Genomic DNA, 56950 nt, shown 5'->3' on the forward strand with positions numbered 1-56950 from the left:
GCTCGTCGCCCCACTTCGTATGCTCTTTCGGTCTTCCGGAAGGTTCGTGGCAAAATAGGCCCCCGGGTCTTGATTTCGTCCAATTCCGAGAATATTTCGTTACTAGGATTTCGAAACCAAAAACAGCGTAAAACAAGAATCGGCACTTCGGCATCTTGTTAATAGGTTAGTTCCGAGAAAATGCACGAATATGACATAAAGTGTGCATAAAACATGTAGGTATCATCAATAATATGGCATGGAACATAAGAAATTATCGATACGTCGGAGACGTATCAAGCATCCCCAAGCTTAGTTCCGCTCGTCCCGAGCGAGGTAAAACGATAACAAAGATAATTTCTGAAGTGACATGCCATCATAACCTTGATCATACTATTTGTAAACATATGTAATGAATGCAGCGATCAAAACAATGGTAATGACATGAGTAAACAAGTGAATCATAAAGCAAAGACTTTTCATGAATAGTACTTCAAGACAAGCATCAATAAGTCTTGCATAAGAGTTAACTCATAAAGCAATAAATCAAAGTAAAGGTATTGAAGCAACACAAAGGAAGATTAAGTTTCAGCGGTTGCTTTCAACTTGTAACATGTATATCTCATGGATAATTGTCAACATAGAGTAATATAACAAGTGCAATATGCAAGTATGTAGGAATCAATGCATAGTTCACACAAGTGTTTGCTTCTTGAGGTGGAGAGAGATAGGTGAACTGACTCAACAAAAAAGTAAAAAGAATGGTCCTTCAAAGAGGAAAGCATCGATTGCTATATTTGTGCTAGAGCTTTTATTTTGAAAACATGAAACAATTTTGTCAACGGTAGTAATAAATCATATGAGTTATGAAAATTATATCTTACAAGTTGCAAGCCTCATGCATAGTGTACTAATAGTGCCCGCACCTTGTCCTAATTAGCTTGGACTACCGGATCTTTGCAATGCACATGTTTTAACCAAGTGTCACAATGGGGTACCTCCATGCCGCCTGTACAAAGGTCTAAGGAGAAAGCTCGCATTTTGGATTTCTCGCTTTTGAGTATTCTCAACTTAGACATCCATACCGGGACAACATGGACAACGAGATAATGGACTCCTCTTTAATGCATAAGCATGTGGCAACAATTATTATTCTCATATGAGATTGAGGATATGTGTCCAAAACTGAAACTTCCACCATGAATCATGGCTTTAGTTAGCGGCCCAATGTTCTTCTCTAACAATATGCATGCTCCAACCATTAAGGTGGTAGATCTCTCTTACTTCGTACAAGACGGACATGCATAGCAACTCACATGATATTCAACAAAGAATAGTTGATGGCGTCCCCGTAAGCATGGTTATCGCACAACAAGCAACTTAATAAGAGATAGAGTGCATAAGTACATATTCAATACCACAATAGTTTTTAAGCTATTTGTCCCATGAGCTATATATTGCAAAGGTGAATGATGGAATTTTAAAGGTAGCACTCAAGCAATTTACTTTGGAATGGCGGATAAATACCATGTAGTAGGTAGGTATGGTGGACACAAATGGCATAGTGGTTGGCTCAAGTATTTTGGATGCATGAGAAGTATTCCCTCTCGATACAAGGTTTAGGCTAGCAAGGTTATTTGAAACAAACACAAGGATGAACGGTGCAGCAAAACTCACATAAAAGACATATTGCAAACATTATAAGACTCTACACCGTCTTCCTTGTTGTTCAAAACTCAATACTAGATATTATCTAGACTCTAGAGTAACCAAATATGCAAACCAAATTAGCAAGCTCTAAGTGTTTCTTCATTAATGGGTGCAAAGTATATGATGCAAGAGCTTAAACATGAGCACAACAATTGCCAAGTATCAAATTATCCAAGACATTTTAGAGTTACTACATGTAGTATTTTCCAATTCCAACCATATAACAAATTAATGAAGAAGAAACTTCGCCATGAATACTATGAGTAGAGCCTAAGGACATACTTGTCCATATGCTACAGCGGAGCGTGTCTCTCTCCCACAAAGTGAATGCTAGGATCCATTTTATTCAAACAAAACAAAAAAAACAAAAAACAAACCGACGCTCCAAGCAAAGTGCATAAGATGTGACGGAATAAAAATATAGTTTCGGGGAGGAACCCGATAATGTTGTCGATGAAGAAGGGGATGCCTTGGGCATCCCCAAGCTTAGACGCTTGAGTCTTCTTAGAATATGCAGGGGTGAACCACCGGGGCATCCCCAAGCTTAGAGCTTTCACTCTCCTTGATCATATTATATCATCCTCCTCTCTTGATCCTTGAAAACTTCCTCCACACCAAACTTGAAACAACTCATTAGAGGGTTAGTGCACAATAAAAATTAACATGTTCAGAGGTGACACAATCATTCTTAACACTTCTGGACATTGCATAAAGCTACTGGACATTAATGGATCAAAGAAATTCATCCAACATAGCAAAAGAGGCAATGCGAAATAAAAGGCAGAATCTGTCAAAACAGAACAGTCCGTAAAGATGGATTTTATTGGGGCACCAGACTTGCTCAAATGAAAATGCCCAAATTTAATGAAAGTTGCGTACATATCTGAGGATCATGCACGTAAATTGGCTTAATTTTCTGAGTTACCTACAGAGAATTAGACCCAGATTCGTGACAACAAAGAAATCTGTTTCTGCGCAGTAATCCAAATCTAGTATTTACTTTACTATCAAAGACTTTACTTGGCACAACAAAACACAAAACTAAGATAAGGAGAGGTTGCTACAGTAGTAAACAACTTCCAAGACACAAATATAAAACAAAGTACTGTAGCAAAATAACACATGGGTTATCTCCCAAGAAGTTCTTTCTTTATAACCATTAAGATGGGCTCAGCAGTTTTTATGATGTACTCGCAAGAAATAGTAGTTGAAGCAAAAGAGAGCATCAAGAAGCAAATTCAAAACAAATTTAAGTCTAACATGCTTCCTATGCATAGGAATCTTGTAAATAAACAAGTTCATGAAGAGCAAAGTAACAAGCATAGGAAGATAAAACAAGTGTAGCTTCAAAAATTTCAGCACATAGAGAGGTGTTTTAGTAACATGAAAATTTCTACAACCATATTTTCCTCTCTCATAATAATTTTCAGTAGCATCATGAGCAAACTCAACAATGTAACTATCACATAAAGAATTCTTATCATGAGTCTAATGCATAAAATTATTACTCTCCACGTAAGCATAATCAATTTTATTAGTTGTAGTGGGAGCAAATTCAACAAAGTGGCTATCATCATATATAGGAGGCATATTGTAATCATAAAAGAAAATTTTCTCCTCAATGCTTGGGGGACTAAAAAGATCCTGCTCATCGAGCCAGCTTCCCCAAGCTTAGAATTTTCCATAGCATTAGCAACAATGGTGTTCAAAGCATCCATAGTAATAACATTCCCATTAGCATGCATATAAAGTTCCATGGGTTTTTTAATTCTCTATTCAAACACATCATGTCCTAATTCAAGATAAAGTTCATAAAGATCTCTCATATTTTTGTTGTTTTCCATTATGCTTAACTAGTGAAATAAAAACATGCATGATATTAAGTAAAGTAAAACAAGTAACTAATTTTTTTTGTGTTTTTGATATAGAAAACAAGATAGCAAGTAAAGAAAAACTAGCAACTAATTTTTTTGTATTTTGATTTAATGCAGCAAACAAAGTAGTAAATAAAATAAAGCAAGACAAAAACAAAGTAAAGAGATTGAGAAGTGGAGACTCCCCTTGCAGCGTGTCTTGATCTCCCCGGCAACGGCGCCGGAAAAAGAGCTGTTGACGTGGGAGTTGAAAATCTTTGTGGTGTAACTTTTCTTCGTTCCCCGGCAACGGCGCCAGAAAAAGAGCTTGATGGCGTGTATTTCACACGTTCGTTGGGAACCCCAAGAGGAAGGTATGATGCGCACAGCAGCAAGTTTTCCCTCGGAAAGAAACCAAGGTTTATCGAACCAGGAGGAGCCAAGAAGCACGTTGAAGGTTGATGGCGGCGGGATGTAGTGCGGCGCAACACCAGGGATTCCGGCGCCAATGTGGAACCTGCACAACACAACCAAAGTACTTTGCCCCAACGAAACAGTGAGGTTGTCAATCTCACCGGCTTGCTGTAACAAAGGATTAACCGTATTGTGTGGAAGATGATTATTTGCAGAGAAAACAGTAAAAACAAGTATTGCAGCAGATTTGTATTTCAGTATTAAAAGAATGGACCGGGGTCCACAGTTCACTAGAGGTGTCTCTCCCATAAGATAAAAGCATGTTGGGTGAACAAATTACAGTCGGGCAATTGACAAATAGAGAGAGCATAACAATGCACATACATGTCATGATAAGTATAGTGAGATTTAATTGGGCATTACGACAAAGTACATAGACCGCCATCCAACTGCATCTATGCCTAAAAAGTCCACCTTCGAGGTTATCGTCCGAACCCCTTCCAGTATTAAGTTGCTAAGCAACAGACAATTGCATTAAGTATGGTGCGTAATGTAATCAACAACTACATCCTCGGACATAGCGCCAATGTTTTATCCCTAGTGGCAACAAGCACAACACAACCTTAGAACTTTCTCGTCACTCGTCCCAGTGTCAATGCGGGCATGAACCCACTATCGAGCATAAATACTCCCTCTTGGAGTTAAGAGCAAAAACTTGGCCGAGCCTCTACTAATAACGGAGAGCATGCAAGATCATAAACAACACATATGCAATAACTTGATAATTAACATAACATGGTATTCTCTATCCATCGGATCCCGACAAACACAACATAGAGTATTACAGATAGATGATCTTGATCATGTTAGGCAGCTCACAAGATCCAACAATGAAGCACAATGAGGAGAAGACAACCATCTAGCTACCGCTATGGACCCATAGTCCAGGGGTGAACTACTCACTCATCACTCCGGGAGGCGACCATGGCGGTGTAGAGTCCTCCGGGAGATGAATCCCCTCTCCGGCAGGGTGCCGGAGGAGATCTCCGAATCCCCCGAGATGGGATTGGCGGCGGCGGCGTCTCCGGAAGGTTTTCCGTATCGTGGTTTTTCGCATCGTGGGTTTCGCGACGGAGGCTTTAAGTAGGCGGAAGGGCGAGTCGGAGGGCCGACGAGGGGCCCACACCATAGGGCGGCGCGGGCCCCCCTTGGCCGCGCGGCCCTATGGTGGCGGCGCCTCGTCGCCCCACTTCGTATCCCTTTCGGTCTTCCGGAAGGTTCGTGGCAAAATAGGCCCCCGGGTCTTGATTTCGTCCAATTCCGAGAATATTTCGTTACTAGGATTTCGAAACCAAAAACAGCGTAAAACAGCAACTCGCACTTCGGCATCTTGTTAATAGGTTAGTTCCAGAAAATGCACGAATATGACATAAAGTGTGCATAAAACATGTAGGTATCATCAATAATATGGCATGGAACATAAGAAATTATCGATACGTCGGAGACGTATCATGGACAACTAATCCTCAATCTTTTATGAGAATATTAACCGTTGTTGAATGCTTATGCATTAAAGAGGAGTCCATTATCTGTTGTCTATGTTGTCCCGGTATGGATGTCTAAGTTGAGAATAATCAAAAGCGAGAAATCCAATGCGAGCTTTCTCCTTAGACCTTTGTAAAGGCGGCATAGAGGTACCCCTTTGTGACACTTGGTTGAAACATATGCTATGCAATGATAATCCGTGTTAATCCAAGCTAATTAGGACAAGGTGAGAGCACTATTAGTATACTATGCATGAGGCTTGCAACTTATAAGATGTCTTATACATAACACATATGCTTTATTACTACCGTTGACAAAATTGTTTCTTGTCTTCAAAATGAAAAGCTCTAGCACAAATATAGTAATCAATGCTTCCCTCTGCGAAGGGCCTATCTTCTACTTTATTGTTGAGTCAGTTTGCCTATTCCTTCTATCTTAGAAGCAAACACTTGTATCAACTGTGTGCATTGATTCTTACATGTTTACTTATTGCACTTGTTATATTACTTTGTGTTGACAAATATCCATGAGATATACATGTTGAAGTTGAAAGCAACCGCTGAAACTTATATCTCCTTTGTGTTGCTTCAATGCTTTTACTTTGAATTTATTGCTTTATGAGTAACTCTTATGCAAGTCTTATTGATGCTTGTCCTGAAAGTATTATTCATGAAAAGTCTTTGCTATATGATTCATTAGTTTACTCATTATCTTCATCATTGCTTCGAATCGCTGCATTCATCTCATATGCTTTACAATAGTATGATCAAGATTATGATAGCATGTCACTTCAGTAAATTATCTTTGTTATCGTTTACCTACTCGAGGGCGAGTAGGAACTAAGATTAGGGATGCTTGATACGTCCCAAACGTATCTATAATTTCTTATGTTCCATGCTACTTTTATGGTGATACTCACATGTTTTATACACTTTATATGTCATTATTATGCATTTTCCGGCACTAACCTATTGACGAGATGCCGAAGAGCCGATTCTCTGTTTTCTGCTGTTTTTGGTTTCAGAAATCCTAGTAAGGAAATATTCTCGGAATTGGACGAAATCAACGCCCAGGGTCCTATTTTTGCACGAAGCTTCCAGAAGACCGGAGGACTTAAGAAGTGGGGCCACGAGGCGCCACCACAACAGGGCGGCGCGGCCCAGGTGCTGGCCGCGCGGCCCTGGCGTGTGGGGCCCTCGTGTGCCCCCTGACCTGCCCTTCCGCCTACATATAGTCTTCGTCGCGAAACCCCAAGTACTGAGAGCCACGATACGGAAAACCTTCCAGAGACGCCGCCGCCGCCAATCCAATCTCGGGGGATTCAGGAGATCGCCTCCGGCACCCTGCCGGAGAGGGGAATCATCTCCCGGAGGTCTCTTCACCGCCATGATCGCCTCCGGATCGATGTGTGAGTAGTTCACCCCTGGACTATGGGTCCATAGCAGTAGCTAGATGGTTGTCTTCTCCTCATTTTGCTATCATGTTAGATCTTGTGAGCTGCCTATCATGATCAAGATCATCTATTTGTAATCCTACATGTTGTGTTTGTTGGGATCCGATGAATATTGAATACTATGTCAAGTTGATTATCAATCTATCATATATGTTATTTATGTTCTTGCATGCTCTCCGTTGCTAGTAGAGGCTCTGGCCAAGTTGATACTTGTGACTCCAAGAGGGGGTATTTATGCTCGATAGTGGGTTCATGCCTCCATTAAATCTGGGACAATGGCAGAAAGTTCTAAGGTTGTGGATGTGCTGTTGCCACTAGGGATAAAACATCGATGCTTTGTCTAAGGATATTTGTGTTGATTACATTACGCACCATACTTAATGCAATTGTCTCGTTGTTTACAACTTAATACCGGAGGGGTTCGGATGATAACCCGAAGGTGGACTTTTTAGGCATAGATGCATGTTGGATAGCGGTCTATGTACTTTGTCGTAATGCCCCGATTAAATCTCATAGTACTCATCATGATATATGTATGTGCATTGTTATGCCTTCTTTATTTGTCAATTGCCCAACTGTAATTTGTTCACCCAACATCTGCTATCTTATGGGAGAGACACCACTAGTGATCTGTGGACCCCGGTCCTATTCTATACATCTTAAATACAATCTACTGCAATTGTTCTTTACTGTTCTTCGCAAACAATCATCATCTTCCACACAATACGTTTAATCCTTTGTTTACAGCAAGCCGGTGAGATTGACAACCTCGCTGTTACGTTGGGGCAAAGTTCTGTGATTGTGTTGTGAAGGTTCCACGTTGGCGCCGGAATCCCTGGTGTTGCGCCGCACTACACTCCGCCACCAACAACCTTCAACGTGCTTCTTGACTCCTACTGGTTCGATTAAACCTTAGTTTCTTACTGGGGGAAACTTGCTACTGTGTGCATCACACCTTCCTCTTGGGGTTCCCAACGGACGTGTCAACTACACGCATCAAGCAAATTTTTGGCGCCGTTGCCGGGGAACGAAGAAAAGTTACACCACAAAGATTTCTAACTCCCACGTCAACTCCGCGCCAGCAATCACATACATTGACATCAAACACTCAAAACATAATATGAGAGATGTTCTTTCAGCTCTCGAGGGTGCGCACCGAAACGCCCCAGAACAGGGCGCGCCCGTCCATGTTTCAGCTGTTCGGCCCGCCGATGAGGCTGCTGGTGCTGCGCATCTCCAAGTCGTACTTGGCCTTGAAGTAGGTGGCCCACCAGGCGTCGTTGTTCTTGGCCGCCCAGGTCGGATCCGCCCGCTCGTCGCCGTCGAGTTGATCCCCCGGGCCCTGATGGCGTCCTTCCAGCGCTCCGTGCCCAGCGCCGGTGGCGGCGGGTTGCCAATGCCGTTGACGGCCATCTTCCAGCCGCCATTGCTTGGCAGGCGCATGTCCGACGGGACATGATATCTCGCGTGGTACAGCGCCCATGCCTCCTTCACGGTGAGGCTGCCGCGGCTGAAGCCGTTCGCCGCGGCGATCTTGCGGGAGGACGAGGACGACATTGCTTGGAACGGCGAGGAGAAGATCTGGGGGCGGTGAGGAGAAGGTTTGGGAGCGGTGAGAGATTGAGACGAACCGCAGGGCCTCTTAATATACAGCGGCGGCAGCGGGTGGTTGCACGCAATAACGCTGGCGCGGACGACCACGCGGCCATGCACGACGAGACGCGTCCCTGCGTCGCCTGGGAAAACTGGGACACCATTAACGTCGCTTGACCAAAGGTAGGAGACGGGGTTTTAGGCTTCCGAGCCGCTGACGGGTCAGCCCCGCGTCGCTTCGCTTTTCGTTGTGTCCGGCGTGCCCGGAGCGTCCCCTGTGGGTCGGGGATGGGCTCGGGGCGTTGGACACCGTATCGGGCCGTGCCGGACAAAAAGTGACCGGGGGGACTCGGCTGGGAACGTTTTTTTGTCCGGCGTGTCCCAAATCCCTTTGGGGGACGCGACTTCAGATGCTCTAATGCCGAAGCATGCAGGTCGTATGGTGGGGTTTTCGGGAGGTGTGGTTAATTTTCCGAGCAAATTTAACATTTTTTCCACACCTCCCATTTTGCAATTTCATTAATCTTAGAGGTATATACACTTTTAGTCCCACAACTTGCATCCTAGGTGCAAAATAGCTCCACATCTTGCAAATGGAATAAAACTAGTCCCACAACTTGCATCCCAGATGCAATTTAGTCCAATCCGAACGAATTATTTTAAAATAATCCCACAACTTGCTCTTTACATGGCATCTTTTAAAATAAAATTTGGTTAGACCCTTTTTTTACACCTCCCATTGTACAATTTCATTAATCTTACAGCTTGTGACCGCTCTTTACATGGCTTCTTTTAAAATAAAATTTGGTTAGACCTTTCTTTTTTACCACAATCCAGCGCCTATGATTCACGCCATAGGATGGCAGAGCGGCTCAAATGTGAATTTATCAGGAAATTTTGATGATGGGCCCTAGCGACTTTGGCATGTGGCAGCAAAGAAAATAGGAGTTGTCATACATCGTACGCTTGAAGATCGATGGCTTCTAATGCTTTGGATTGCGAGGTAAAAAAATTCACGTTCGTCCAATATGATTTGCCTTTTCTTAACAGTCCGAACCTGCCATTAAACGTTGGATACAAAAATAACATGAAGGATACTAGAAAACTAGAATTACACCAATGTCCTCGCGAATTACAATAAGGACCTCAAAAATATTTGGAAAAACCATCAAGTCCTCCACTAAAGCCAATATGTGCTGGACGCTGCGGCCATCGGCGACATCTCCAGGGATTAGACCACTTTGAGATAGGCTGACATGCGCCCACGACAGAAAATGCGAACTCCCGAAGACCCTTCACATCGGCACATAGGCCAGGAGGGGGATAAGACTAGGGCGGCGCCGAGACTAACATGGAGAGGGTCCCGAGGCCACATGTAACAACGACGAGATCTCGTCACCATTGAGGACCTTCGACTGGCACAACTCCGTATTCACCTTGCCTTGCCTTGGATCTTTGGGAACAACCTCTCATTTTGCCACCATGGCAATCAGAAGAAGCGAATCGACGCAGATCTAGAGCACCTCCGCGCTTATTGACCAAGGCTTCACCAAACCTGGCCACCCTAGCCGGTCAGCTCCATGGTGGTCTAACATGGGATAGATCTGGCAACCCGTAGGGTTGCACTTCGATTACAAAAAAAGAAAGGCCTTGACAGCATAATGCCAAACTTCCACTAGGGTAGACAATCTAAACCTAACCCTAACTCTACTATGAACAGGGAGCCAACCTCCTACTCTATGTGCACGTCGGATAGCAAAGCCGCCAAAGAGAAGAAGAACAAGGGGTGGCATCGATCTTTAGTTGACTCACAAGAAGAATACAGTGTTGGACAATTGAGTGGGTACTTTGGTTAGACCATCCACTATCTGTCAGGAAAGGGTTTAAATAGACCTATAATTTTGTTCGATACATTGTAGAGTATCGTCTTTTTTGTCAGACAAAAGAAGGGATGGAGAACGTTGGTTCGATTCAAATTCAAGGATACCTGACACAAGGAAAAAAGAAGCCAATCAGATGCATACTCTAGAGAAAAAAAGGGAAAATGAACTTTCTACGGATAATGGGCCTCACATTTGCTATCACAAGCGGCTCAACACATAGCAGAGAATCGGGTTGAATTGTTCTTTTACTTGAATGGCATTGGCATCGTGCATGCTCTTTAGACCCACGTTAACATCTACTTGCAACACAACATGCCTTGCACATACTACCGACCTAGGAGTACCACAACCTTAGAGCATCTCCAGTCGCGTCCCCCAAACCGTTCCCCAAAGGGATTTGGGGCGTGTCGGACAAAAAAACATTCCCAGTCGCGTCCCCCAAACCCGATTTTTGTCCGGCGCGGTCCGATACGGTGTCTGGTGCCCCGAGCCCATCCCCGCTACACAGGGGACCCTCCGGGGATGCTGGACACACCGAAAAGCGAGGCGAAGCGTGGTGGGATCGACGCGTCAGCGGCACAGGAAAAATTCGTCCACCGCTACCGCCTAATCACGCCTCTCCCGCCACATCGCGCCTCTCCCGCCGCGCATTTCTTCCATCCCAACACATTTGACCTATCCCGCCGATTCATTTCTCCCTCCCGCTGTTGCTAAGTTGTTCCTCCCGCCGCCACCCTCTCCCCATCCATGGCGCCGCCGACTGCCCCCAAAAAAATGGCCAAGAAAGCGGCCAATAAGCCGCCGGGCAATGAGACGAAAGGGGCGAAGGCGCCCTTCGCGAAGCTACGGAAGGCGCCGGCTCCGAAGAAGAAGCCAGAAGGCTGGACCGATGATCAGTGGCATCAAGACTGTCTGCGCCAGAAGATGTCGACGGCGGAGCGGAAAGGACGGAGGGCGGCGCAGCTGGAGAAGAAGGCGTTGGCGGCGCACGCGCACTAGCACACGCTGGCCGGGTGTATCGCTGCCACTAACGCGAGCCCATGGAGTACGATGTTGCCGCCGTACATTCCGGGAATGCTGTCCCCGTCGACATCCGGGTTCTACAACGATGGCCCCTCCGCCACTCCCGGGTCCATGACGCCGAACTTGTCGCCGCAGTACGAGGATGCGCTGCCTCATGGCAGCTTCAACCCCAACGCTATGTTCTAATCCCCAACGTACGAGCCAGGACCCAGTCCGGAGGGCGCCCCGTTCAATGGCCGCAGGGGCCCGCTCGAATTCGAAGGCGTCGGTGCTGAGGAGGAGGAGGAGGTGGAGGAGGACGAGGAGGAGGAGGGGGAGGGGGAGGGGGTGGAGGACGATGAGGACGATGATGACGAAGATGGCGGCGACGAAGAGGACGACGAGGGTGCCGGTAAGGATCCCGATGATCTCGTGGAGGTTGACGCGGACGGCGTGGGGAACAAGAAGAAGAAGAACAAGGCGTCGGGCACATGAGGCCCCAAGTGGACGGTTCTGGAGGATCTATGCCTGTGCGAGTCGTGGGCGACGGTGAGCCATGACTCCATCATCGGCGCCAACCAAAAATACGGGAAGTATTGGGCGAGGATCAAGGCCGAGTTCAATGAGCGCAAGCTGATCAACAGCGACTACAACAAAGTGACAATGAAGAGGAGCCAAAGGCAATATCGACGCGATGGTCCATCATCCAGGCGTCGGTGAACATGTTCCATGGGTACCATCATGACTTAGAGACCAAAGGCGACAACGGCGCCGACATCAGCCAACAGGTACGACCCTTTCTTACATAATCTGTAGCGTCTACATTGTGTTCAATGAAATGATTGCGCTTTCTTTGGTTAGTTTGACAAGGCCATGGATTTGTACCGGAAGAACTCAGATGGGCATAAGTCGTTCGCATTGATGCATTGCTAGAGCAAGCTCAAGAAGAACCCCAAATGGAAGTTGACGCGCGTTTCGTTGTCGAAGGGGGAAGACGCCATTGATCTGGATGCGTTGCTGGAAACATCGGTAGGGCGCCCTATCGGCAACAAGGCTGCCAAGGCCGCCTTGGCCGACGCTGCGTCGTCCGAGAAGACGTAGGAATCTCTCAAGCAGTGCCTCGTCGAGGTCTCCTCGACCTTGCTCTCCTGCAACAAAAAGGCCGAGGAAAGGTGGGCGCCGCTGCTCAAGAGGCAAGAGGAGAAGATGGAGCTGAAAAAACGCAGGGACGACATGTCTCTGCTGAGAGCGTCGATAGAAGGAATGTCCCCCGGACGCGGGCGGCGCACAACTTCTTCAAAGGCCAGATCCTCGACGCCATCGAAGCCAAAATGGCGGCGGCGTCCCAGGCAGCGGCAGCGGCCCCAACCCCGGAGCAAGAGCGGCAGACGCGTCTGCGACAACATCCGCTACTACACCTGCGTCGGCCTCTGCCTCGACGTTGGCGACGGAGCATGCACACCGGGCAGATCACGACCAGTTCATCGTGATCGACAGGCCTACGTCGACTTAGGATGCGGCGTCGGCGTCGCCCAACCCCAACCCCTTCTTTTAATTCTTTCGTCGAACTGTAATATGATCGTCGCTACTCTGATCGCGGCGACTTCAACGGGAACGATCTCTTTTGAATGCAAACTATTTGAATTCCTTATTGGGGAGCGACATCTCCCAAACGCAGCACGAATAAAACTCATCCTCAAATGCTCGATCTTGCGTCGTTTGGGACGGTTGAAAAATGCGACTGGAGATGCTCTTACTCGAACTTACGCAGCTATCAAGGCCAATAATTGTTGCTTCGTCAGAATCTTGCCGCATTCCTGGAATCGGGCGCATAAAGTTAACTTTTGTCCTGTTGCTCTGATTAGCACGACTTTCTTAAGATATCTCTTGATCCTATCTTGTGCCGTGGAGATATTGCTCTACTCCAACTCCATGTGCTGTCTGTCTTCCCAGATCTTATATTTACTAATTGGAGACTCCCAAAAAAGCACCACGTTAATTCTAGAAAACTTAACAAAATTATCCGTCCGATCTAAAACTTACATATGTACAGCCGTTAGATGGAGTCACGGCCGAAAAGAACACGTATACCTCCTTCTCCCGTCAATTCTTCCAAAAAAAAAAAATACAATCCTTCCGGTATCGAGTGACCCTTGCGGCCGCCGCCTCCACACTATGGTAATGGACTAATGGGGTCCTCGACTTCAACGTTGCATCTATGCGACTATCCATGTATAAGAGCATGACCAAATCAAGTCTGTCCCCAATCCCCTACTCTGTCCTAACTTTTCTGATCTTCCAAGTTCTTCAATGCGGGATGGTTGATGCATTGGACAAGGACGTATCTCCATGATAATCTGAAGAAAGGCGGCCAGCTTGGATCTCGGTGAGGGCTCTGGCCATAACTCCATAAGTAACCATGAGGTGGCCTCTGGCCCTCATGTTATCCTACAGAGCAGCGGCTGACCTAGATTCAACATCAGATCTGAGTCCAGTTAGAGGGCGCTCATCCCCTTCATCATCCGGCCGAGAAGAGCAAATTGATGGTACCAGCCACCACTATACGAAGAAACCTGCTGTTAGAATAGATGTCAAACTTTTGGGCAAAGGAGATGGCAGCGTGGCTTTCATGAGACGCCGTTATGTTACTTCTGGGCTATGTTGATTCTTGGTATATTTTCTCACTGTCTACTAAAATCAAGGAATTTTTATTGATGATCTAGAACATGTTTTATTTACCAGCAGGTCAACACGATCAGTAGACACTTTTCAACAGACGACATGACTATGACCAATCGTCCGGCCGGTAGCTAAACACCACGCATCATCAGCCCTTCTTCAACTCAAAGAGCGTCGATGTAGGTAGTGATGTTCATCTCATTTGAACGAGATTGGGATATCTACATGTTGTTCAGCTGTGTTTTTTTTCTATGATTTAACATTGTGATGCTGCACGTGCAAATGCATACGTTTAGGTTCTTGGGAGGGCCAAGGTTTCAGAGTTGTTTTCCAATCACCAATAGCTGAATACATGACCAGCTCTCTGAGAGTTATTTGGGTCACAACATGCGTGCAATATGACTCTATTCTTAAATTTGAGGTAAGTTACGCTGTCCCTAGCATATTCTTATTTGTGAAATAAACATCATCATGTTCATATATTAGTAGCTAACTATGTTAACAATTCATAGCTCCTTTTTAATCTTACAATCCACCAGTATTTTCAGAAGTTCTGAAGTTCCTTCAACTGGCTTAGGTTCAGGTGTATGTTAAAGTGAGATGATTATTTGGTGTTTTGAGAATGTGCCAACGAAGGATGTGCGAGCAATGATGTCACATCAAGTTATCGTATCAATCTATTGCAGGTATAGTGTGCACCCAGCTTTATTATCTTCAATTGCATCAAAGATCAACCCATTTAATAAATGTCCTTGACATGCAGTTCTCACTGTAGAGATCATCCGAATTGTATTATCTCTAGATTAATATTCCATTGCAGATTAGCGATTTTAAAGGCTCAAACAAATTTATTGCCGTATATGCCCCGGTTGCAAGAACGGACAGGGCAAGGCATATCACGAGTATTCGGCGCTTCGATCATGTGCCAACTGAGGAAAGCTGCACAAAGAAGCCACATTGAGGTATCAGATCAATCTGTTACTTGCATCGTGACTTTTCTATTTTGCATCCAACAATTTGATAACTAATCAGTTGTACGTGCAGCTCTCACTATTGGGATGATTAATAAAAAGTTGTCTTTGGGCAAATATAACTATGATAGATTTGCTATTTGAAGGGTGGAAACAAATATACCGTAGCATATGCCATGGCTGTGAGAGCGGATGAGGCATGGTATATCATGGTGCTTCATGAACAACAAACTTCCACTGGTATATGCTTTATCATATGGTCTCACGTTTCTGTTACAGTTGTTAATTTAGGTATAGTTAATGTCCTCTACTATTTTATATATTCAGATCATATCACTCTAACGGACCTACGGTCATGGTTAACCAAAATTATCATTCATCTGCTCAGTTATGTTATACAACATTATAAGGATAGAACGAGTCTAAGAATATCCTGTTTAAGTTTTCCTATTCTAAGATATTGTTTTTACAGAAGTTTTTACTGATAGAAATTGTCTTTTTATTAAACAATTATGTGTAGTTGTTTGGCCTTTGTCTTTGTAGCACTAATTGATATAATTTAATTAATGGGTACAGATTCAAATCACCTGGTGTACTTTATATATGAGTTCTGTTTAAGAAAGCTATACGTACAATGATGATCATACGTGGCATGCCTACTGAAATCTATTTGAAATACAATTTTGGTTGAGCTGACCAATAGTTGGTCGGGTTGGCTTGGATTAATGAATTAAATTATACATAGACAATCTGTTTTGCAGCGTGGAGGAAACAAAATCGATCTGAACTCTCTGGCTGCTAGATTTATTCGTGTAGTTCCGAGAAGTCCCGTTCACGCGGGATATAGATTACAAATAAAAGTTGGTACCTATATATATTATGATATTTGTCCATCATAGAGAAACAATAGAAAGGTACAAGCTATTCATACTTTATGGCCATTTTATACTATTGCATATCAATAAACACTTTTGTTGTAGATATTATCCACTATTTCGTAAGAGGATGCAATAATATATTATTATATCATCCATAAATATTTAAAATAAGTGGTTAAAACCATATTCATAAATATTTCATAGTTCTATTTTCTACAAGGTCTGTGAAATACCATATAAAATTCAAATTGGTAGTATGTATTTTTGTACAACATATAGTAGGTTTTTTTTTTTTGAAATGGCTAGCCCGTGATGGAGCACGGGTTGACGACTAGTTCGATTAATTAATATGGAAAACGAAAGAGAAACCTAATCGAATACTTATACTCTCAACTTTCAAAATAAGTGCTATGTTATCTATAGTCATCTTAGAGCCAACATGTACAATAGTGAGCTATAAAATTATACTATTTTATTCATGCATGACCCACCATTCACTCTCACATAGTGCTTACGAGCACGTGCTAGAGCTGGCTCTTACATAAGAGCCCACTCCTCTTCTCTCTCCTCCTCTCTCTCCTCCTCTCTCTTCTCCTCTCTCTCCTCCAACTAGGCAACAATATATTATTTTTTAACGCAAAATCTATTTCTTGCCTGGGCACTCTCCTGTCTTACAAAGTGCTCACCTCTCGCGGACGTCGGATCCTGATCGTGCGACGCACGCAGCCCGAAAGTAGTGACGCGTGCGGCCAAAAGACACCGACAGTCGGGAGCACAACAAATTCCCCTTTCCTCTCTCGCCTCGTCTCCCCCACTCTTGTGTATCCCTCTCCAGCTCTGCTCGGTCTTCACCGCGAAATCCCCTCGTCGGCGGCGCGCCTTCCGGCGGAGAGACGCATCTAGCGGCGGGGGTGGGGTGCCCGATTCGTCTATGAAGCGGTGGAGGGGCATCGGTGGGTGCAGACCCGTGGATATCGCTCGGGCGAAGTAGCAGATCTAGCGATTCGTCCGAGTGGGCGGCCTTCATGAAAGTGAATGGCGGAGGAGGATCATCGGCGGCAGTCCTGCGTCCATCCCGTGGTGCGGGATTTGTCGTATTTGGCCTGGTGAGTGCTGCTGGACCCCTAATCATCTCGCTCTTTTTTTTCTCGTTGTTTGTTGCTCATCTGCGCGCTGACGATTTTGTCGGCGTGTAGTTTATCTGCGCTTTATTTGGGGACGGTTGTGGTGCAATCCAGGATTGGAACGAACTTTTCTGTTTCCAGATACCCTGGATAAATCACCCACGGGGACTGCTGATGAGAATTCGGGAGTGCCTCTGGCTGGGAGGGCAGCGCTTGATATTGCAACCATTCGTCTCACCAATCTACCAGACAAGCCTAAGAAGTTCTTCGTTGTACTAGGAGAGTTAATTTCTGTGTTTCTGAAGTTCTTGCATTGAGGGTTACAATGCAGGGGTCTTCACTTGTCTATCTAATGGCAACCGTACATTTTGGTAGATAAATCTCTGCACTCAAAGTTGCTTCCACCGTGGGTGCTTGTCTCTGATCAGTAGTGCCAAGCTTGCAGTCAACCGATCCTCTGAGGTTTGGTTCAAATAGCTTTGATGTATGTGTTTTACAGCTAGAATTTTAAATCGTATTACAAAGTGGGTGTTACTGTATAATCATAGGCTGTAAAATTTATATATTATTACATCTTCATATGGACGTACTGTTTTTCCTACACATAGGATGTACTTTTTGTACTCCAAGGTTATAAGACAGAATTTGTCAAGTGCTTATAGATGTAACAATCTATATGCTGTATTATATGTAATTTTATACACATATGATGTAAAATTATAAATATTGTATGTAATTTGATACACATAGGATGTATATTTTTATGTAATTTTTATGCAAATAGGATGTATTTGTTCTCCAATTTATACATCCGAATCCATGTTCACGTGATTATAGATTTTTAATGGGTTTCTAATGCTTCATATTTTTACAGACTAATTTTTGCCTCTTAAAATTTTCACTTCCAGACCGGTAGAACCGTAGAAGGATGTAAATATAGTATTTTATTTCTCAACTTTGGATGTAGTTTTTATCATTTTTATACATTCAGAATGTTTAATGGATTAAGGTGTAAAACACTGGTATATTTGTGATCCCATTTTTGGTGATTTTGGGTGTATTTTTTATATTTTTTTTACATCCATCGCTCTATTTCTTACATCTTCAATTGGATCACAAAATAAGTGGTATGAGTTGTTTTTAGAGGATGTAATTTTTTATGATAATGTAGTACTTATTTCGATTAATCAAAATCCTTTGTTTTCCTGCTACTAGCAATGAGGCCGGACCGGCGGAAAGTGGAGGCAGACTACTAGGGCCAGAAGAAGGCGTGCGCTGCCTTGGGATCTGGGCAGGGCTTGTGAACACTGGGGAGGAGGGTACGTGGGGGACCAGGAAGGAGGGAACGTGGGGACCAGGACTTCCTTTTTTGGAACGGACAGTGACATTTAACTGTTTCTTTTCTATTTTTGGGTGGGGCACCGTGAAAGACTAAATAGTGCCCGGGCACTGTGTAGCATGGCTCTTATTTTAATCCTTATAGCCAGCTGACTAGAACTTATTGTACTTGCTCTTATAGCGCTGTGTAACAGCTCACTACAGAGTAGACATACATACCGAGAGTTTATTTAGCAGAACATACCGAGAGTCTGAGACTGACTTTGGAGCGGCCTAGGCTCTCTATGAGAAGACGATGATCCAATTAGCTGAGCCCGTTCGGTAGAAGGCCCAGCCCAGCTTACACCTCAGATTACCAGTTCCTTCCTGTAATAGTAAAGGTGCACGTACCACGTACGTATTATAATCTACAGCTGGGCATGGGCAGCTCGGCCCGTACGACCCGGTCCGAAAATTTCGGGCCGGGCCGGGTCGGGCTTGCACTTCGGGTCGGGTTCGGGTTTGTATTTTGAGCCCAAACTTCGGGCCGGGCCGGGCTTGCAGTTTTTGCACTTTAGGCAGGTTCGGGCCGGGCTTCTCGGGCCGGGCTTTTTGCCTGTTCGGGCCGGGTTCGGGCTTAATTTATAGGCCCGACGGTCGGGCCGGGCCGGGCTCGGGCTTGGCATTTTACGTTCGGGCTTGGCCCGAAGCCCGGCCCGGCCCGAGTTTTGCCCAGGTGTATTATAATCTATATATAATACGGAAGTGATTTCCAATAATAGATTGTTGTCCAAACTAATTTTATTTCAAATCGTATTGATTAGCGGGTTTTCTTGAAGAGCCACTTTTAAATGATTCGCAGAGTGTAACAAATGATTCGCAGACATGTCTCCACATAAAATTCGTGATCATATAAATATTTGTAATATAATTATTTACAAAAGAACATAAAAATAATAACTAAACAATATTGTATATTTTATTTATTCGCTGATGATGGTTCTTTCTTGAAGGTCAACTTTTTATGTGACCAATAAAACTTCGTTTAATGGCTGAGATATTGTTTAAAGCTTCATTACCTTCACACTTCAAGATATGACCCAAAAATCTCTTCCTTAGTTGAAAACCGTTCTACTGCATTGTTATAAAAACATCATGTGCAAAAGTGTGTACAAATGAGCATGTTGTAAATACTCAACGTGGGTACTGGACGGTTTAAATCCAAGTAAAGAATTGGAACATCTGTACCAAGCTAGATGTCGTGGCACGCTACATATGCATTGTACAGCATTGTTATAAAAACATCATGTGCAAAGTGTATATAAATGAGCATGGTGTAAATACTCAACATCGATACTCGAAAATGTAGCACTCCATCATACCATTACATTAACATATAGTTTAAATAGTTTAAATCCATGTAGTGAATTGGAACATCTCTAGCAAGCTGGATATCGTGGCACCATGCCAGTGCCCATGCACCATGCTAGCATTCGTACATCCATATTAAAGCAACTAACATCCATATTCTCATCCATTTTTAGTATTTACTTATTTGTCTCAAATAAGAACTAATAGGATAAAGATTGAAACTTCTAACTTATCAGTCATGTGAAATTAAAATTATGTCAATTGAATTGACGATAGAGAAATTTATTAGAACACACGATTAACCGGAAAAAATGGTGCCTACTCCAGTGAAGGGACATCATCAACTATTCAAAAATGTCAGATAAAATATCTCCTGTGAAATATTTCGTGAAATTTAACATCCACAAACCACACAATGACCTATGTGATTACAATTTCTTGATGATACAAATTTGATGTTTATTCAATAAGTACAATCATTCACCAAAAAAGACCTACATAATCATCAAAAATGAAAATTTGAGGGCCATGATATTTTCTGAAATATTACAGGGACAAGAGCAGCCCACGGCCCACGCACACCCGATGGCCGACATGCCCGAGATTAATACGCCGCCCTCAGTCTCATCCCATTTCTCATCACACACATCCCACACAGTAAAAAACAATTCCACTCAGAGCATGTCTAATAGGCCCCGTATTTTTTCACCCCTTAAAACGTGAGTATAGGGCCCTGTATTCAGTTTTCACCGGCCGAAAACTCATCCGAGCTAGCAGACCCCGTATGACTAAACTGTAAAAGGGTATATTCCGAAAATATGCCAAATTAAAAAAATCCCCTTCCTCCACTCCTTCTTCTTCCTCTAGCCCAGCCCCTACCTAGCTCCTGCCCCGGCCGCCCCCCGCCGCCGCGCCTGCCCGCCCCCACCCGCCAAGGCCGCCCGCCCCAGCCCGCCACGGTCGCGCGTGAGCTTCGACCGCCGCCCGCCACGGCCGGCCGCGCCCGCTCCCTCTCCGGCCGCCGCCGGCCTTGGCCGCGCCCGCTCCGGCCGGCCTTGGCCACGCCCGCTCCGGCCGTCCCCACGCCGGCCGCGCCCGCTCCCGCTCTGGACTCCCGCCATGGCTACCATGGAGCTGCACCTCGTCCGCCTCCCCAACCCCACCCGCGCGCCCACCTGCAGGTCGTCCTCAAGCCGACCAACCCACCGCTGGCACCCACGGCACGAATTCACCGGCGAACCAAGCCGCCGCCATGCCGGAGGCACCGGCGAGCGCCAACAGCCGTCGCGCGGAAGCAGTTGCGATTTCTGAAAATTCATCGCGCCACGAGTGAGGGTTTGGCCCTGTATTCGGCCTCCGCCCCATACAAGTAAGGGGCCAAAAGCCACCCCGTAGCCGAAACTGTAAAAAATCGACACGGGGGCCTGTTTTACGGGGTCTGCTAGACGGCCGGGTAGAGGCATACCCCGTATATCGGCGGTTATTTTACGGGGTTGGACCTTTTAAGGGGTCTATTAGACATGCTCTCGCTACATTGACTCACAGCGTCTACCCTACCGCCGGCGACCGGACCCTGCTCCCCTGCCTCGCCGCCGCTGGCCTTGAAGACTTTCTCCTCCAACCTCTTCGTCCAGGCGACCGGAGACCTGTCGGCTCTCGCGGAAGGCCAGGGGACCCAGCGGGAGAGGCAAAAGCAGGTGAATGGGCGGACCTCGTCTTCACTGGACCCGCAGCCGCGGCCACCGCCACCAGCGTTCGTTGCCTCCCCATCATTATGTAATATTAACCCTGTCTCCTCTTCATGCTGCGGCATCCGAGCGGCGAGACGATGGTGCTGGAGGTCGACGTGGCGGAGACATTGATGTCCGTGGATGAGGCAAAGGGGGCACTGAATCGGCGGCTGGAGGAGGCCATGGGCGGCGCCAGGTATCCCCTTCATCATTTCCTTCATCGCCATAGGCGCTAGGAATTCTGTGCGCACAAGCCAGGCCCAAACACATCTACGTGCTTGTCAATGGCAACCCATGCGGACAGACTGGATTATGGTAAACATCGATGATGTGTGCAATCACAATTCACGCAACGGGGGCTGCGGCGTGATTTGCAGGGTCAAAGATGGGGAGTGTGTGTGTGCATCTGCTGGTGCAATTGAGGTAGTCACTGAACCCCTGCACGCCGAGGCGCTATCGCTAATCGAGGCCATCAAGTTCAGAGAATTGGCAGACTAATTTTTTTCTCTGATTGTGTTGGTCTTGCTAGCAGACAAGATTCTTTTATATACAGCTAAACAATCGGTCTCCTTTCCTTTCGAAGGACCAGTACAACCAAGTGGCCATATTTGACCTTGCATTCTACGTAGAGTACGGGCCCTTTCTGGTTTTGTTGAAAGTACCTTGTGAAGTCAAGTAATTATGGCTTCTGTCTTAAACACAATGTTTTAATTACACTATATTTTTTTTCCTGATTGTTCGTTTTTGCACCAGCCATGTAAAGGAATTTCACTCGTTGGTCCACCTGGTATGGGGAAGACCATGCTTGCTAAAGCTGTCGCAACAGAAAGCTGGTGCTAACTTCATCAACATATCAATCTCAAGTATTGCCTCTTAAGGTTTTTCCTATAACTGACAGTCATCCACATTGCTCTCCTTTCTATTACCACATTTTCTTACCTGTAACTGTAACTGTGGTTTGGTGAGGGAGAAAAATATGTGAAAGCTGTATTTTCACTTGCAAGCAAAATTGCTCCTAGTGTCAATTTTGTGGATGATGAGGTCAGTTAAAATTCATGATCTCTGCTGACAATATGATTATGATTGAGCAATCTAGCATATCAATAGAGCTGCATTCTCTCTGTTTACATATTTATATGGTCACCTATGTCATGGGCAAGTTCTTCTAGAGCTACATCGGAAGTACACACACCAAGGTCGATTGCTTAACTACTGAAACCAAGATTTTGACTTGTGTGTTACATAAAGACACCGGCAGGTTTCTCATTGACATGTACCTTCTAAAGAGATATTTCACTGTCATTTTGTTAGATTGGATTGGTTTGGCAGTAATAACTTTTTCTTAAAAGAGACTTGCTTGTCTCGAACAAATAACTCGATGGACATCTACAAAAATAACACAAATAAAACTTAATTTCGATTGCGTTGAGGAGGTGTACCCATCTGTCTGCAGGCTTCTATTAATACAGTCTTCCATTGGCCATATTGTGACGTTTAGGTATTTCCACTTGTTAGAATTTAGTTCCATGTGAAGCGAAGCAAATTCGAATACATCTTCCAGTCCTTGCAGCTATTGCACGAATAAATGACAAAGAATTAGCATCACAAGTAAAGAATAACAGAAAATCTGCTTATAAGAAGATGGGCCAGTTAGACTAATGACTAATCACTAACCATAGCATCGAGGTCGTTGCGGTGCATTCGTGTGCCTAGTGAGTCGAGCACTTGGATGCATCGTTTTCTGGCATTTATAACTGCTAGGTACCAATGAACATTTCCTAGGTTTACTGGAACAAATACCTAGGAAAAAGGAGTTTTGTTAGCTTAGGTCCCCTATAGACAAACACTCGTCCTTGATTGAATTCATAGTAATATGTAGGAAACTGAGAGTAACCATATAACTTTCCAAATAAATTTGCACTCTCTTTAATACCAATGAGGGTACTTCATCCCCTAAACTTGAACTACAGTTATTACTTGACAGTGAAACTAAACTCTCATAGTAGATCTGCTGTTTATTTACCTGTAGCGAAGTGTGTGAACTGATATGCTCTTCCTGTATCTAGATCTTACATTTTAAATACATTTTTCAATTGACACTGAAGCTATTAGATCTGCTGTTTATGTACCTGCAGCGAAGTGTCTGAATTGATCAGCTCTTCCCTCTATTTAGATCTTACAATTCAAAAGATTTTTTTCTTAACTCTGAAGCTAGAATCTCATATATCTGTTTGTTTATGCCGAGGTTGCTGTTCACCAATTAAGGAAACAAGTCTGCCTTGCGCGCTTTACTGCAGAATATGTAGCCAAACAACTCTCCATTGCACAATAGATTGCAGCGATTCGGTCTGGTACAACACTACAACCAGGGGTATGTCCATTCTTTTATAGATGGATAGAGAGATAGAAAGAAGCTTTCGTAACAACTATCTATTGCAAAAATAGATGTTAGCGTCTTGCAATTCTGAAAACAAATCTTTGATTTTGCAGGCTTCAAAATTCAAAAGAACCTGCAGTGATGCAGCGCTGGCTCCGCCCTAGGCACCTGAGGTCGATATGTGGACGGATGGGCGGACGTTTGGACGACAGCGGTCGGCGCTGCAGTGGCGGTGCAGAGCAGGCGGCCGTGCGCGACAGAAGCGCGGCGACTGGCAGGCCGGAAGGCGTGCAGGGATGCAGCGTTGGCTCCGCCTGGCCGGACGATTGGATGACGGCGGCCGGCGCTGCAGTGGTAGTGGTCGGCAAAAGCGCGCTACACAAGCGCTGCGGCTGGCCGGAGGAATCGCAGGACAGGGCGGTCGTGACGGCAACGGAGGCGTTATCCGCCGGCGCACGTCTGCTGCGGTTATGTTGTATTTTCTGATCGAGAGGCTCCCTTGTATTTTCTGATCGCGAGGGGTTCCAGTCCGCCAGGGATTAGTTGGATAAATGATGTAGGGCTATGATTAGTTGGATCACCCTCCTCTCTTCCTTTTTATATTAGTGGAGATGATGGAAAACTGCCTAAAAACAAGGCGGGGCAAATAGAATATTTCAAAAAAAAAGGCGGAGCAAATAAAACAATCTATAGTTGGCTGGTTAGAAGGGTATTGCTACCTACATCTCGTAGAGATCAAATTCTAGATTTGATACTTTGGTGTTTCATAAAGATGGGATGTTCTTTTACTGGGAGATGCTGTGGTGAATTCATCAATCCTAAAATCCGCCGGTTCAGTCTCTCGAAAATGCTCATAGGGTAGAGTGTGCGTATGTGTGTTCATATGGGTGAATGTATATTTATACTTATGAGTGTCTACCTATGTATTGTATTTCTCAAAAAGTAATAGAGCAAAATATTTTTGTGAAACAATACAACTCCTCGACTCAATAAAAAAACCACTTCCACCATTTCCTTTTATAAGACATTTTTATCAAGCTAATTAAGCCTGCCAATATGATTCATAAAAGGGAACAAAGTCTACATATCAGTTTGTAGTTTGTACCACATCGACAATCAAGGGCTTAGAAGGGGGAGGGGGGTTGAAATGATAAAAAACTTATGTGCTTTAGTGCATTGGCTCATCTGTTTCTGGGAAGGATAAAAAGTTCTTCCAAGCATACTAGGCGTGCTTAAAAAATTGCCCGAAATAAGAGAACAATAATCTGTTCAGCAGGACCCTGCCAATATCCTACTTCAAAAGATGAGGGTGTCGTGATGTGGTGTAACCACCTCTACATATGTAATTCTGAGACCCGTATCCTAACGGTTATTTTACGGGTTTCGGCCATTTACACGCACTGCTAGACATGTTCTAAGATTTGGCGACCGTACATGAAGAACAGCAAAAAAGAACTGTAAAGGAAGGGGGGGCTAGCTGGTATGCCATTTGGGGCCACATTTTGTGTTGGCTAGGGATTTTCTATAGTCCGAATAGGAAGCCAGGTTACAGCTCTCCCTGCAATTTCGACACTATTGATATGCGGCAAGCTTTTCGGCCTTGGGCTTCTAGGGTATGGCCCGTTAGGGCATCTCCAACCGGGCGACCCATCCCGCGCCCGCGCGTCCGGATGGGTCCAGCCGGACAAAAACCCGGCCCAGCGCGCGGACCCATCCCTAAAACGGATGCCCGCGGCGTCCGGAACGACGCAAACCCGGCCCAAATCTTGGTCGGGTTTGCGTGGCCGCGGACGCGAAAGGCTGGTCGCTCGCGTCCGCCCCTTGTTCGCCCCTGGCCCGCGTGTCATAGGCATAAATAATATTTTTCATTAAATAGAACTCATTACAATTTTTTTTAGCTACTACTTCTATCCTAAATACGTACGGGGCCGGCGGCCTCGCCGGCGACTCCTCGCCGGCTCGCCGTCGGGGCCGTGGATTTCACTCGACGCGGGCGGCCTGTACGCGTGAGGATTCCACTCCAGCTTCCTACGGGCCGGGTGGCGCGTCGGCGGCGGCGCGGGCGGCGGCGCGGGCCTCGGCAGCTTGGACGGAGGGCATCATCCTCCTCCTTCCGCCCGCGCAGCTCGGGCGCGCTCGCGCTCCGCCTCCTCGCGGCGGAACCATCCGCTTCCCGCATAGCTCAAGCTCTCGCAGGGCGGCGCGTTCCACGGCGGTGCGCGCCTCCGGGCGGACGCGGCCGGCGGCCCGGGCCTCGTGGTTGTCCCGCCGCCGGCGCATGCGCTCTTGCCGGCCGCGCTCCGCCGACGCAAGCATCCTCCCGAGCGCGCCGCTCGGGGCGACGGCATCTGGATGAGGTGACGGGCTGCTCGCACGGCGAGCAGCGCTCGTTCTTCCGGCCGAGGAGGTCGCCTGAGTGGCGGCGGCCGGCCCGCCAGATGCCCTCGTGCTCCTTCGTCACGCGCGTGAGGTCGGCGAGGCGCTCCTCGATGGCGGCGTTGATGTTCGCCAGCGCGAGGTCCTCCGCGGCGACGGGCTCCTCCGCGGCGTCCGCCCCCTCCTCCGCGGCCTCGTACCAGCCGTCCGTGGTCTCGTGCCAGCCCTCCGCGGCCGCTTCCCCCATCTCCGCGTCACCGGCCTTCTTTGCCGCCGCCTCGGCAGCGACGCGGAGCGCCTCGTCGTCGGCGACCCACCGCGAGTCCGCGCGCTCCTCCTCGTCCGTCCGCGGGAACCCGGCCCGGGCGGCGAGGGAGAGCTTGGCCCATGTGGCCTCGAAGGGTGCGCGGCATGGCGCCGGAGAAGGTGGAGGGGAGAGAACGGTGATGCGGTCCGGGTGAGACCGCCGCCGTCTTTATAGCCGGCGGTCCGGCGGGAAACTTGGGCGCGAGCGCGCGCCAATGGCGTTTCGCGCGCGGGAACCTTGGTGCGCGCGGGATCTTTCCCGCGCGTTCCACCGCCCACCATGGCTGTCCCGTCGAGGCCTGCCATGGCGCAGCGCCGCGCAACGAAGACGAACCACGTGGCGTCTCTTTGGGTCGCCGCGTTGGGCGCCGCGTGCGACCCAAACGGACACGCGGACGCGGGGCGCTGTCCGCGTGTCCGGGCGGCCACGCAAACGGCCCAAAACGGACGGCCCAGCGCGTCCGTTTGGGTCGCCCGGTTGGAGATACCCTTAGAGGAGCAGCTAACACCGGGAAGCTCCAGCAGTAAATGACTGCATCCGCACCAAACAAAAAAAGAACAGGAAATGACTGCATGCCAGAATCGTGACTACTGTTCTACCGTCAGCTGGTAAAGATGTGTTTCCCGAGTTTTAAAAACGTGCTGCACCTATTTGAATCTCAGGGTAGCATAGTAGCAGTGTGTGTGACAGTCAGCATCGATACTGTGTGTGACAATCGATGGTGTCAGTGGTGGACACCCCCGGAAGGCCTGAACTTTAACCAAAGCACAAATACGCAGCGAGATGAAAAGCTAGAGGCAACATGAGCAGCGCACTGTTCAAAGCTAATCCTAACACCAGAGATATTGACCTCAGCTTTTCCTTTCCCCAATTTTCCTGATAGCAAACTGTCACTGTACAAAGCTGAGCAGAGATGTTGAACTCAACTTTTCCTTCTTCAGATTTACAGATAGCAAACTACACTGTTCAAAGCTTATCCTAACTTCGTCTTCACAGATGATATTGACCTCAACTTTTTTTTCCTTTTCCCAATCTACAGATAGCAAACTGCACTTGCTCTGCAATGCAACCAGGGATCAAAGCTAAAACTCCCTTGCATCATCAGCACACAGCGACGATTCTTATCTGTCATTGCAAGGTGGCGGAATGCTTTTGTCTCCTGGGGGGAGTGACCTCAGTGCGTCTGAGCTGGTGAGCTACCCGATTGCAAGGTCGGTCCATACTTCGACGATGTCGAACTTGCTCGTGTCTCTTTGTTGACGCACAGGATATAGTGGTGATCGTATATAAGGTTGTATCATTGGAAATTTTGGAATGAGCACAACACCTAGTTGTTGGAATGTTGGAGATAGTGCCATAGAGGCAACTAATAAGGAGTATTTATTATTTTATCTCAATAGTTCAAATATTTTCGTGTCATGCTATAACTGTATTAATCGGAAACATTGATACATTTATGGTATTGTAAACAAACCAGAGTCCCTAATGAGCATATATGCAAACTAGCTAGCTCATTATGGTCATTGGATTATCGAGTTTTCCAGATCATAACATTTATGTCATTTTACAATGGGATCATATCATTGGGTGAATGATATGCTGGAGATACTCAATATATAAGTATTCTAACACGATCACGTCACATAGTTATAACGTTGCGATATTTATGAAAGTGTGGTGACATAATCCTTAAACTATGAGATCATATCTAATGGATATCACCGGAGGCTACCTTGATTGCATCAACCTTCACTCTGTAACAAGATGATCATAAAGGTGCTCTCGGGTATTCCGAAGGGGTAGGTTGAGGTGTATGTGTCAAGAGCGGGATTTGTTCATCAGCGTGATGGATAAATATTCTGGGTCCACTCGGTGAGATTACATTCATAAAGATGCGCAGCGTATGACTAGGTCATGGGGATGAAATCACACGGGAACGAGATGAATGGCTATGTCGGTAACGAGATCGGACTAGGTATCGTGATACCGACGATCATATCTCGGACGAGTGCCGGTTGAAAGGGTACTTTTCCCATATGTTTGTTTTTGGTAATTGATGGCAATTCCTAATATTTCCATTGAGTTTTTGTTTGGGAATAATCCATAGGTTTTGCTTCATTCGTTGGATTCCAGATAGTTGATGTAAAGAGAGAAGGTTTGGCTCGAAATCGGTGTCACAATCCACCAAGGCTCATGAGTTGAGCTATTGGCGACCAAGACCTAGAGCATGCAATCAACGGAAGCGTTCCGGCTTGAATAAAGCATGAGCATTGTCATGGTGGTCAAGCGGGACACGGTTATTTCTTTCGCCCTCTTATGGTGTCAGGTCACGATGTAAAAAGAGAGAGGAAGAGCTCGAGACGAAGCTCGGAAAAGCGCGACAAGGTAATCTCCTCTTTTCGTTCTCCTTGAGTATAGAACCCGCACTATTAAGAGGGGATCGGAGTTGTTATTTGGTTCTTTGGCTCAAATCACCTTTCTTTTCCATCCCATTCGTTTGGCATCCTTCATCAATTTTATCTTCGCCACCACATTCCGTCTTTGGTTTTCTCTTTTCCCTGTCTCTAAAGGTGGCTCGAATTTTGCTCGGTGTTGGCCACATACTCTTCTACCACTTTTCATTCGCGACAAAAATACTATTGCATTTATTTTTTTCTCTCTAATATTTTGCTCCCGGTGATGATCAAAGTTTACTCAATTTTTATCCGAAGGAGGCTCAAAGTTTGCTCTGCTTTTTGCAAAAAAAAAAAAAAAAAAAAAAAAAAAAAAAGCAGTAACTTGGGCTGGTTAGACTGGCTCTCAGCCAGACTCTCTGTCACGCGCGCGCGTACAGCGCTCTGAGCGCTAGCTCCACACGACGCCTCGCGTCTGGCTGCTTGGCCGCGCCCACGCGCACGGTTGCTGCTCACCCTGCCTGGCTCACGCCATCGATCGCCACGCCCTCAAGCTTGTTCCGGCGATTTACACAAAAATAATCCTTTTCTGAAAGAAAAGCACAGACACCCTCCGGTGAAACTATTTCACACATATAATCCTTTTGTGTGGCGTTTCTCCCATCGGCGGCACATCTCACTGTGTGGTGCACATGCGAGCGGCGTCACTCATCCATCCGACGTGGCAGTATGTGTGGTGCCCTTCACATCGGCGGCACCCATTGAAACTTATATGTCAAAAACATCCAGGGGCTCCGAACGCTTAGTCCTTAACCGTTTTGGCGAGCCTATTTGTGTGGCGCCGACGCCATCCGCGCCACACATAACAGTGTGGCGCCGACGCCCTCGGCGCCACACAAACATGCTCGCCAAAACGGCTAAGGACCTGGATAATTGTCTTATGTTGTTATGTGTGACGCCCATGGCATCGGCGCCACACTGTGACTTGGGTATAAAAATAAGGAAAACTGCCTTGGCGCCACACTACTCATATCAATAGCAATTTCATTCACACATCATACACATAGTACACATCATAGCTCACATCGTAGCACATAAATTCATACATTTTAAGATAGCTCACATCGTAGCACATAGATACATACATGGTTCGAAATGACATAGAGTTCACAACACGTAGCAATGAAGATAGAGTTCACAACACGTAGCAAATCCATCTAACCTCGACGTCCCCTTCTCACGGGTTGCTTCCGGATGGCAATCCTTTTCGTCCGCTGGTGTGGCTCTTCTTCCTGCTGCACCTCCTGCTCCTCCTCCTCTGAAGATGACGGCTCATCGTTCCTCATCCTCCTCAAAGATGATCTCTGCGGCGGCTCCTCATCGGACTCGATCACAACCTTCTTTCCTCGGTTCACATAATCTTCCGGAGTGTAACGGTTTGGAGCCTTGCCCCTTGGCTTCAACTGGTACGCAGACCGTGTGGCTTGCTTCTTGCCTTGACTCATAATGGTGTCGTCAGGAATCTTCACAAACATGAACACATGAGATTACAAAAGTTGAAATTACTAAGCACATGTTTTAGGGCATCAAAAATAGTCCAAACCTAGCAAGTTGGCTAACCACCGCAACTTTTGTGCAGTGTTCTGCGTCATGGAAGTCATGGTTAGAAAACCGCCAAACACAATAGCTTGCATTCAAAGTTGGTGACCATACCTTAATGAACTGCATCGGTCTGATAGGCTTTTCATCTCTCTGGCTCTGATCCCAAATAACCTCACACTCCTCAGCTGTTTTTTGGATCTCGGACCGCTGTGACAAACATATTATACACAATTTGAGCTAGCACATGCCAATATGGATGATGTACTAGCTAATGAGAGAATACATTACCACGAAGTTCAGGCAGGAAGTAATAGAAGTTGATCGGCCTACTTGAGCAGTCTTGTCGTACTGGCTTTGCGCAACCTCATCGAACGCGATGGGGTCGTCCAAGATGTCTTCATCATACGCGTGGTTCACTAACTCGATACGCGTGTTTTGATGAAACTATTGGAGATAGTTGTTGAAAGCGGCCGCGTCGTACGGGACAACCTCGACAAGTCCTCCATTCCTTATCATTTCCAAACAGTGTTGGAACGTTGTCACGTGAATCCTATGATGGATAGGTCAATTCGTGATCTTCCTCTGCCGCTGCCTATCAAGTCTGCAAGATATTGAGCACAATGGATAAAGTTAGATTCTATCGCTTCCTATGATCAACAAGTTTCTATCACATGATTGAAGAAGTTTACCTATGGAGCGCGTGGTCCGTGTATTACCACTGAGGTGGGCACTCCTGATACAACCCGAACTGTCTCATCACTCTGTGCGGCTGGTGGTATTTAACAAGCCACATGCATATGTGTGGGCACCGCATACGACAGAAACCCACCTCCTCCAAGCACTTGGGGTTGAGGTCACTCATCGCCGATCCAATATGGTAAAAGGTACCATATGGCTCCCAGTCCACCTGCAGCATACAAATATCGGTTACCTGCTCAGAGTTAGCAAAAGAGTGATGGCTTAAAATCGGTTACCTGCTCAGAGGTAAGAGTGTCCAACTACTCAGTGTAGTGCATGTACATGACAATTGGACCACTCGTCATCTCCGAGACATGGTCCCAAATGTATGCCCAAGTGGGCTCCCGATCAGGGTTGTTCCGGTAATGAGGTCATGGCCTCTGGTTGAGTATCCTGGGCCGCCCAACTGATAGGCGATCCTAGCTCCATACGGAAAGTAGGAGCAAGCATCCACCAATACCGCCGCTCCCAATCCTGTGACAACCTTCGTCCAACTGCGTACATAAGACATTTGGTTAGAACTTTGTCTAGTAGACTACTATAGAAGAATAGTACAGATAGCAAATCATCACCTGTCGGTAGAGGAAGGCAAGTGCCACGCTTCCCCAACTCCACGGGTGCTCCAACACCGTAAGCTCCATGAGCCAACACCAATGGTCCAACTTCCCACCACTGTCAGCAAAGAGAGTCCTCGAAAGCATATACCACAAGTACACTCGGGTGCATGTCCTGATCGTGTCTCGGTCGACCTCTAGCGGGCAAGTACCAAAGTGAGTCCTGATCCAAAGGAAAGGTGTGCTAGCGGGAGCTCTATCTTTTTTATCTTATGGCTCCGGAGGAGCCAGGCCAATAAGGTTCTCCATCTGCTGCCGCCACCCATCAGAAGCTGTGTTCATACACAGTGGCTCGCCCTGAATAGGAAGAGCAAGGATCATGGAAATATCCTGCAGAGTAGGGGTCATCTCGCCGGCCCTCAAGTGGAAGTTGTGCGTTTCCGGCCTCCACCGGTCGACAAGGGCGGTGAGTGCCACGGCATTCATGTTGGCGCCCCCGGCTTACAAGCGTGATGAAGGGGAGAAGACCGGTAGGCTGGATGAACTCCGTGTACCGCTCGTCATATGGCATGTCACTTACTTTACTGTGGTAACGAATCTTCAAGGGCAGAAGAACCTACAAGCACATCCAGACACATAATATTATGCCATATCAAATGGAATAAAACAGGAGGTGTTAACAAAAATAAATATTAGTACCTTTCCACTTTCCTTCATATGATATGCCCGGTGTTCTCTGTCATACTGATGTCTACGGGAGCTTCTATTCTTGTAGACAGTGTTGGGCCTCCAAGAGCAGAGGTTTGTAGAACAGCAGCAAGTTTCCCTTAAGTGGATTACCCAAGGTTTATCGATCTCAGGGAGGAAGAGGTCAAAGATATCCCTCTCATGCAACCCTGCAACCACAAAGCAAGAAGTCTCTTGTGTCCCCAACACACCCAATAGGTGCACTAGTTCGGCGAAGAGATAGTGAAATACATGTGGTATGAATAAGTAGTAGCAACGGCACCGGAAAAGTGCTTTGCCCAGGACGATAAACAAGCAGTAGTAATGCAGCAATAGTAACGCAGTAGAAACGAGTAAACAAGCAGCGATAGCGATATTTAGGAACAAGGCCTAGGGATTAGACTTTCACTAGTGGACTCTCTCAACATTGATCACATAACGAATAGATAAATGCATACTCTACACTTTTGTTGGATGACGAACACATTGCGTAGGATTACACGAACCCTCAATGCCGGAGTTAACAAGCTCCACAATAATGCTCATATTTTAGTAACCTTTAGTGTAAGATAGATCAAAAGACTAAACCAAGTACTAGCATAGCATGCACACTGTCACCTTCATGCATATGTAGGAGGAATAGATCACATCAATATTATCATAGCAATAGTTAACTTCGCAATCTACAAGAGATCATGATCATAGCATAAACCAAGTACTAACACGGTGCACACACTCGTCACCTTTGCACACGTGCAGGGAGGAATAAAACTACTTTAATAACATTGCTAGAGTAGCACATAGATAAATTGTGATACAAACACATTGCAATCATAAAGAGATATAAATAAGCACCTCACTATGCCATTCAACGAGTGAATAAGTATTCTGTGAAATATAGCCTAAGAGACCCACACGGTGCACACACTCGTCACCTTTACACACGTGGGACAAGGAGTCTCCGGAGATCACATAAGTAAAACTCACTTGACTAGCATAATGACATCTAGATTACAAGCATCATCATATGAATCTCAATCATGTAAGGCAGCTCATGAGATTATTGTATTGAAGTACATAGGAGAGAGATGAACCACATAGCTACCGGTACAGCACCGAGCCTCGATGGAGAACTACTCCCTCCTCATGGGAGCAGCAGCGGTGATGAAGATGGCGGTGGAGATGGCAGCGGTGTCGATGGAGAAGCCTTCCGGGGCACTTCCCCGCTCCGGCAGGGTGCCGGAACGAGACTCCCGTCCCCCGGATCTTGGCTTCGCGATGGCGGCGGCTCCGGAAGGTTTTCCGTATCGTGGTTCTTCGCATCGGGGTTTTCGCGACGGAGGCTTTATATAGGCGAAGAGGCGGCGCAGGAGGGTCGAAGGGGTGGCCACACCATATGGCGGCGCGGCCGGGGCCCGGGCCGCGCCGGCCTATGGTCCGGGGGCCCGGTGCCCCCCTCTGGTCCTTCCCGGGTGTTCGGATGCTTCCGGTGAAAATAGGAACCCGGGTCTTCGTTTCGTCCAATTCCGAGAATATTTCGTTACTAGGATTTCTGAAACCAAAAACAGCAGAAAACAGGAACTGGCACTTCGACTTCTTGTTAATAGGTTAGTTCCAGAAAATGCACGAATATGACATAAAGTGTGCATAAAACATGTAGGTATCATCAATAATATGGCATGGAACATAAGAAATTATCGATACGTCGGAGACGTATCAAGCATCCCCAAGCTTAGTTTCGCTCGTCCCGAGCGAGTAAAACGATAACAAAGATAATTTCTGAAGTGACATGCCATCATAACCTTGATCATACTATTTGTAAACATATGTAGTGGATGCAGCGATCAAAACAATGGTAATGACATGAGTAAACAAGTGAATCATAAAGCAAAGACTTTTCATGAATAGTACTTCAAGACAAGCATCAATAAGTCTTGCATAAGAGTTAACTCATAAAGCAATAAATCAAAGTAAAGGCATTGAAGCAACACAAAGGAAGACTAAGTTTCAGCGGTTGCTTTCAACTTGTAACATGTATATCTCATGGATAATTGTCAACATAGAGTAATATAACAAGTACAATATGCAAGTATGTAGGAATCAATGCACAGTTCACACAAGTGTTTGCTTATTGAGGTGGAGAGAAATAGGTGAACTGACTCAACATAAAAGTAAAAAGAATGGTCCTTCAAAGAGGAAAGCATCGATTGCTATATTTGTGCTAGAGCTTTGGTTTTGAAAACATAAAGAGAGCATAAAAGTAAAATTTTTGAGAGGTGTTTGTTGTTGTCAACGAATGGTAGTGGGCACTCTAACTACCTCATCAACCAGACTTTCAAGAGCGGCTCCCATGAAGGACGTTATCTCTACCAGACAAGGTAGATCATCCCTCTTCTCTTTTGTTTACACATGTACTTTAGTTTAGTTTTTCTTTATTTATGGATGACACTCCTCCCAACCTTTTGCTTACACAAGCCATGGCTAACCGAATCCTCGGGTGCCTTCCAACATTCACATACCATGGAGGAGTGTCTATTTGCAAAATTAAGTTGCTTACTGATGAATCAGAGCAAAACATGCGAAGAGAATTATCAATGAAAGTTAATTAATTGGGGCTGGGAACCCCATTGCCAGCTCTTTTTGCAAAATTATTGGATAAGCGGATGTGCCACTAGTCCATTGTGAAAGTCTGTCAAAAGTAAATGACAAGATCGAAAGATAAAACACCACATACTTCCTCATGAGCTATAAAACATTGACACAAATAAGAGGTGATAAATTTTGAATTATTTAAAGGTAGCACTCAAGCAATTTACTTTGAAATGGTGGAGAAATACCATGTAGTAGGTAGGTATGGTGGACACAAATGGCATAGTGGTTGGCTCAAGGATTTTGGATGCATGAGAAGTATTCCCTCTCGATACAAGGTTTAGGCTAGCAAGGTTATTTGAAACAAACACAAGGATGAACTGGTGCAGCAAAACTCACATAAAAGACATATTGTAAACATTATAAGACTCTACACCGTCTTCCTTGTTGTTCAAAACTCAATACTAGATGTTATCTAGGCTCTAGAGAAACTAAATATGCAAACCAAATTAGCAAGCTCTAAGTGTTTCTTCATTAATGGGTGCAAAGTATATGATGCAAGAGCTTAAACATGAGCACAACAATTGCCAATTATCAAATTATCCAAGACATTTTAGAGTTACTACATGTAGCATTTTCCAATTCCAACCATATAACAATTTAACGAAGAAGAAACTTCGCCATGAATACTATGAGTAGAGCCTAAGGACATACTTGTCCATATGCTACAGCGGAGCGTGTCTCTCTCCCATAAAGTGAATGCTAGGATCCATTTTATTCAAACAAAACAAAAACAAAAACAAACCAACGCTCCAAGCAAAGTGCATAAGATGTGACGGAATAAAAATATAGTTTCAGGGGAGGAACCTGATAATGTTGTCGATGAAGAAGGGGATGCCTTGGGCATCCCCAAGCTTAGACGCTTGAGTCTTCTTAGAATATGCAGGGGTGAACCATCGGGGCATCCCCAAGCTTAGAGCTTTCACTCTCCTTGATCATATTGTATCACACTCCTCTCTTGATCCTTGAAAACTTCCTCCACACCAAACTCGAAACAACTCATTAGAGGGTTAGTGCACAATAAAAATTAACATGTTCAGAGGTGACACAATCATTCTTAACACTTCTGGACATTGCATAAAGCTACTGGACATTAATGGATCAAAGAAATTCATCCAACATAGCAAAAGAGGCAATGCGAAATAAAAGGCAGAATCTGTCAAAACAGAACAGCCCGTAAAGATAGATTTTATTAGGCCACCAGACTTGCTCAAATGAAAATGCCCAAATTGAATGAAAGTTGCGTACATATCTGAGGATCATGCACGTAAATTGGCTTAATTTTATGAGCTACCTACAGGGAGGTAGACCCAGATTCGTGACAGCAAAGAAATCTGGAACTGCGCAGTAATCCAAATCTAGTATCAACCTTTCTATCAAAGACTTTACTTGGCACGACAAAACACAAAACTAAGATAAGGAGAGGTTGCTACAGTAGTAAACAACTTCCAAGACACAAATATAAAACAAAGTACTGTAGCAAAATAACACATGGGTTATCTCCCAAGAAGTTCTTTCTTTATAGCCATTAAGATGGGCTCAAGCAGTTTTTATGATGCACTCGCAAGAAATAGTAGTTGAAGCAAAAGAGAGCATCAAGAGGCAAATTCAAAACACATTTAAGTCTAACATGCTTCCTATGCATAGGAATCTTGTAAATAAACAAGTTCATGAAGAGCAAAGTAACAAGCATAGAAAAACTAGACAAGCTCAACTTCAAGATTTTAAGCATATAGAGAGGTGTTTTAGTAACATGAAAATTTCTACCACCATATTTTCCTCTCTCATAATAACTTTCAGTAGTGTCATGAGAAAACTCAACAATATAACTATCACATAAAGCATTCTTATCATGAGTCTCATGCATAAAATTATTACTCTCCACATAGGCATAATCAATTTTATTAGTTGTAGTGGGAGCAAATTCAACAAAGTAGCTATCATTATTATTCTCATCAAGTGTAGGAGGCATAGTATAATCACAACAAAATTTACTCTCCATAGTAGGTGGCACCAAAAGACCACTATCATTATAATCATCATAAATAGGAGGCAAAGTATCATCAAAGAAAATTTTCTCCTCAATGCTTGGGGGACTAAAAAGATCATGAAAACTAGCTTCCCCAAGCTTAGAACTTTCTACATTATTATCAACAATGGTGTTCAAAGCGTTCATACTAATATTACTACCAAGCATGCAAATAAGATTCCATAGGTTTTTTAATTTTCGCATCAAACAATCCATGTTTTAAATCAGGAAATAGAATAAGAAGCTCATTGTTGTCCATTATGCCAAACTAGTGTAAACAAGAAACAAAAAGATGCAATTGCAGGATCTAAAGGAAATAGCTTCGAGCACAAACACAATGGCGCCGTAAAAGTATCGTTACCTGGAACCGGAGTATGAGTGCCTTTTTACCTTTCCTCCCCGGCAACGGCGCCGTAAAAGTGCTTGATGTCTATGGGAGCTTCTATTCTTGTAGACAGTTGTTGGGCCTCCAAGAGCGAGAGGTTTGTAGAACAGCGAGCAAGTTTCCCTTAAGTGGATTACCCAAGGTTTATCGATCTCGGGGAGGAAGAGGTCAAAGATATCCCTCTCATGCAACCCCGCAACCACAAAGCAAGAAGTCTCTTGTGTCCCCAACACACCCAATAGGTGCACTAGTTCGGCGAAGAGATAGTGAAATACATGTGGTATGAATAAGTAGTAGCAACGGCACCAGAAAAGTGCTTTGCCCAGGACAGTAAACAAGCAGTAGTAATGCAGCAATAGTAACGCAGTAAAACAGTAAACAAGCAGCGATAGCAGTATTTAGGAACAAGGCCTAGGGATTAGACTTTCACTAGTGAACACTCTCAACATTGATCACATAACAGAATAGATAAATGCATACTCTACACTTTTGTTGGATGACGAACACATTGCGTAGGATTACACGAACCCTCAATGCCGGAGTTAACAAGCTCCACAATAATGCTCATATTTTAGTAACCTTTAGTGTAAGATAGATCAAAAGACTAAACCAAGTACTAGCATAGCATGCACACTGTACGTCACCTTCATGCATATGTAGGAGGAATAGATCACATCAATATTATCATAGCAACAGTTAACTTCGCAATCTACAAGAGATCATGATCATAGCATAAACCAAGTACTAATACGGTGCACACATCTGTCACCTTTGCACACGTGCGGGAGGAATAAAACTACTTTAATAACATTGCTAGAGTAGCACATAGATAAATTGTGATACAAACACATTGCAATCATAAAGAGATATAAATAAGCACCTCACTATGCCATTCAACGAGTGAATAAGTATTCTGTGAAATATAGCCTAAGAGACCCACACGGTGCACACACTCGTCACCTTTACACACGTGGGACAAGGAGTCTCCGGAGATCACATAAGTAAAACTCACTTGACTAGCATAATGACATCTAGATTACAAGCATCATCATATGAATCTCAATCATGTAAGGCAGCTCATGAGATTATTGTATTGAAGTACATAGGAGAGAGATGAACCACATAGCTACCGGTACAGCACCGAGCCTCGATGGAGAACTACTCCCTCCTCATGGGAGCAGCAGCGGTGATGAAGATGGCGGTGGAGATGGCAGCGGTGTCGATGGAGAAGCCTTCCGGGCACTTCCCCGCTCCGGCAGGGTGCCGGAACGGAGACTCCTGTCCCCCGGATCTTGGCTTCGCGATGGCGGCGGCTCGGAAGGTTTTCCGTATCGTGGTTCTTCGCATCGGGGTTTTCGCGACGGAGGCTTTATATAGGCGAAGAGGCGGCGCAGGAGGGTCGAAGGGGTGGCCACACCATATGGCGGCGCGGCCGGGGCCCGGGCCGCGCCGGCCTATGGTCCGGGGGCCCGGTGCCCCCCTCCGGTCCTTCCCGGTGTTCTGGATGCTTCCGGTGAAAATAGGAACCCGGGTCTTCGTTTCGTCCAATTCCGAGAATATTTCGTTACTAGGATTTCGAAACCAAAAACAGCAGTAAAACGAGAACCGGCACTTCGGCATCTTGTTAATAGGTTAGTTCCAGAAAATGCACGAATATGACATAAAGTGTGCATAAAACATGTAGGTATCATCAATAATATGGCATGGAACATAAGAAATTATCGATACGTCGGAGACGTATCACATACTCATGATCTATGAGATACACCATCCTAAAAAAATCACAAATACACCATATTATGAGCCATTCCTAACAAATATGAGTCATTCCTAAGCAAATACTAGGCATATGTAAGACAATATAATGCATTTCCTAAGCAAATACTAGGCATATGTAAGACAATATAATGCATTTCCTAAGCAAATACTAGGCATATGTAACACATTTGAATGCATTTGATAAGCAAATATTAGACATTTAAACACATACATACATAGGGTTTCAATACATACATGTAAAATTTCGGATTTTCTCCAAAGACATAACATTCCTAAGCACATAGTAGGCATATGTAAGACAATAGAATGCATTTGCTAAGCTCCAATTTCGCATTTCAACACATACATACATAGGGTTCCATACATACACACATACATTCATATCTAGGGTTCCAAAAAAACATATCTAGGGTTCCATACATACATATCTAGGGTTCCATGCATACATAAATGAAGCACAATCTAGGACTTCACATCTAGGGTTCATATCCAAATCTTGGATTTCACATCTATGGTTCATATCCAAATCAAGCATAATCTATGAAGTTAGTGGATGAAAACATGGGGATCGGAGGAGAATACCTTGAGGAAGGGGTTGGGAAGAGATTGCCCGGGCAGATCTGACGATTTGATGGTCGATTTGGTGGAGGAGAGGGTGGGAGGAGGAGGAACCGCCGGGCCGCCTTGTTCTTGCGCCGAAACAGAGAGGAGAAGAGAGGAGGGCTCGGGCTGGGGCGGGCGCGGGCGCCACACATAAGTGGATGTGTGGCGCCCTTCAGAGCGGCGCCACAATTTTAATGTGTGACGCCAATGTGAAGGGTGCCACACATCCTACCACGTCGGCTGGTCAGCGTCAACCACACAACGTCGGATGAATGAGTGGCGCTGCTCGCATGGGCGCCACACAGTGATGTGTGGCGCTGATGGGAGGGGTGTCACACAAAAGGGTTAGATGGGTGAAATAGTTTGACCGGAGGGTCAGTCTATGCTTTTCTTTCAGAAAAGGGTTATTTTTGTCAAAATCGCCGCTTGTCCCCCGCGTAGACCAGGAACGCCACCCCACTCGATCCCATCGAGCTGCCGCTGATCTCCTGGCCCGGCCGCGCCAGCCCACGTCGCCCCAGCCCGCGTGCCTGCTGCTCTAGTGCTCCCTCCCAGCTCCCGCATGCAGGCGCTCCTCCTGCAGACAGCCGCTGCTCGCAGCAGTCCCATCTGCTCGTCCCTGGCCTCGCCTCGCATCCGCTCGACCAGTAACTTGTGCCGGTAGGGCCGGTCATACCGGCCGAAGCCCCTATTTCTTTTTTATCTGGGTCGGTATGACCAGGCCTGCCATACCGGCCAACCTTTTTCTTGCACTAATTTTTTGCCCCAAATGATTAGTTTTGCCTATATAAGGCAACTCCAATTAAGTTGTGACTTACCTTTTGCCTTCCATTTGATCCAGACCTCACCCAAAAGATCTCAATAACTCCATTGCTATTATTTGCCTTAAATCGTTGATCCCTTGAGTTTTACCCGATAAATTGGAGAGTTGATCCGTGCATCTCGAAGATCTCATCATCCTCTCTATCTCTCAACTACACATATTCGATTTGAGCCATTGTACCAAGTTTTCCACTCCGATATTTTTACTCTTGGAGTTGAGGACTCCTAGGCGGTAGCGGTCGCCGGGAGCGATCAATTTTGTGATCGAACCTGAAAGTTTGTACGGGATTGAAGGCCTCCCTAAGGTCTTCACATAGTGGAACGAGCTCCTACTTCGTGGAAGGAGCTCACGGAGAAGAAGGTGTGCCTTCGTGGCGTTCGGTGTCCTTCTGGTACCGCACATCTCCAACTGTGACTAGCTTCCCCTCAAGGAAGTGAACATCGGGATACAGCGGCGTCTCCGCATGCTTCGGTTATTTCTTTCCACCTATTTATTTGTGATAGCTATCGAGCTTGAAGTTCTTGATATTTGTATTTTTTCATATAGAGTGCTTCACTTAGTTTGCATTAGGCCACTTTATTTATCCACGTAGCCTAAAATTGCAAACAAGTCAAGGAAAAAAATTGTAGAACCTATTCACCCTCCCTCTAGGTTACCGGCATTGAACTTTCACCGGTATGGATGTAATGTTTGACGAATTTTTGTACCGAAAATTCATATTATGAGTATGGATTACCACATGTCATTTCTATGACATGTGGGTTCCACAATATGCTAAATATTTATGCGAGAATATATGTGTGATATTGGACTCATTTTATAGAGTTCATCATCTACATTATCATGCTACCAACATATTGCAGTTTGGATGAACAGTTCAAATTATATAGTATTCCAAAGATTTGAAAGTTAGATGAGCTAGCTAGCTAGCTAGCTTGTTGAGCACCACATCGATCGGTTGCATGCATACAGCAATTGAGCAGTACGTGATGTGTTGCAGAAACGATTATCTATCCATGGCACTGCCGTGTGGGTCTCATAAATATTTCTATTTGGTATTTACTTTGGCAACCAATGATTACACGTGAGAAGCAAAGCAACAAGAAAATCCTAATTAGCAGTTGCATGCCTCTTCTGAAGCAATACATATACGGTAGCACGTTGTCGCACGTCAAATTACAAGGGACACAGAGACGACCCCATCGATCGAGCGGGGTGCCGGTTCCTTCACGTACAATACGTACAATACGTCCGATCGATCTTACACAAGTGACGTTATGGATTGCGTCATGCACATGCCAGGCTGGTGGAGATAAACCTGGTTTTAAACCACCAACGATTGCACCGCACCGCATGACGAAAGGATTGAGGCCGTTCCAGATTAAACGTCTACGCGTTTTCAGCGCCCGGACGTGATCCGCAAGTTGATCAAGCGCCTATATAAGGCCAGCTTATTCTCCCACGCGAGGGGGGAGAGGTACACGCCGAGATGAAGTCACGAAAACATACGCGCGCAAAGAGGCATTGACAGGAGGCCGGCAAAAACACGCCGAGCTACTCTCGCTCCCTCGCGCCGCCGATGACTCAAATATATATACACGCACGCGGACGCGGAGGAAGTCAAGGCACAATCTCGCCAGACCCTCGCGCCACGCAAGTTCATCGCCTCGCATCAGAATTTTGCAGCGGCGAACAACACCACATTCATCCATCTAGTTCGTCGTTCTTGCATCAGAATTTTGCAACGACGAACGCCACACTTTCACCCACCAAAATTCGAGACGATTGCTGCGATGCAGCGTTGTTTATGGCAACTACTATGGGGCCAGGAGGGAAGCGCGTCTTTGACAGTAAGCAATAAATTTTGGCATCTTGATATATACTTCTTCCTCAAAGTGTTTATTCTACGTATATGCATCTGCCATTGATTCAAGAGGCAAAATCAAGATCAAAGCAATTGTATATTCCGCCATCGAGGCGAGGCTATAAATCATGGCCTCCCGATGTGATGGAATTGGCGCTCAAGTACATGAGCGCGGGATAGCTATACCTGTGGTGGTGGTTTACCCCTACAATAGAGGTACACCCCTACGAGGGTAGTCGACTGCGGCTCTACCATGATTACAAGTTCTACCATCGATGTGAGGCTAATGATCAAAGCTTCCCGATGTGATGGAACCATCTTCCAAAAAATATATGAGCGTGTGATCTATTCTATGTGGATGGTGAACTGCGGCTCCATGCAAATTATGATGAGCGTACGCGGCTAAGTCCATGTGCGAAGAAGTCCAATTATCAAAATCGATCTTGCTCCTTACGAGGAAGCATGATTGATCATATTTACATCTACATCGCCTGCCACATGGAGGTGAGATCATATATACGTAACATTGATTTTGCTCCTACAAGGAAGCGAGATTGATATATTTTTGGAGCATCATCCAACATACATTTGTGATATTATTCAACATCGACACTTTGGCCAAGTGTCGACGAGACAATGGCTACATATCATTACCATCATGTCTAAGCTGACGAGGCTAGACAAAACCATGGCCAAGTGCCGACGAGGCTAGGTCACTATTATTATTGACATGTCCCAAGCCTACGGGATCGGACACACTGTTGCTTGGTACCGACGAGGCGATAGCAACACATACACATGTCCGCGTCCGATGAAATCAGGGCGTTACATGACTGGGCACCGACGAGGCGAAAGTCATCCCCTTCATCGACATATCCTGTTGGTCATACCAACATGGCGATAGTATAAGTGACTGGGTTTCGGCGAAACAAAACCACCCGCACACATATTTTCCATGAATATCACATGCATATGGATGAGCAATCCAAACATGACGACGACCATCAGCGCAACTTAATCGGAGGTATTCTGTGAGGCTTGACCCTGCAGATGTAATTAACCGGATGCTTGCAAAGGCACCGGGAATCAATGAACTACACAATCTCCTAAGTCAGATACTCCATGAGCGCGACGCAGAAGGCAAAAAGGATATAGTCCTATTGGAACATGCAATATGTATTTGTACAATGCAATGATAAGAATAAAATGCAGTGTTCCTCATATGGTGTTTTATCTTTATTTGTCTATTTTATAGTATTTCTTGTTTCATTAAGCAAGATGGCACGCCCGCATATTTGTACTCTCATGTACGCATCTAGCAAAACCCCTACATACCCTTAGGGGAAAGTATCGCTACTTTTTGTCGAAACAAAATTGGCACGCCCGGTGGGACATGGTTCTCCTCCCATCTTTGCTGCGCTTCGAAAGTCGTCCAAAATCTTGGTTCTGAATTGCTCACGGAAAGATGTTGCATTGAGACGTTGTGAAAAAAGAAAAATGCAACGTCCTGCACAAAGTACCCGCTAAAGAAATCCATGGCACTCTTGATGGATGGCTTGAGCTGTAATCCGAGGCTTGATCATAAAGCCCATGATTTTTATATAACAATGGTGGTGGATCCAGCATCCTGGGATTTCCCCCAAGCGAGAAACGTGCTCCGACACTATCGCCACAAAGCTTTATCAGCTCAGGTTATTGCCAAAAATGGCTGCTCGATCGAGAGCATCATATTGACAAGAGTCGGGTACATTCACCTAATGCCAGTTTTCAGCCGTCAGCGTCATATTGATAAGAGCCAGATACTTCCACCTTATGCCAGTTTCCATTGTATCTGTCAGTTTCTTATGGTTCTTCAGGGCGAAGATCAAATTCAGCTCATTGATTCTCGCTTGTGAAGCTATAAAATACACATGTTAAAAGCGCTCCAGCTGCTTAGAGAATCATGTACCAATACGTGTGGATGATTGCCCACCTGTGACGGGAATGATGCTGCATATTAGACTGTCTACTTCTATTCTGTCGACCAGCGCCGGCATTTCAAGTCCCACTTCTACACACGTTGGGCCAAAAAATAAAAGCAGTTGTGACGATCTCTAGATGAGTCTCTCTAGAGACCACCGTGAAACATGATATACAGGCCGGCACGCATACGTGCTATTATCAGGCCTAAGAGCCATGCATGGACTATACATGTTCCTCTTTTCTCCCTGATACAACAGATACTCGACCAATATTACCTGCTCACTTGAAGTTCTCAGGAGCTTCGATGTAGCCGAGCAATGTTGCAAAATTTCAAGATTATGCCAAATTGCCGGGGGCATCTTCGACTATCTCTATTAGTGACAACATCAGGTGAGCATCCGAGGTATACGATGTCGACACCATCTGATGCCAAGGCTATTTGTGCACTGGCTCTAGAAACATCAATAGTCACCCGCTGCTAATCAAGCTAGCGATAACGGGGCAACAAAATCGATGAACATGATCTCTGATCACTACTAACTACAGGTCAGAGTGTTTAGAAGTCTAGATAGTACACATGTACTGCCGAACATCCAATAATGCGAGTTGGGAGCAGGTCAAGATACCATGCCCCTGGCTAGAGGTTATGGTCGAGCACCTGAATCATCGTCAAGAATGCTCCTCATGGAAGTCTCCACTCCCTCCAACACATCAGTGGAGGCAGTCACACCTCCTACCTCGTTGGAATGCTTGGTCACGCCAATAATGGCAACACCCATCCATAAGAGAAAATAAAAAAAAAATTTAAGAACACCGCCAAGAGCATACAAGGTAAACACATGCAACGTCAAACAGGGGGCATGTGTATAAAATGTCACTTCCACAACAGATTGAGGTACGACCTGGTGGCATCCCATCCCAAGCTCCACCCTTGAGACGGGTCTTCTTGCAACACCTTCTTTCTTACTGAGATATGCACATCCAAAGAAAACTGGCGATCTTTCTATCAAGAACTCCGGGAAATTGTACTCGACAAGGTTCATGTACGAGTCAAATCAGATATGTGCATTCAACCATTTTAACATATAATTACGATGAATCTCTCCCCAGCATGGTTGGAGAATGAGAGGTACAACTACACTGTCGTTCGCCTTGTCCAATGGCCATGACAACAACAAGAACCACCGCATAATACCATCACCCTCCTCATGTTGAGCTCTAGCCGAACAAAAGGAGAAGAATGGAGAACTATAATAGTGACCCCACCCAGGATACTATACAAGTTGATACGAAGCTTTGACCCTCGATGGAGGTGGCTGAGCTAAAAAAAAAATACTTTATCATTTGCTCTCCCTCAAGAGGAGCTTTGAAAACTTAACATAAAGGCTCATACCTTGCATCTTCACATACGAATGCTTTGGGGCTAACAATATGGCATGACCCCTTTCATTCCCTGATGCCACCAAGATTTTTGACTAGGTCACAAGGAGGGCTACCACTTCCTTTCTTGGCACTTTATGCCTCATACATGGGGACAGTCCCCCGAAGCAACAAAAGTGGGGGCATCCAAGGATGTTTCCCCTTACTCTTCTCTAGGCAACACTTCCCCATACACTATTTAAGAGGCATACCATGCCGATGCAAAATATTATTTCTCAAGCGGGGAGCCTCAAACACAACAGGGTCGTGTAGCACCGCCGGCCGATGTTCTCATTACTCCGGGCTCAACTATGTCACCTGACAGTGAGCCTCAATCAAGTCGACACTCCTCTAGGCGGAGCCAAGTCAAGAGGACAGGGGTCGGAGGCATGGAAGAAGATTTCCTCCTCCCACCCACAAGAATAGTTACACAGCCCCCCAAAGGAGGGAATGTGCTACTCCTACTATGAAATCACCATCGACATTGAGTGCTGAAGCTATTTCTTTTCCAGCTCCACTCGTACTAAGGAGCTTCTAAAATCCTCACCACAGGTGGCTCACCAGCCCCTATCATACTGGAGACGCCTGCTGGTCCAACGACTAGAAGCACAGAACATCCACAAGAAATGGGACGAAAGGCTGGCTAAGATAGAGGAACTACATGGTGCTGCACCTAAGCAGCCCCCATCGATGTACATCTCCATAGCAATGCCGTTGCAAGTCTTGGTGTAACACCCCGACTTTTGCAACCTTGTTTAATTGTCCTTAGTGCAAAAATTAGGGGGAACAAAAACTTTTTCTATAAACTAATTAGATGAATTGCCTTGATCTGTTTGTTATAATGAATTTCTTTAATCTATTGGTAGATGAATTGTCTTGAATTGTTTGTTGAGTTTTGTCTTGAGTTACCTCTAAGAACAACACCTCTAGTGGTAAAACAAACAACTCACCTAATAAAACACATGTGTGGCTTGGGAAAAAAATTGTTTTCCTTCTTACTACATCATTCTCTTATACCCTACTCAAAACCCCTATGACATCACACAATTTGGCTAAGTCCTAAATCTATTTTCAGGTTCCATTTTGGAACCCCTGGGTTAAGCTACCCCTTGCCATCTAAGACAGTGCACTTGGTCCTAAACCTACCATATCTTGAGCACTTCCCAACCGTGTCCTTGCCTTGAACCAGACCACTCTTTTACCCACTTATCCTTGTTAATTTTGAGGGCAAGTCAATAATCTGTTTTGGCAGGCTTAAAAGATTCAAACTTTGACAGTTGATCTCTAAACACCCACAGTTGTTATTGGCGACCTCAATGCACGGATCTCATCTATGCAACACCCTCTACAACTTCCACATCTTGCATGTTCCATTCTACTCTTGCAACTCTTATATTCACTTGATCTTGTACCCTATCCATTGTGCACCTCTAGATCCCTTTTCCAACTCTTATACCTTGTTTTTCTTTGTTTGGGGTTCTAATATTCAACACTTTGGTGTGGAAATAATATCCACACTAGGAGATCATCACCTACCCTTGAGTTCATACCTTATAAAAATTTACTTTTCTTTCTCCCAAAATCCCTAAAACCCTAATGTTTTCCTCACCAAACTACTTCTAGTTTTATCAAACCTTTTCAAAAAAAAATTCTCAAATAAAATAAGAAATGTGTGTGGCATTTTAGACCACCTTATTTCCACCCAAAAATAATTTATTTATAATTATTCTCTTGTTTTATTTTCTTTTTGACACAAGTGCATGTTACATATACCATTTCTTGCTTTTCTCTTGCTATTCTTTAAATTTAGAAATAACTATCTTGCTTAATAAAGTAAGTATATCTTCTTGAAATCTTATGCACTACCTAGCTTATCTCAACCCTTTTCAGAACAAATTTCTTTCTATTAAGCCATGTGCATAAATAGTGATTCAAGTCAAATCCTTAGAGGTTCTAGTTCAAGTGACAATTCTTGGGGATCCAATGTACCTCTCCTACCTTCATACCATCATCACCCCTATCTACTAAGATCCTTCTTACATGGTCATTTACCCATCATTGGTCTTTATGTCCATCCCCATCTCTTTTCGAAAATCTATAAAATTCAACTTTGAAATTCACTTTTGAATTACATCACCACCCACACTACCTCTTGTGAGACCTACTTGATCTCTTGCTTCACTTTGGCAAAGGATGAGCCGGCCATACCATGTATTGCATGCATGCATGTGTGTCCTACTCCTCCCTCTCTACACTCTCTAGTTTGGACAAACCACCCATTACCACTAGCCTAAACCTCACCGGCCCCCTCTCTTTTCTGGTCGACATGCTTGGGATGGTGAACATCTCTCTTTGTCATTTTGGGCATAGCAAAAGATAGCCTTGCCATGATTTGGGCATGTATGTGTGCCATGCACTCTCCTCCCTCCTCACATGACCGGCCACACCCGTTTGACACAAACCCGTGCACCCCCCCTTGGCTCGACCCCAACCCCTCCAAACCACCCCTGGACCCTTTCCTCTCTTCCTAACCAAGCCCACGCCAACCAGGCCGCTGGCCCAAAGGATGCCAACGTCCTCATAACCTAGCAGAACGTGGGCACGCTCTGGACTCCCTCGTTCGACCCTCCCTTCTCCCGCGCTGTCAGCTGACGCCAGCCCTATTGCGTCACCTCCCAGCACCGCCCATACGTCACCACACGCGCGCCCATTGGCCAGCGACACCGCATGCGCGCCCTCCCGTTGGCCGTGGTCACCGCGCGCCCGTCCGCGGCTGAGCTCGCCCCGCCTATAAAACCCCCGCCCCAGCACACCACTCTCCCCACACAACCTCTCCCACCTCCCCAGACCTCCCTCTGAGAGCGCCGAGGTGTTTCCTGGTCGCTGCTCGCCGGAGGGAGCCGCCCCGCCATGATCACCGTGAGGATGGCAAGCACATGGAGCTCGGCCCCGGCGCCCTTCTCCCTCCTTCTCTGCCCCTTTATGCTCAGCCTCGTCTGCTCTTCCTCACGCGCATCATCTCGCTGTCCAGGGCCACCGGTGAGCGCCGCCGTCGCCGTCCGTCCGGGGACGTCTGCGGAGGAAGACCCGCCGGGGCGAGGCTGCTGCAGGAGGAAGAGCGTCTGGACGCGCCCCGGGATGGCCCTGACTCTCCGCTACCCCGCCGGAGCCGCCGTCGACCGCCGCGTCTCGCTGGTAAGGATCCCGGCCGCCTCCGTTTCTTCCCGTCCTCCGCGCGTGCCTGCGTGCGCCGCGAGGGAGACGAGGACACGAGCGTGCATGCATGGGCCGCTTGGCCACGCTGGCCATGCAGGCTGGCCCACCCGGGGCCCTCTCTCCCCCTTTTCTTTTCTTTTTTTGTTTTTTTCCCTTCCCCAACCGGTATCAGTGTTTTGGCCGGCCCACTTCTCAAATCTGTGCGGCCCAAGCTTTCCCGCCCGATCTCAATTCAAATTTCGGTTAAAAATTGTGCTAAAACCAGAGGCATTAAAATGCAAATATCTCGAGTTATACTTACCCGAATCCAGTGAGACCAGTTGCATTGGATCAGAAATTTCAATATCTTTCCAATGCCACTGCCCTTGTATTTTTAGGATTTTTGGATGATTTTTGGTGAATTAAACTTGTTCTATGTGTGCTGCAGACTCTAGCTAATTCCTAAAATTGTAAAATTAATATTTTTGGGTGAATCCAATTGTGCTAGTCTTGTTTTAGTACTGGCCATCTACGAAAAATATTTTTAGTTTTTGTTCATGCATATTTGTTACTGTTTGTGTTATGTGTGTGTCACATGAAATGTTGTACCAAAACTTTTGTTTATTTAAAATCTTTGACCAACTCTTTTTATTTAAAAATAGTCAACCTATGTTTTATTCTTGCAAAACAAACCCTATGCAACTTAACCTTAGACCTATTGTTTTGCTTAAGTTTTCAAAAGAGTGTAGCATATTGTTTAGCTCCTAATTTTTGTATAGTGTCTATTAGCCAAATAAACTAGGAAAATGATTTCCTAATTTTCCAAAATGTTTAAAAATAAAATATGAATGCTTTTGATGTCTAACCAATGCACTTGTCTTCTTTGTGGTGTTATATACCAAGGGATAATTAATTTATGTCATGGTGATACCCAAAGAGGCAATTGATAATTGGTGAGGCTCTTATGCCCTTCTTAGATGATTAAATTGGGTTTTCAAAAAAATCAAAACTATTAAAGTTGTTTTGTAGTATCTATAAGACCTTAGTATGTTAAGCCCTTAGTAGAGTGGTTATCTATTGATTGTTGCTTGTTGTATGTTGTTTTGTTGGTACAATGTGTTGATTGTGTTCTTTTTCTATTTTCCGGCGATAGATTGCGAACAATTCCGGAGAAGAAGAAATGGTTCGGATAAGGATTTTATTTATATTGATGGGATTCTTATATTGATGGAGTTGAAGAATTCCAGGGACAAATAAGCCAAGGCAAGCCATTTACTTTGACTCCTTGATTATCCATGTTCTTGGTTGAGATCCTTCTATCCTTGGTCTCTTGATTTCTTGTGTTTCCTTGGGTTTGCTTAATTTGATTCTTTTACATACTTGCTACCAAGTGTGTAATGTCCCCTCTCGATATTTTGCGTACTTACTCTAAGTATGTGAATCACATTTCACCGCCTTTTGACATCCTAATTCTAGTAAACACTTGGGATAATATCATTAAAATTGACCTACTTTTTTGATTATCTCCATGCATGCTCAACTGGAGTATGGATGCCTTTGACACCCTTCATGTTGATGGCAATCATTATGCTATTACATCTTAGTTCACACATAAACTTTAGGTTGGGAAAACCCTCAAGGTTTTACCTTGTTGTAAAAGTTTTTGTTAAAACCTTGGGTGTAATGTTATGCCCGAGTGAGAATTTGAGAAAGGAAAGGATTTGGTAAAAATGATGGGGATGAGAAAGTGGTTGGGATATTACGAAAACTTTGGCGCCTAAGTACTCACCCATGACAACAAAATAGCGCAACCACATTACTCCAACATGGGCACGGGGCTTAGCTCGACGTTCGTTCTCTTTAGCATGAGGCACCGCACAACTATACAAGGGTACGGATACCCCCGAGTCCGGATTGTCGAGGTTGGGACAATAGTATAACGGGAGGCCTTCGGGGCTGACCCGTCCGGAAGACAAGTATGGGTCTCCTGGCTTGGCGGTGGAGCCACGCTCAAAAGGAGGTGAGCTGCCACGGTGCCGGGGAGGTACATACTCCATAGGGTAGGACCTCTTGCTAATTAGAATGGGCGAAAGGCTTCGACTGGTTATCCGATACCCACATACTTTCGTATGATGGTCCGGGGATGATCCCGGTGGATTTATCAGATCTTGTGGGGAAAGTGTGCAAACTCTGCAGAGTAAAATCTATTCGAATAGCCGCGTCCGCGGTCATGGACGGTTGGATTGGCTGTTGCTTAGCCTGATGTGTTTTGTTTATGAAAATGTTTGACAAAGGAAAGAAACGGGATTTGTGTTGGAGTACATGGAGTACTGGAAAAATGGTTGTTGACCACAATGAGGTGGTCGGAAAAGGATTGATAAAAATTGGGTCTACCCTTCCTAAGTGTTTATGTCGTGAAAGATCCTTCTAAATTGAGTCTAGTAGTGATGTCTTAGGTATATTCTCTCATCTCCTTCTCCCATGAAGTTGAGATGCTAACTCCACTAAAACACTTCTTCTCGTCCACATAACTTATTCTTGTTACATAAGTGGTCATTCCCTCTTGATCTCCTAGTTAGACCTCGGTACCTTGTTCTCCTTGTTAAGTTACTTTGTAAATGGTTTTGCGAGTACAATTCAAAATGTACTCACGGCTTTGTCCCTGGCTATTTACTTGGCCAGACTTGCGTCTATGCGAGCTAGGAACGTCTTCCCAGTCAGTTGCCTGTAGGGTTTATGGCAGATGACTTGGGTACTGCGCTGCTGAAGTGATGATGCTACTCTGATGTTTAGTTAGGCCTGATGGCGTGTATTTCACACGTTCGTTGGGCAACCCCAAGAGGAAGGTATGATGCGCACAGCAGCAAGTTTTCCCTCAGAAAGAAACCAAGGTTTATCGAACCAGGAGGAGCCAAGAAGCACGTTGAAGGTTGATGGCGGCGGGATGTAGTGCGGCGCAACACCGTAGATTCCGGCGCCAACGTGGAACCCGCACAACACAACCAAGCTACTTTGCCCCAACGAAACGAGTGAGGTTGTCAATCTCACCGGCTTGCTCGTAACAAAGGATTAACCGTATTGTGTGGAAGATGATTGTTTGCGAGAGAAAACAAGAGAAACAAGTATTGCAAGAGATTGTATTTCAAGAAAGAGAATTGGACCGGGGTCCACAGCTCACTAGAGGTGTCTCTCCCATAAGACGAACAAGCATGTTGGGTGAACAAATTACAGTTGGGCAATTGACAAATAAAGAGAGCATGACAATGCACATACATATCATGATGAGTATAGTGAGATTTAATTGGGCATTACGACAAAGTACATAGACCGCCATCCAACCGCATCTATGCCTAAAAAGTCCACCTTCAAAGTTATCATCCGAACCCCTCCGCATTAAGTTGCAAAACAACAGACAATTGCATTAAGTATGGTGCGTAATGTAATCAACAACTACATCCTTAGACATAGCATCAATGTTTTATCCCTAGTGGCAACAAGACAACACAACCTTAGAACTTTCTCGTCACTCGTCCCGTGTGTCAATGCAGCATGAACCCACTATCGAGCATAAGTACTCCCTCTTGGAGTTAAAAGCATCTACTTGGCCGGAGCATCTACTAATAACGGAGAGCATGCAAGATCATAAACAACACATAAGCATAACTTTGATAATCAACATAACAAGTATTCTCTATTCATCGGATCCCAACAAACGCAACATATAGAATTACATATAGATGATCTTGATCATGATAGGCAGCTCACAAGATCCGACAATGATAGCACAATGGGGAGAAGACAACCATCTAGCTACTGCTATGGACCCATAGTCCAGGGGTAGACTACTCACTCATCACTCCGGAGGCGACCATGGCGGTGTAGAGTCCTCCGGGAGATGAATCCCCTCTCCGGCAGGGTGCCGGAGGCGATCTCCAGGATCCCCCGAGATGGGATCGGCGGCGACGGCGTCTCAGCAATGTTTTCCGTATCGTGGCTCTCGGTACTGGGGGTTTCGTCACGGAGGCTATTTGTAGGCGGAAGGGAAAGTCAAGAGGCGGCACAGGGGGCCCACACCACAGGCCGGCGCGGCCAAGGGGGGGGCCGCGCCGCCCTAGGGTTTGGCGCCCCGTGGCCCCTCTTCGTCTCTCCTTCGGACTTCCGGAAGCTTCGTGAGAAAATAGGCCTCCGGGCTTTTATTTCGTCCAATTCCGAGAATATTTCTTTACTAGGATTTCTGAAACCAAAAACAGCAGTAAAACAAAGAACCGGCACTTCGGCATCTTGTTAATAGGTTAGTTCCGTAAAATGCACGAATATGACATAAAGTGTGCATAAAACATGTAGATAACATCAATAATGTGGCATGGAACACAAGAAATTATCGATACGTTGGAGACGTATCAGCATCCCCAAGCTTAGTTCTCGCTCGTCCCGAGCAGGTAAAACGATAACAAAGATAATTTCCGGAGTGACATGCCATCATAAACTTGATCATACTATTTGTAAAGCATATGTAGAGAATGCAGCGATCAAAACAATGTGTATGACATGAGTAAACAAGTGAATCATAAAGCAAAGACTTTTCATGAATAGCATTTCAAGACAAGCATCAATAAGTCTTGCATAAGAGTTAACTCATAAAGCAATAATTCAAAGTAAAGGTATTGAAGCAACACAAAAGAAGATTAAGTTTCAGCGGTTGCTTTCAACTTGTAACATGTATATCTCATGGATATTGTCAACATAGAGTAATATAATAAGTGCAATAAGCAAGTATGTAAGAATCAATGCACAGTTCACACAAGTGTTTGCTTCTTGAGGTGGAGAGAAATAGGTGAACTGACTCAACATAAAAGTAAAAAGAATGGTCCTCATAGAGGAAAAGCATCGATTGCTATATTTGTGCTAGAGCTTTGATTTTGAAAACATGAAACAATTTTGTCAACGGTAGTAATAAAGCATATGCATCATGTAAATTATATCTTATAAGTTGCAAGCCTCATGCATAGTGTACTAATAGTGCTCGCACCTTGTCCTAATTAGCTTGGACTACCCGGATTATCACCGCAATACATATGCTTTAACCAAGTATCACAAAGGGGTACCTCTATGCCGCCCGTACAAAGGTCTAAGGAGAAAGCTCGCATTTGGATTTCTCGCTTTTGATTATTCTCAACTTAGACATCCATACCGGGACAACATAGACAACAGATAATGGACTCCTCTTTTAATGCTTTAAGCATTCAACAACAATTAATTCTTTTCTCATTAGAGATTTGAGGATGTTTGTCCAAAACTGAAACTTCCACCATGGAACATGGCTTTAGTTAGCGGCCCAATGTTCTTCTCTCACAATATGCATGCTCAAACCATTCAACTCGTGTAGATCGCCCTTACTTCGTACAAGACGAACATGCATAGCAACTCACATGAAATTCAACAAAGAGTTGATGGCGTTCCCGCAAACATGGTTATCGCACAACAAGCAACTTAATAAGAGATAAAGTGCATAATTACATATTCAATACCACAATAGTTTTTAAGCTATTTGTCCCATGAGCTATATATTGCAAAGGTGAATGATGGAATTTTAAAGGTAGCACTCAAGCAATTTACTTTGGAATGGCGGGAAAATACCATGTAGTATAGGTAGGTATGGTGGACACAAATGGCATAGTGGTTGGCTCAAGTATTTTGGATGCATGAGAAGTATTCCCTCTCGATACAAGGTTTAGGCTAGCAAGGTTGTTTGAGGCAAACACAAGGATGAACTAGTACAGCAAAACTCACATAAAAGACATATTGAAAGCATTATAATACTCTATACCGTCTTCCTTGTTGTTCAAACTCAAAACTAGAAATTATCTAGACCTTAGAGAAACCAAATATGCAAACCAAATTTTAGCATGCTCTATGTATTTCTTCATTAATGGGTGCAAAGCATATGATGCAAGAGCTTAAACATGAGCACAACAATTGCCAAGTATCACATTACCCAAAACATTTATAGCAATTACTACATGTATCATTTTCCAATTCCAACCATATAACAATTTAACGAAGGAGAAACTTCGCCATGAATACTATGAGTAGAAACCAAGGACATATTTGTCCATATGCTACAGCGGAGTGTGTATCTCTCCCATAAAGTGAATGCTAGGATCCTTTTTATTCAAACAAAACAAAAACAAAAACAAAACGACGCTCCAAGAAAAAGCACATAAGATGTGGCCGAATAAAAATGTAGTTTCGTGGGAGGAACCCGATAATTTGTTGATGAAGAAGGGGATGCCTTGGGCATCCCCAAGCTTAGACGCTTGAGTCTTCTTGATATATGCAGGGGTGAACCACCGGGTGCATCCCCAAGCTTAGAGCTTTCACTCTCCTTGATCATGTTGCATCATACTCCTCTCTTGATCCTTGAAAACTTCCTCCACACCAAACTCGAAACAACTCATTAGAGGGTTAGTGCACAATATAAATTGACATATTCAGAGGTGACACAATCATTCTTAACACTTCTGGACATTGCATAATGCTACTGGACATTAGTGGATCAAAGAAATTCATCCAACATAGCGAAAGAGGCAATGCGAAATAAAAGGCAGAATCTGTCAAAACAGAACAGTTCGTATTGACGAATTTTAAAATGGCACCAGACTTGCTCAAATGAAAATGCTCAAATTGAATGAAAGTTGCGTACATATCTGAGGATCATGCACGTAAATTGGCATAATTTTCTGAGCTTCCTGCAGGGCAGTGGGCTCAGATTCGTGACAGCAAAGAAATCTGGAACTGCGCAGTAATCCAAATCTAGTACTTACTTTTCTATCAACGGCTTAACTTGGCACAACAAAACTCAAAACTAAGATAAGGAGAGGTTGCTACAGTAGTAAACAACTTCCAAGACACAAAATAAAAACAAAGTACTGTAGGTAAAAACATGGGTTGTCTCCCATAAGCGCTTTTCTTTAACGCCTTTCGCCTAGGCGCGTAAAGTGTGTATCAAGTAACATCGAGAGATGAAGCATCAACATCATAATTTGTTCTAATGATAGAATCATAAGGTACCTTCATTCTCTTTCTAGGGAAGTGTTCCATACCTTTCTTGAGAGGAAATTGATATTTTATATTTCCTTCCCTCATATCAATAATAGCACCAACAGTTCAAGAAAAGGTCTTCCCAATATAATTGGACAAGATGCATTGCATTCAATATCCAAGACAACAAAATCAACGGGAACAAGATTATTGTTAACGGTAATGCGAACATTATCAACTTTACCCAAAGGTTTCTTTGTAGAATGATCAGCAAGATTAACATCCAAATAACAATTTTTCAGCGGTGGCAAGTCAAGCATATTATAAATTTTCTTCTGCATAACAGAAATACTTGCACCAAGATCACATAAAGCATTACAATCAAAATCTTTAACCTTCATCTTAATGATGGGCTCCCAACCATCTTCTAGCTTTTTAGGAATAGAGGCTTCGCGCTCTAGTTTCTCTTCTCTAGCTTTTATGAGAGCATTTGTAATATGATGCGTGAAAGCCAAATTTATAGCACTAGCATTAGGACTTTTAGCAAGTTTTTGCAAGAACTTTATAACTTCAGAGATGTGGCAATCATCAAAATTCAAACCATTATAATCTAAAGCAATGGGATC

At 44.9% G+C, this 56950-nt stretch overlaps 1 protein-coding gene across 1 annotated transcript; it reads left to right on the top strand.

Moving 5' to 3' along the window:
* Positions 1 to 21667: 21667 nt before the first annotated feature.
* LOC124687489 lies at positions 21668 to 22548 on the top strand. The gene is made up of 3 exons (XM_047221268.1): positions 21668 to 21925; positions 22035 to 22132; positions 22256 to 22548. Exons 1-3 carry the CDS (start codon positions 21797 to 21799, stop codon positions 22377 to 22379), a joined length of 351 nt encoding a protein of 116 aa, XP_047077224.1. The 5' UTR covers positions 21668 to 21796; the 3' UTR covers positions 22380 to 22548.
* The last annotated feature ends 34402 nt before the right edge of the window (positions 22549 to 56950 follow it).

This window comes from Lolium rigidum, chromosome 2 (genome assembly GCF_022539505.1).
Source record: "Lolium rigidum isolate FL_2022 chromosome 2, APGP_CSIRO_Lrig_0.1, whole genome shotgun sequence".
Taxonomy (NCBI): domain Eukaryota; kingdom Viridiplantae; phylum Streptophyta; class Magnoliopsida; order Poales; family Poaceae; genus Lolium; species Lolium rigidum.

Bases quoted from the DNA above. Each gene is read 5' to 3' on its own strand.
- LOC124687489 (XM_047221268.1), top strand. From the start codon at position 21,797: ATGCGGACAGACTGGATTATGGTAAACATCGATGATGTGTGCAATCAC. The intron at 21,926-22,034 runs GTAGTCACTGAA...TCTTGCTAGCAG, and splicing joins CATCTGCTGGTGCAATTGAG to ACAAGATTCTTTTATATACA. The intron at 22,133-22,255 runs GTACGGGCCCTT...TTTTTGCACCAG, and splicing joins GACCTTGCATTCTACGTAGA to CCATGTAAAGGAATTTCACT.